The sequence below is a fragment of the Haliotis asinina genome, chromosome 9 (genome assembly GCF_037392515.1).
Source record: "Haliotis asinina isolate JCU_RB_2024 chromosome 9, JCU_Hal_asi_v2, whole genome shotgun sequence".
Lineage (NCBI taxonomy): Eukaryota > Metazoa > Mollusca > Gastropoda > Lepetellida > Haliotidae > Haliotis > Haliotis asinina.
Window position 1 is genome coordinate 48,464,297 of NC_090288.1, and position 72,089 is coordinate 48,536,385.

The 72,089-nt window shown below is 38.3% G+C and overlaps 1 protein-coding gene across 3 annotated transcripts; it reads right to left on the reverse strand.

Annotated features, from left to right (window-relative positions):
* Positions 1-14,130: 14,130 nt before the first annotated feature.
* LOC137296271 (uncharacterized) lies at positions 14,131-48,214 on the reverse strand. Of its 3 annotated transcripts, none has more exons than XM_067828023.1 (2): positions 48,122-48,214; positions 14,131-22,674 (listed from the first exon to the last, which is right to left on the reverse strand). In XM_067828023.1, exon 2 carries the CDS (start codon positions 22,487-22,489, stop codon positions 17,999-18,001), a length of 4,491 nt encoding a protein of 1,496 aa, XP_067684124.1. In that variant the 5' UTR covers positions 22,490-22,674; positions 48,122-48,214; the 3' UTR covers positions 14,131-17,998. The 3 variants fall into 3 exon arrangements, with proteins under 3 accessions (XP_067684124.1, XP_067684125.1, XP_067684123.1); XM_067828024.1 differs by lacking the exon at positions 48,122-48,214 and adding an exon at positions 33,417-33,505; XM_067828022.1 differs by lacking the exon at positions 48,122-48,214 and adding an exon at positions 33,247-33,505.
* Positions 48,215-72,089: the final 23,875 nt, after the last annotated feature.

A 72,089-nucleotide genomic window follows, 5' to 3' on the forward strand; every position in this document is an offset into this window, starting at 1 on the left:
AAAGCATTTACTGACCAACAAAACCCGAAGCATTAATCTCTGTGACAGTCATTTTCTGATGGAAATAGATTCCAGAGTCAGAACCTGCCCTTATGGGGACATTAAGTCTTGATAAAGTTGCGTCTCGTAAGGAGGACCTTGGCCTCAAAATTTCTCCAGAAGAAGTGTCAATAACACCGACTTATTGAAGTGTGCAATCACCAACATTCATCTTATGAAACACCAGACCAAAGTACGCCCAGGGGAAAACTAATTTGGGGCTGTGTTATCAATAATAGTCATCGCATCTTCCTGAGAAATAGTACCCGTGAGGATCCGGGTGTTCAGAAACCCATACTTGTCGTAGGAGGCGACTAAGGGGATCGGCTGGTCAGGCTCAGGCTCAGGCGGAGATTAGAAATACAGAGCTCTCATGTATCAACAAATTGAAATGCACAATAATCCCTGAAGTAAATATAACATATCTGTGTTTAGTTACATTTTGATTTCACAAATTCATAGAGGAGTATAGGTATTCTTCTTGAATGATCGGTTTTAGAACTAACCGGCATTGACAAATCTCTTGACTGACAAAAATGTACTTTCAGACTATCTGTTTCATCGTGTAATATAGTATAAAATGCAAAATCTAATAAGCTGTTGGTGTGATATTACCTTCCTTCTCATAACATCACGTTCCCAGGATGTAAATCATTGTTAGTTGTGAATATCTTAATACATTTACGAGTTCGAGAAACCATCGATGTTACACATAAGTAATTTATCAAATTTTATGTTGCCAGCATGTTCATGAAAGGTTTTCAAGCATAAATGAGAAAATCGTGCATGTATGGAGCTTGTATGAAAACAATTCCATCAATGAAGCATTTATCTTGTATGCTAAAGTCCCATTTTGATCCTAATTATAGCACTCAGCTCCTACATTCACACAGACCAAACTCTCCACCATCTTCAACTCCCTCCAGGACCAGGATCAAGCCACCTTGAGCTCTTTGACTCCGTTCTGGGAACACATGAGCTCACCCACTCGGCAGCTATTAACAAGTCACATGGCCAACTCCGACTGGTTACAGGATGTTGCATCTCTGTTACTGGCGTCGTTGGTGCTCTTATGTGACAGTGAGTATTTCGACGCTGGGATACAGACACAACCAGACCCTAATGATATTGCTTGAGCGCTGCTACAGACAAAACGACTTACAGCAGTTATTCATAGCCCAAAAAAAGTAATAATAAAAACCCCAAACAACATAAAAAACATATACAGAGTCGTGCAAAAAGTATTCGAAGACTTGACGTACTTCTCAGAGATTTACATGTTGATTTAGTGCAGGATAAATAATTTCCTTGAATTTTCAAGTCAAGTTTTGCACATTACAATCACATAATTTGTGTTTTATATTCAGGTGCTTATTTACCTAATGTCAACAATTTAATCAACTTCCTGTAATGTACAGTGCCTTGAACTCCTTCAACATGGCGGCTTATGGCATTGTACTTCGTGGAATCATACCTTACGCTGCAGGGGCGGATACAGCTTTTTGAGAAAGGGTTAGGGGTGGATGTAGGGAGTGGCAGGGTGGGGTGCACACTATTGGGAAGAAGGGAGAGGGGTGTAAACTTCATTTTCACCCGAGTTTCAATGGACATTTTACAAAATTTCTTTGTGAACTCCTGCTACCTCCTCACCCTCACCCTCACCTCCACCCCCAATAAATGCTCAAATGTGCTTTGTTTAAAAGACCCATGTTATGTTACTGAATGGCAAACAAAAACACAAACTGCAAAATGCAAACAGAACAATCGACTTGACATCAGATGTTTCGCTCTGAATCGATTTGTCTTGACTGGTCGAGTTATTCGCATGTGGCTCCATAGCAACGTCTTATGCATTCGCGAAAAAACCTGTCTCTGTCTCTGTCTCTTGGAACATTAAAGACCACACAAAGCAATATAAACCGTCGTCAGTTTATATAATAATACTCGCAATTACTGACGCATTCGTAAAAGAGACGTCTGTACTAGTTCTGGGACAGGTCCAAATTTTCTACCTGGGTTCACTGCCACCTGTTACACTACCCAACCCTGATGTTCTTTTTGTTGATGAGTTGTATTCAAATGAAGTGAATGTATGTATGTCATCATTTTTGTACACATGTTCTGGAGGGGGTTCAGTGACCGGAGGGAGTACATGACAAACGGGGTAGTATCACTTACTTTGTGCATTAAAACATCACGTAATCACTTCCATTTCTGAAACATGAAATGCTCATTCATTAAAAGGCAGTTGGTTAAGATGAAAGAGAGTTTGGTTGATTTGAATCACAGAACTAAATCTGTCTAAGCCATTTGAGAAACTGTCTTAGTCCAACCACATTTTCCTAAAAACTACCCAGTGCACGGACCCATACATGATACTGCAGCCCAAGACTGTTTACTTTGATGTTTACCGTTTGGAAATGTGGAGAGAAGGTTGGTTGATTGTTTAAAGCCGCACTCAGCAACATTCCAGTATGTTATATGGCAGCAGTCTGTAAATAATCAAGTCTGGACCATACAACCCAGTGATCAACACCATTAGCAGTAGTAGGATCGGGTGTTCAGGCTGGTTGACTTGGTTGTCACACGTCATCGTATCCCAGTGCGTAAATATTCTGTCATGTTGTTGATCACTGAATTATCTGGTCCAGATTCGATTATTGCAGAGTGCGGAATAAAAATAAGCTCACTCACTCACTCACTCACTCACTCACTCACTCAACGGTCTGGTCACAAAGCCGTCGCTGTGTGGCGGGACTAGTGCTTTGCGGCTGGATGCTACAACGAAATACCAGTTTATGCAAAATACAGCAGATGCTATCTTCATGACTGCCCATATGGTGAACGTCAGTAAGAGTTTTTGACTGATCCATCCATATAATCATCGCACCTTTGCAAGACAATGTGGCTGTTCTGTAGATAACGGAGACTTTTGGTTCTCTGGCGTCGAGGTTTTAACTCGAGGGGATCCGGGTTAGAATTGATCTTCAGTAACTCATGCTGGTCCTGCACAGCAACTAACGGGATTTGGTGGTCAGGCTTGCTCTCTAGTGCTGACAAACGTCATAGTAGCCCAGTTGCGTAGATCGATGTTCATGCTGTTGATCTATGGATTGTCTGGTCCCGGCTATTTACAGACCGCCGCCATATAGCTGAAATAAAACTAATCTCACCCACTTTCTCCCATAATAGTATTCCCTTAATGTACTTCCTTGCAAGGCCGTTGAATTAACCCGGTAGACAATTTCGGGCCTCCCTTCTCTAGTTGGCTGCTTAAGATCTATGAAGATTATGGACTTGTTAATAGCTGCCGAGTGGGTGAGCTCAAGTGTTCCCAGAACGGAATCAAAGAATTCAAGGTGGCTTGATCCTGGTCCTGAAGGGAGTTGAAGACGGTGGAGAGTTTGGCCTGTGTGAGTGTAGAAGCTGAGTGCTATATTTAGGATCCCTTCGTACAAAATCGAGCGTAAAAGGTTCGAAAGGAACGAAATGGATTTATAGAACATGAAATTTCATTGTTTATGTTTTTGTATGCTCGACCAGATATAAATGAAGTTAAGCTAATTCTGACAGAAGGGTATGACTATTGTAAGCTGTCTGGTAGATTGTTCGCGGCTGTTTCGAATAATCGGTTTCAAACATGACTGCATGACGTCAAACAGTTGAAATTTAACCCTGATATAGATAATTAATATTCATTTCGCTCTATTTGACTTTCGACAAGTGATTTCAGTTTGAGAGCTTGTGTAAATTTCTTGCCCTGCTAGATAAATATTAACTCTTACAAATCAATGGTTTCCTTAATGGGGTGATAAAGAAGAGGATGTTGTTCGTGTTTTCCTTGATCATTGCCAGTAACCTGATACCGGGAGGTCAACTGGTTGTAACTGTGAGTTCAAGTATGCATTACAAAAGTGCTGACACCGGAGTATTGTCCGTTATTCGACTAATCAAGACACAATATGAGCGAGTTGCATTTCAATGAACACAAATTGAGCGGTCATTAATTTAATAAAAAGATCTAATTATAAGTTGCATAACTGTAGCGTTTCTCAGTTGTACGGAAAATCTGATTTAACGGAAGTCTAATGGAGCCTAAATCTAATACCTTAAATCATAGCAAAAGTGGAATTGCGCCTTTTATGTAGCAGCTTCCGACGGATTTTCAGATGCTGTTTTGTGGCATTTTATTTTCAAGATGTAACCAGTGTATAAGATATTGTTTCTGACTGTGTTCACGAAGATCGCTAAGCTTCCACTGCGGTACCACATCGTAGGACGATATGACAAGTAGCCTTTGTGGAAAGAGAATGTCTCTCTTAACATTGCTCTACAGTGACACCGGTAAACGACGGACAAGGGGCTGATGATGTTCTGCGGCTTTGCTGTCGTTCTAAGACTTGTACCCACTGTAGCTAGGGTAACCTGAACTAACATGACCGTAGTGCAATGTTAAAGACTAGGAGTTAATGATGAAATGGGTAATAGGTAAGTCTTGACCTCTATATGAACTATATGCCTCTACAATTGAAAGTTTGTTCAAGTATATCCTATGAGTGTTGTCGTTGTTGGGTGTTTTGTCGTTCAACGCAATAGGCCAACTATTAGTTGGCGATCTGTAAGTAATCGAGTCACAAGAGACTCCAGTAAGGATCGATCTACGCAGTTGGGATACGATAACATGTGTCAACCAAGTCAGCGAGTCTGACCACCCCGTCCCATTAGTCAGCTCTTGCGAGTGTTGCTGAAGACAGTTCCAACCTGGCGACATGGAAGGGGATGAGGATGTTTATCTCGCGCATGCTTCTTCTAGACCGGATCTACCATCATCGTATTCCAGCTATCGATGCTCACGATTTTGGTCCCTGTATTGTCTGGTGCAGAGTCGATTTATTTCAGACCGCCACCATATTGCTAGAAAATTAATATGTGGCGTTAAACATGTTAAAGGGCAACAATCACACTTTACAGGGCTCTTATTATCGAAATGTACGTATTCTTAAATTTGATCGCAGCCAGTGTGTTAAGAATGGGCTTAAGAAGTTCGTAGGTCTACGAACGTTACGAAAAGAGCTAGCCAGGTACCTAAACTGTTTGTTATTGGGTTTTTTCCTAAGATGAAATATATCAAAATTCCTTATTCCTTGGTATGACAGTATGTATGTAACCTCAATAAATGGCGACGACAGTTGAATAGTATCTGAGATGCAGGCGTTACCACTTACCAGGCAACTGAAGTTCCAGTTTACTTGGCGGACATACAATATTTATCAAATTTAAAGTTTGAAATTAATCAAGTATAAAAAAGGCATGCATACAGGCCCTCACAAAAATCATTGTCAACTTATCGTAAGTACTTTTCGATAGACAATACGCTAAATTCTGGCAGCGCAACTGCAAGAAAGCTTCTCAAATGAGACAAGAACCTTCTCAAAGTAAACGCTTCCTTTATTGGAAAATAAATCATGTCTGATACCATGATAACATTATCGGGATGTATTCCCCGCATGTCCGCTAAGTTGACACTAGTAAATGAATGTCGGCACTGGATGGGAGATGTGGGCGGGTGACTCAATTGCGTCTTCAGTTATTGGTGATGTTGTCGTCGTCGGCAGCGTTGATCCGGCTCGATGCAGTGAGTCGGTTTTACGTTTATGTGTATGCAGTCTCTGTCCGCCAGTTAGGTTTCTTACGTAAGATATATCCCCTATATTATGCTCAAAATCTACTAACTAAATCTACTGAGTTGAGTTGAGTTTTATATCGCGTTCAGCCAAATCGTTATTTCAGCCAAGACGATCAAGGGATCAAGTCTGCATTTCTGCTCATTTAAGTACAATGTGTGTGTGTGTGTGTGTGTGTGTGTGTGTGTGTGTGTGTGAGAGAGAGAGAGTGATTGTGTGTGTGTGTGCCTGTGTGTGTCCACATGTGTGTGTCTGTGTGTAAGTGTCTGTGTCTGTGTGTAAACAAGCGATCCGTCATTAATATTACATAGTTGCAATTTATGACACAGATAAATACCTCGCAAACTGTTTACAATGAGATGCCTGTTGAGGCGGGTTATATTCTTTTTTGGCCCGGGTGGTTATTGCGTGGCACCGTTGCTCATGATAATAGTCATTGATTAAGTTTCCATGGTAATTGCTGACCACGGCCTTAAAACGAACAGCGTTCATACTTGAATTGTCCATTCTGTTATTCTTCCAGTTCACGATCTACTTGTTATAATTATACATTATTCTATTACAGCATTAGTCTTTGGTCTCTCGCCAAGTATCCATTTTTCGAAGGCGCAGCAAATCGCTGTGCAGAGTTGCGTCCCTTAAGCAAACTGTGAACGTGGGTTGAATTCTCAAGTTACATTGAAACTACCTAACCATGTTCTCTTCCCAAAGTGATGTAAGTCAAATACTTGAAACACATTATGTCATATCTCACACATCAGGCTGACACGCCGTGAAACAGTTATAACACGATTTAAAGAGGCGTTAACTACAGCTCACACACCCACTCACTTTCGAAGGGAATTGAAGTAATGTAAATTATTGTGATCCTGAGAGGTACACTAAACATTCACAGCAAATGTAAACTTACCACATGTTTTAATGGATGTATTTTTGTGAATTTTAAATTATGACAAAATTTGATCTACAATCGCCAGCGGCTAATGAATGATGTGAATCCAGTAAGAGTAAACGCAGGTAGTATAAGTACTGTAAGTCCCCATGGTCACTAGTATGGCGATGTTCCTTCAGTTTCCGGTGATCATTTGCACGTGTTTTATACTGTATTGTTTTTTTAGTGATAGTTTTCATGATCTCATTCTTGTTTTATCTTACTATCTTTGGTGCTCTTGTAGTTTTACTGTCCATCATCGACGGGTTTTAATCTTCAAAATATATTCATCTTTAATTTATGAATTGTTGTCACGATGTGGCTGAGATAATGCCGATGTGACGTAAATATTATCTCTCTCACTCACTGATCCGCTAATTCATTAACTCAGTATAGTGCAGATGCAGTATGTAGCAAATACGTTTGATTCACACTGTAAAAGCTGGACAGTACATGCACCATGCGTAAATCACCACTCGGTGGCATAGAATTTCAAGAGGAACAACTCCCTCCCGTGCAATTAGTTGTCTGTAATATAGCGGCATACATTGTACCTACTTACAGAGTGGATGGGAATTTGCTAGTAAGAGAAAGGAAAGGCCGTTATACGTCATACGTTGAAAGAGACTGCTATAGACCAAGGGAGATTACTCTCAAACACAAATCACGGGCAAAACTCCTATCAGCCTAGTTCCCATGTCGGTGTCGGAGCGTTTCAGGGGGGTACACAAAGTACATGAGCTAGGGTACCTGTTGTTGGACTTTCATTTTTGGGGAAGTCTTGGGGACTCATTCTGAATGTGTAAAATGTGACTCAGCCCTAAACTACTAAAATCTGTACATTCGTAAGAAAGTATTGTCCCAAGTAGCCTGTTTTCTTTCGCAGGTCAAGTCAGATTCCACAAGAAAGTATCTCCTGTGCGGACTGTCTCCACTGTCTCCACTACCTCCACTCCTGCCTCCACTCCTGCCACCGCACCCACCGCCACTCCTATCCCTCACCCAGTAGGTTGTGTGTAGGGACTACTTGAAGAGACCACAATGCTTCCTACGTTCGTGAACACCTTGAACTGTGACTTATTAAATAATTATATTCTGTAATTGTTTTACAAAACGATAATTGTCCCATAATTGTTTCATAAGAAAATGGTATTTACAAATGAATTTTATTTTTAAGGTTATAAAACCGCATTCTTAAATTTTATGTCGAGATTTGGGTAGACTAATAACCAACCTCTGAAATGAACATATTGTATTGAAAACGTTCATAGTGAAAGAGCCTATAATGAATGAAAAGGAGCCCTGAGACTTTCTTCATCCTGAAGCTGTGGAAATCTAGACTTGCCACATTTTCTACACTTGCGTGGGCTTTCTTAATTATATTTGCTTCAGTGTCTGTACGAGAGACTAAGATTTAGGCAGCATAAATTAACTAAGAATCACAGATTGTGCTGTTTGATGATGTCGTAAAATGATTCACAATGCACCTGGCTCAGTGGTTACAACTGGTATGTGTTTCTTGTGCTTATTTGATATGGTTCTATAACGCACACTGAGACTGATATAATATCAGTTCCGTACCAGGCGGTCAATCCTTTCTAGCGCAGAGCCTCGTTTCGTTTTCGTTTGTTAGAGCGCTGTACGACATGTTTGCAAGGATTAGAGGGAGTGTAGTGTTACTATTTACAAGTGCTTAGACATATCAGATCATACTGATAAATACTTACGAATCCATTTTAATGAAGTAGTCTGAAAATGCTGGACTGGTTATCGCACAAAGTTGTGCAATAGGACGAACCCAGTAAACATGGAACCAGACTGCTCTGTAATCAATGTTTTGACTTGATATCCAGTCCTATATAGCTTAGTAGTCTAACATGGCACATTCCACTACTTTTTCTACCTTTTCTTGGGCCGTTTTCAAGCAAGAGTGAAAACGGTATAAGAGCCTATGCCGAAACGTCGCATTATAGAAATAAAGAAGTTGTCATCCATAAAATATTATACCTTTATATCTTCATCTTTGGGCGCACTGTTAGCCAACAACGACAGAAATATAACTTGATCACAATTCCAAAGACAGCAAACAAAGACATCAAATGAAGACATGTTTAGATACACACTCGCCAAAGCCAACAGACATAACTGGGAAGCCTTTTCATGGAATACCAAAAGGACTCGCTTATATAAGCGCTTGAATAAGACGGCCAGTGTTACAAGGAAATCAATACGTTTCAATGCTGTATGTATAACATGTATAACAAGGAACACGAAGAATTCTCATGAATACATTCAGTCTGACCACTGTTCGGCTGGATGGTGGCATTAACTAGACTAGTGGTCACTGATTGTCCGAGCCAGCCCCGTGGCCACAGTCTATTAGGGTCTCGAATGTTCATTAAGTAGCGGACGAGTTCCAATGAGTTCCACGTCGCTTGTTAAATCAATCTAAATCAGCCTCTTGACACATGTGCTTTGGGTTAGTCAGTCACACCATAGTGTTAGCACCATTGATGTAACCGCAAATAGCACAGCCGCAGGGTCGACTTATAGAGTATATGAGGTCTCGTCGGTGACAGCATAAACACATATCTACGTCCTGAAAAAACAACAACATATATTACAGTGAGTGAGTGAGTGAGTGAATATGCTTTTACGCCGCTTGTAGAAATATTCCAGCAATATCACGGTTGGGGACACCAGAAATTGGCTTCACTCGTACGCATGTAGGGAAACGAATCCGGTTCTTAGAGTGAACGCTTTAACCCTACATGTTTCAGAAAATGAAACCGTAGTAATTTAGACCTGCTTCTTATTGTGACCTGGTTGCCTACTGGTTTCATTTTGTATCAGGGCCTGTATGCGTGGTTGGTTCCACTGTCTAATGTTGTGTTATATAAACATTTAAATATGCTAGAGTTTTGACATGTGTCCTGTGGGCTAGCCTCGTGGTTAAAGCGCCCATGCTTTAGGAGAGATTTCCCAGGCATCTGTCTGTTGTGGAACATGGGTACGGTGTAAGAGGTAATGATTCCTCTACATTTTACGTCCGCTTCTTTTTTTTCGTCACCGTAAATCCCCAGATCCTCTCTCTCCCCCTGCTGATCCCAACCCCCTCCCCCACCCCACACAACCAAACACACATACACCACACACTCAAACAGAATACAATTGTAGTGTTGAAAATACACTCTAAAACGCTTTCAATGCATCAAAATTGATGTTGATAGGCACACTTTTACATGGCATGTTAAATCCGAGTTGATTATGTCTTAGGAGTAGGAATGTTGTAATATTTTGTAATTTTCACTCCATATCATTTGTTTGTTTAGCTTGTATGTGTTGGCGTATATCTGTCTGTCTATTCTTACTCAAAGAGGAGCGATGGGGTAGTTTTGTGGTTAAGCGCTCGCTCGTCACGCGAAAACCCTGGTTCGATTCCCCACATGTGTACAGTTTGTTAAGTCCATTTCTGGTGAAGTCCATTTCTGCATTGTGTTCTCCCCACACCCGTAAAGGCGGCGTTAAACAAAACTCACTCATTCACTCGCTCACTTTTCTAACTCAACCAAACCGAAGCACAAAGCTGAGCGGCGATATACAATTATATTAGACTTTGCCATGATTTACTGTCGATGTTAATCAGATCAGTTTGATAGTATTAATGTAGATTTGTAAGAACGACCATGGGTGCTAAATGACTGTCAGCCACAGGCACCGAAGGAACGAGGCCACGCGAATTAATCGAAAATAACTCCAATATCAGATTTGAGACGTAACAAGTGACTATTTGGCTGACAGACATGGCTGATGTTTTCTCAGGTCTGTATACATCATTGCCCCGACCGTGAGTACATTTTGTGAGTTAGTGGCCACCAGAGGGCATGACGAGGTTGGGGTGCCAATCTTGCGACGTTATTGACGTCGCGGCATACACTGAATACCGCCATGCATAATTCATCGTATACGGCCATCGACATCAGCTTCGTGGAGATAAGTACATTGTACATGTCTCGTGGTAATGTCGTCAGTTAGACAGAAGACGCAGATTTGATGGAGCCTGTCTTTTGAGGTTGCTGATGTACCGTATTGTCTTCAATACAGTGTTCGAAATACACGCTTGCCCGTAGATCAATGTCCTGTATACAGTTTTAAATGCGCATGCGTCGTTATGTCCTTCAGTAAATTTTGTCAAACGTTACAGCTTCCATGTGTTATTTGGAGTGTTAAATAATAGCCTGAAGAGTGTATGACTTGGGTTTTACGACGTTTCTAGCAACATTCCAGCAATACCAGGGCAGGAGACACCAGAAATGAGATTCACTCTGTATAGCCATGTGGAGAATCGAACCCGGGTCTTCGGCGTGAAGAGTGAATGCTTTAACCATTGGGCTACCACCCCACCGTCCCGATGACCTGAAGAGTTTAGTGCACCTTCTCAAGTGAGTGGGTCCTGATGGTAGCCTGGCATTTTTATTTTTAATGTCAAACACTGCTTGAACAATTTGATTTAATGGATTGCCTTTGGGTGCATGAAAGAATCAAAATCATTTGAAATTTGAGAGTTGCATTGATTGTAATTCGTCCGCGAGTAATATTTGCGTTATATCGTAGTGGCATTTGTGTGATGAGTCTACATTGACTTGCAAACCAGTGGTTGATACGATAAGTAACGCTCTGCTCTTCCCGGGTAGTTGGGATAAGTCAGTTCCTGAGCAAGGCCGATAGATATATTTGAATCGCTTCTAAACTACAAGCGGGTTCAATCACTTTGAACCCCAGAGAGCAGAGTTGCTGTGCCTGCGAACTTAGAACCCGCGAACATTATGCTGCTGGCGGTTAGCTGTTGTAGCCTAGTGGTTAAAGCATTCTATCGTCATCCCGAAGACACGGACCACCTCCATCTGGAACGCCCAATGACGCAACTCCGCCCAGTGATTTGCAGTGCCAGACGACAGTGACATGTACCCCAAGAAGCAACAGCTAGATTGCTCGGGGCATATTCAAGCACGCGTCTTCACATGTCCCTGCAAGTTGAATTGCTGATTTGTGCAGTTTGTGTTTGTTTGGAAATACAAAAGTAATTTCACCAATTCAAGGTATGGAGTCCACGAACAAACACGACTGTAGTTAGTTTAATGAGGAATCTATGGTAAATGCAGGTTTGCGTGATCAGCATATATGTTGGTCTGAATATTTCGCCTGCAGCGAGACAACGAATCGGAATTTGTGTCCTCATGTGACCTTGTACAAATGCCATGTAATCAACAATCACTTCTGGGCTCCAGAATCGGGACAACGCCGGAGGTGGCCACCGGAATATGGATAGAAAGAAATGTCATCTGTACTTGGTCGCGTGGAGATTAGAGACAAAATAGAGGACATTTGACATTTCTTGTAAAATGGCAGGTATATGTTTTCAGGAAAGTGTAGTTTCGTCTCTAAATGCATGATCAATAAATACATCTTTTCTTTGGGCAGTGGGGTAGCCTATTAGTTAAAAACGTCTGCTTGTCACGCTAAAGACCCAGTTCAATTCCCTACAGCGGTACAATTTCTTGTGTCCTGCGCCATGACATTGCTGGAATATTGCGATAAGCTACGTAAAATCATATGTTCCCAAATGTGTGCATTTTTACCTAAAACGTGTTTTCTGTTTGTGCTGATGTTGTTTTTGCCTTTTGGTTTCCATAGAGTGAAAGATGTTGTTTCTTGGGGTGAGTTTTCAAGGACTCTCTTATGTTACCAATATTTATTTATTTATTTTTAAATGTCTTGCCAATGACTCATGTGGTTGTCTGATAAAGACCTTTGAGTCATTGAAAACATGACATATTGCACACCTGTCACCAGTCAGTACATGATATATACAACCAAGGAGAATGATGGACAGGTGCTATGTACATAGCAGGAAGTAATCACCTGTGGGCAGCAGTGAATGATCTCTCATTATTTCATTGGTCAAATGCTGGTCAATTAGTCTCCATCAGGAAGGTCAAATATTAATGGACATGAGTCAGTTCAACATTCTTAACATATTAATCCCTTATCAACATATTGCATATGAATTACTTTGTATCAGGAATGCTAACTGCCTTTAAGCAAATTAATGACTAGAGGAATTTAGAGAAAACCAACATTCTTCACAAATAGAATGTTGTTTGACATTCACATACCTCAATTTCTGGAGAAGTTATTTGGACAGTTTCACTTCCTTAAGTGAAATTACGCCAATTGTGAGTTTCCATTTCAAATGTTAAACTATACAACTACGCAGCATATTAGGTAATTAAGTTGAATAAATGAGGTAATTTATCTTTTAATTTTGATAATTTATCTGATTTTGATAATGTTAGGTTGAAATTTATAGGGGCAAGGGAGAGACAGAGAGAGAGAGAGAGAGAGAGGGAGAGAGAGGGTTTCACTGTGATTGAGTACAACAACGCTGATCAAACCTTTTTACTTCCCTTTGCTGCTGAGTTCTTGGGCAGGGTAACATCAAGTTCCATCATTCAACTTTTGGTATGATGCGATTAGGAAATAGTATCCATTTGGTCACTACACTGACAATATTTGGAAACTGCACATCAAAATACTTAAATACAGTAATAAAAATCCTAGGATTAATATACTGGTGCGAGGTATGATACTGTTTTTTCCAGTATTTAACTGTATGCCCTTTAAACCAGGCACAAAACTCAGGTATTGGGATCAGGTTGATGAGGGTGAGAAAGTGAATTTAGTTTTAATGCATTTTAACAATATTTCAGCAATTTCATGGCTGGGAACACCAGAAATGGGCTTCACACATTGTATCCATGTGGGGAATCAAACCCTGGTTTTTGGCATGATGAGTGCAAGATTTAACCACTCAGCTACCCCCATTGACCCTTAGTTTAAAGAGAAGTCAATGGGGGTAATGCAAGATGATCCCCAAATAGTTTGGGGGTGACGCTTCAAACCCCTGGTTTACATTACATCATCCAATGGCCACCCTGAGATGGGCTATTGTAACTTAGATGTTATTTCATTTGTCATGCCACTCAAGAAATAAGAAAATAGGGTGGCTTTAACATTTCCTTTTAGAATATTTACAAATAGAAGCCTATACTGGGACCCCAGCATTGTATCCTGGTCATAAGAGCATTGGAAGATCAGACTTACTGAGTTGCTTATGCCAAATTTTGTCATGATGGTGTGGATTGTTGCTGGTGTATCACTCACTGGATTGTCTGGTTCAGATTTGAATATATATGATACCATCATTGGTGTAAATGCAGCAAACGAAACTATAGAATCAGTATACATTTGATCGATAAGTAGACCAGTTTCAACAAAACCATTGTCGCCAGTCTGTGACAAGGGGACATAACTCTCACTTTGTCAGTTGTTCATTTATAAGCTATTTTCTTCATGAATTTATTCAGTAGTTTATCCCTGTCATAACAACTTCAAAATAAAGAATTCAAACCCATGTTAAATTTGAATTTTGATTTATTTGATGATTAAATGTCAGCACAGGTAGGTTTGTGATACTCAGGTAACAGGTGGCGAGCAACAAACACAGAAACATAACACTGTTAAAATGACAAGACAAGAAATGTACACATCCAGTGTCCTGTTAATAGCACAGGCCTTTCATAGCAAATAATGTTTGTATCCTGGCTAGGGTGAGTGAGTGAACTAAGATGCTATTGTTTTTAATCTTCTTCAAGGTATCCATGTTATCAACATACAATGTTATTCAATACATGGTTTAATTAATATTTTGAAAGTCCTGGTATTCTTTTGACAGACCTGATAATTCTGAAATTATAACATACTTTTGTCTTTTTATCATATCCATCCATATAAGAGCTTCTGATTTCATCTCTGTTGACTGGTGATGTTTTTGACAAGTATCTGATTTACTGTATTTGACATAACAACAGCACTGTACCATACAGAACCCAATCAATCTGATCTGATTAAGATAAATATTCGATCTGTCACAAAAATTGAAATAATCAGAACTGAATCCTCCAGTAAATAATGATTTAGCACAGTTACCAAAGTGAGGGCAGTCAATTAATTGACATGACAATCATCAAACTAATCTTATAATGTGATGAAACAAATCAACTGACTCAAACCACCAATACATATCTGAAAGTTGAGTTCAAACACAGCAAAGCACCTCATTTTGTTTTTGTTTTTTTGTTGGTGAGTAACACTGCACTCAGCATCATACCAACTAAATGATGGCATGCTGTAAGTAAGAGAGTCTGGAACAACCAATCCAGTGACTAACAGCATGAGCATCAATCTGTGCAATTGGGATGATGTGTCACTGACTTGGTTGAGATGCATTATCATATCCCACTTGTGTAAACCAATGTTTATGCTGTTGATCATAAGATTGTCTGGTCCAGACTTGATTATTTAGACTATGATTTAGATTATTTAAAGCTGTATGCTATTGTTCAGCTGCAATATTGCTGAATACAGCGTTAAACAACAAACCAACCAAGCACAATTTTGTCCAGTAAGTGTACAGCATGTCCAGTATGTCAAATACAGTATAATTGTTCTTAATCAATGTAAAAGCAAGTGACCGTTAAAAATAACACTCAAGGGAAATAACCTGTTTGACTTCGGAGTGATAACAGTTAAACCTCACAGGTCACTTATAATATTGTAAGAATTGTACAAAACATTGTCCAAACAACAAACAAACGTCATTTGACTTGACAGATAGCAATGTACAAGTTACGTACATAGCTTCGATAGAGTATTGTTCCCTGAATCAACTATATCTTTGACATTGTGACAAGGAATAACATCACTGTCAACTTGTCAATACAAAAATATACAGTATTTCACATGAACGGTATTTTCTGCAGCTCCTGGAAACAGTGGTAACTTTATGAAAATTGAAACATGAAACTGGCATGACATGTATCACGTGTCAATAACATTTTGACAAAGAAAGACTTGTGTGCATACAAGACATGGCAAAAAGAAGTAGGACCCTTGCACATAAGACCCATGTGCATAAGATCTTTGCACATAAGACCCTTATGCATAAGAAACTTACACTTACAACCCTTATACATACGACCCTTATGTTTTACATCATAACACATAAGACCATTTATGTATAAGATCCTTACTGACAAGAAGTTTATGCTTAAAACTCTTAAGCATAAGACCCTTGTGCATAGACCTTTACACATGAAACCCTTGCACAATAGACCTTTATGCATGAGACCCTAATGCATATGACTTTACCCTTAGCTCCTTACCCTTAAGGCTCTTATGCTTAAGATGTTACACATAAGCCCAGACCAGGAACATACTTAGTTCACTTGGAAACAGATCTTGTGAACCACATGATCAAGCCACATATGGAAAACAACAAAATTATACAAAACAAATCTTGCGAATGGAATTGCATATTTGGTAGACTTTACCCATTGTTCAAACAAATCATATTTTAGTCTTTAGTCCTCAGACCATTGGCTTTACTCATATCATATGAGAAACATTTAAAATCAAATCTTTTCCCTTTAAACAATATCATAAAGGAAAATGAAAAATGTCCCTATTTACTGAAACACTCTGAAAACTCATATTCATATTATTATAATATTTTGAAAATTAGCAAAAGTATCTTGTTCTATGTATTGGGCATGAGATTATCAAACACAAAATTTTGGTTGTTTTTGTTTCCAAATCAAACAATGCATGTTGAGATCAAACAAGAGCACAAAAATACAATATTCAATGCTTGCAAATATGATTATGCATTTTCAGTGTGCATCAGTGTATTCAGTTAGGACAGACCAGCTCAATTAACCTTTCAAACCAAAAATCAAGGGTCATATTTCCAGATCTGTCTAACAATCATCTTTGATTCAGGTTAAATTCCCCCTGTTTTAATGAATTCATTGCAAGACTGATTGGAAGATATAAAAACACCACTCACAATTTCCGATGAGGAATGGCTGAAAAATGATAGGAATATCTATAAATGTAGAAATTAAAGGAGTAATTAAATTTGTCTTTTAACTAAATTATAATTACATGACAGTCATGTCCTGGAAACTCTATTGTCAAAAGTGGTTTAATTAATGCAAAATTAATGATATGATCTGTCTAAATCCTGTTTTCTGTGAAGACTCGACTAAAACACATTCCATGGATAAATGTTACCAAAACTTATGAATTTGGATATATTTTATTTATCACTATGGCAAAATGTTTTTTGGGCATATGTGAGTTAATATTTTTCCACCCCTCCTGAGTATTGACAATACAGAAAACTGTAAAAAAGAATAAATAACTGCCGATTAGTAAAGAAACGCATGATATGAAGTTTATACAAAAAGTTGAAATAAAAGTAAATGATTGATTGCACTGAGATGGTGGGGAGTTCTGATATGACTAGTCGTGACTACTAGCTTGGTAACATACAAAATGATATTTACAAAATATACAATCTGTTCTTGCTTTAAGTGTAATCAAAATGTCACCAATGATTAATGAATGTCTCAATTCACAAGAATTTATTGTTAATTGTACTGAACCTCTGTCATTCCACATTGTTCATGCGGTTTATGTGATTTTTTTGTTTTTGAGACGATAAATAAATTTTCAGTTTATATTTGTAATGATATCATGGTTTGTATTGAATACCAATGCACAATGACAGATGATGTTAGTCCGAAAAGATGAATGATCGATTTTTTGTAATCTTGAAAAAGTCTTTTGTGTTTTTTCTGAAAACAAACATGGTGATCCTCAGACATATCAGCCACATGTTCAGATCACAGGATGAATATAGATACATGGGATTTCAAGGCAAAGTGATGGGTGAAAAGATATAAAAGTTATGGATGATATACAACATATGCAAGTTAATCGATGTAAATGTCAAAACTCCAGTACTCAATCAAAGGGCAGTAACTTTATCTCAAATCTGTCAATAAATCCCTGCCTTAATTGAGTAGTCCAAGCGATAATAAAGTATGAAGATATTGCTACACAAATTCATATTTTACACTGATGAGATATTTCTAAAACAAAGCCTGCATCGGCCACAATTCTTTCTCAATACAAGAACTGGCTATAGTTAAATCATAGCCTTAAGTTTTTAGCATTCTTTCAAACTTAACCATTGTCATAACTGAAAATATCTTGAAAACCAAATCAACTGATATTCTCCAAAACAATAATACCTTCAAATCAATATTAATCTTAGAGACATACATGTATACATGTTTTTTCAAAGAATGATATATGATTTTACAAAAATGTCACTTAAATCCTTTCCAGGTGAAAGAATTGACCCAAAGTTTGTACATCACACATCAATTTCTTCTGGATCTGAGTTTTCTTTTTGTAATAACCTTTTCACAACCTCACGGTTAGCTGTCAGGTTATCTGTCGATTGATGATGCTCAAGATAGCTATCATCAGAACTGTCAGCTGTTTTGGAACTTGAATCACCAGATGCACTGTCTGCAATTTTATCCTGCTGCTTTTCAAGGTCAAGCAAGGACAAATATCTCATACTGTCTAAATCTTTGGTTCGGATACATGCAGAGTTATCACTTCTGCTTCTGAACAGTTTGTGCCGCCAGGTTTCAGGCTTTTGAACATTCAAGTCTCCTAATGCTGACCTTGATCTTCGAAGACCAGCTTTAGGTTGACCTACTTGTTGTTCCAAGTAGGCATCAATGGCCGGTCCATGAAAGTTGTCGTCAACACTATACATGCTTTGTGAAGGTAAGCTACGTGTTGAAGCACATAATTTTGACAAACTGTCCTGTCGCATACTTCGAAAGGCTTTGTCGATTTCAGACTCCATGCTATCGGCAAGACTGAGAGATGAAGGTGGTCGGAAAAACCCACTGCTTGCCAAACTACTTTTGCGACTTTTTCTAATGTTGCCATCGGTTGATGCCAAGTCGCCCTGAAAGCGAACTGTATCCTCCATTGAGCGAATATATGCACCATTTACAATTCCATCAAAGTTTTTAAATGTTGACATCTCTGTTTCATGCGTCTTAGCGTAAGTATCTACAATTTTGTTGATGTCCGTCTCAGCCTGGAACCGAACATATCCATCCTCAATAATCAACATGGATGGAGGCCGAGACTCATCAGTCGTACTGGGCTGTATCACAATGGGAACAATGTCCGTGCCTTCATTCAAATATATTTTCTTCTTCTTCCCATTTGTATGTCCATTGCTTCTTTTGTTGGTTGTCATGTACAAGCGATCATACTCACTCCAACCCAGTTTATCACTCTCATCGCCTTTACCTCCACACTGACATATCTCCATACATGGACCGCACAAGAAACTGCAGGTCTTTTGTTCTGTATAGCGAAATGGCTGCGAGGCCACGTAGGCCATGATAATACACATTAAGCACTCAACAAGTCGTAAAGCAGTGTGGTACAACCACCAAGGCCAAGGTTCTGGCTTTTTATCCGAGAAAACACCATATACGCCTACTATGGCGTATATTTCCAGCCCGATGGTCACAAGACCTAATATGGACCCCATGAATGTCACCTTGACTGCTAAGCTCAAAGTGAACTTGTGTTTATAACTTTCAGATCCACTTGGGTAAGTCTTTCCAGTAAGCATGTACTGGTAGTTCTTTTGTCTTTTCACTGCCGATGAATACAGGTATCGGAATATGTAAGCATATCCAAAGAATAAGAACAACCCCCAGCAGATGTAAAACAGTTGGCACACAAATAGCATGATGCTCATTCCAGCATAGGTTCCTACAAGAACATCTGTTGTGATCTGGAGAACAAAATGGCATAAGATGATGGCGATTAGGATTTGGATCTTTTGAACTCTGGGTGGGACAAGTCTCATTTGTGTTGCTTGTAGGAGGGCATAAAGCAAGATGCTGAAGGCTGATGTCAGACAAGGGAAGGCCGAGCTGTAGAGGAGATAGTTGAGCACTGGATGAAACGTTTGATTGGAATTGTAGCCATCAACCAGAAGGAACACAGCTCGAACAGTACACAACATGAAGATGAGCAGGTTGAGGGTGATGAAGTATTTCTTGCTCAGAAGTCTGTTGATCTGATACAGTTTGATCACACTGGTGACGGTGTAAAAAGATATTGCTGCAAATATTCCCCCTAACATGTACAGATGGATCTCCCAAGCAATGTTCCATTTCTTTTTGGCATCTACCCAGTCAGGGCCTGGTTCAGCAATAGGGATAGCTGTGGAGGAATCGGAGTTAGAGCTGGGTGTGGCTTCACCCTCAGGCTCTACCTCACCTTCTCCTTCCTCAGGATTGATGTCATGACTTGCCTGGGTACTGGATGGTGAGTGTGCCTCAGGCACAGGTTCTGATGTTGTACTCGATGGTTCTGGGGTGGAAGTTACAGATACCTTAGAACTAGTTATCTTTGTGATTTCATCTGTTGCAGTTTCAGCAGCTTTGGGTACATATATCATTGGAAGACGAGTTACAGTGACATGTGGTTCTGTTTTTGCTGATGTTGGCTTTGGAGTCTTCTGTGGTGATCTTTCTGGGGATGTGTGTGGTGGTATTTCGGGTGATGACTCAGGGATGGTTTCTGGTGATGTTTGTGGTGATGTCTCAGGGATGGTTTCTGGTGATGTTTGTGGTGATGTCTCAGGTGTGGTTTCTGGTGATGTATGTGGTGATGTCTCAGGTGTGGTTTCTGGTGATGTTTGTGGTGATGTCTCTGGGGTGGTTTCTGGTGATGTTTGTGGTGATGCCTCAGGTGTGGTTTCTGGTGATGTTTGTGGTGATGTCTCAGGTGTGGTTTCTGGAGATGTTTGTGGTGATGTCTCTGGGGTGGTTTCTGGTGATGTTTGTGGTGATGTCTCTTGGGTGGTTTCTGGTGTTGTTTGTGGTGATGTCTCAGAGATGGTTTCTGGTGATATCTCTGGTGATGTCTCAGGTGATGTTTGTGGTGATGTCTCAGGGATGGTTTCTGGTGACATCTCAGGGATGGTTTCTGGTGATGTCTCAGGGATGGTTTCTGGTGACGTTTCAGGAATGGTTTCTGATGATGTCTCTGGTGCTGTTTCAGGTGATGTTTGTGGTGATGCCTCAGGTGATGTTTGTGGTGATGTCTCAGGGGAAGTTTCTGGTGATGTCTCTGGGATGGTTTTTGGTGATGTTTGTGGTGATGACTCAGGTGTTGTTTGAGGAATAGGTTTGACAGGTGTTTCAGCAATGGGTATAGCAGACGTCTCAGCAATGGGTACAACAGATGTCTCAGCAACAGGTTCAGGAGATGTCTCAGAAGTTGCCAGCAGAGTTTGAGCAGTTGTGGAAATTTGCGCTAGAGAAGTTTCACCCACAAACACATCCGTTGCATCTATATTTGAATAAGCTTCAGTGGAGGATCCATCCCTTGATTTACTGACTGTTGGGAGTGTGGACTCTGGACCACTTGAAGTGGAAGCACTAAGAGAAAACAACCCCAGTGTTGTAGAATATAATCCACTGACATCACTATTTGCAGCAATTTGAAATTCTGGTGAGGTCTCTTCTGGAGACATTTGGAGATCAAGGGGTGTAGCTGGGTCAGGCAGCTTAGTTGAAGATGGACTTCTTGTACTCAGAGATGAGGAGGACACTTCAGAGTGAGATTTTGTCAGGATTTCTGGAAAATCTGAATCCACACCATCAAACCGACTGATATGGCCAGCAGTAGTAGGAGCAGCAATGGGGTCAGTTATAGGAATGTTTGTCGTTGATGAAACTGGAATGTTACCTGTGCGATTTGTGGTCATATCCAAACTATAGCCCTGTGGTAATTCAGTGCTTTGTTTACTTGTGGTTTCAGACTCTGTTACACTACTATTGAGAAACGTATCTGTGTTGATCGATCCTTTTTCAAATGGGGGTGATGTGTACAGACTAGAGCTTCTGGTCTTGTCTGGCCATGAATTCTGATCAGAATGGCTAGTGCTAACGCCCAGTTTACCTACACTTGACTGACTCCCTGACACACTTGAAGAATCGAAGCCGCCATCCTGCACACTATCAATGCTACGCTTCTGTCGAGATAAGGAAATCAAATTTGTCCGTTTTGAAGCAGCAGAGTTGATGGAAATCTCATTGTGTCTCCTGGTGTTGCCATGGCTTATCCTCTCCTTTCCCCTGCCTCTGTAATGACCACTTAGGCCATTGAAGAATTTGCTCCTGGCTAAATAAGGAGAAACCCAGCCTTTGTTTGACTTGGTTTCATGATAACGGTTTCTATATGAGTCTCTCGCAGAATCCTTCACATACAGAAAACTTAAGTCTTTCTCACCACTTTTCCCTGAGGACCTGCTGAACTGCTGTGCTGATATTGATTTTCGCCTGGTTGTGGTAACTAAGTCTCTGTTGGTGAAAATAGATCCATCATACCACTTGTCATTCGACCTTGTTACCAAAACATTTTTTATATGTCCCCATGTGCTTTGTGGCCTAAACTTCAACACATATTCGCTGGCTCTAATAACTGGGACGTTCTGTTTCCCGTCTGCTGAAACACGGCCATCTTGAGTTGACCCTTCTCTAGGGTTCTGCCGAAACAGCGCGACACTCTTAAACTTCAATCCATCTTTGTTCAAGCCTTTAACGGTCTGGTATCCATTCTGCACATATGAGTGGAGAATATCCACAAAACTTCTCCCAGAATTAATCCATTTAGCCTGAGGATGACCATGTGGAGTTTTTCTCACGCCAACAAATTTCACGTCTCCATTCTTCAGCTCAAAAGCACCACTGTGATCACTCCAATAGGTCAACACACAGAAGAATAACACGACAGTTATGCTGGTCTTCATAACTGGCAACAGTAGGAGACATCACTTCAGTCACTTCATGGATTGGGTGCACAGTTAAGGGGGAATCCCACCAGACTTCGTCCTCATATTGACAACTTAACCATAGTCATCTGTCAGAGCTGTTCTACACTGGGCATGTATTTCCGTAGCGGCAGACACCAGCTTTCAACAGGCTCTTGTTTCACCTAAAAGAGACAAAACACATTTGTAAGAAATTGCACCTTAAAGGCTATTTAATAAGATACAATGCTGCCTGTCATTCTGTACCGAATTAAACTGTCAGAGTTCTGCAAACATCCCGAAAAGGGAAGGACTATTTCTAACTTCTCAATGCCATTTGTGCCACTCATTGAAGAATGATGGTTGTTTTTAAGAAAAAGACACAGCAAATGGTGAAAGTGTCTTATTAAGATGGATCACTTGTTCTCACCATTATGTTCGGGTATGACAAGTTCATTTTATGACAGACACGTGTTAATTTACTAACACATGCAAACAAACCATCTTCACACATTGAGTATGAAGGTCAATTATAGATATACTATAAATTGTAAATATTGGTGACACATGCCATTATATCCAAATTACAAAGATCGATGTTTATGGTGCTGATCACAGGATTGTCTAGTCCAGACTCGATTATTTATAGACCACCACCATACAGATGGAATATAGCTGAGTGTGACATTAAACAAACGAACAAAGTAAATGTTAACTAATCTGTGTAAAAAATGACCTTAAATCATTATCTAATGCATATTAAACAGTTTTTATCATCACAGTTTTGTTAAAAATGGAGAAAATACTCCAAGTTCAACACCAGAAACCTGTGTCAGTATGTACAACAAGATGAAAGCATTATAATCAAATAATGAAACTTACACCATTGATAAACTCATTTTATAATAATTTAATCAAATTACAATATCTGAAAAAAGAAAAATATCCTTTCTGGGAGACAAAACACAATACTCCTTAGAATATAAATGAACAATAAAACAGCAATTGAATACCAGTGACTGTCAGCACACTATAATCCCACCTTCCACTTCTCACCATCAAGAACTTCTTTCATGTACAATGAACGGCTTTATTCCCCATCATTTGCACGAGCACACAAATCCCCAGTGGCCAATAAGCTTTATGGTAATCCACAGAAAACACAACATTAAGCTCAAGTAAATCTCACTAAATCTGTATCGCCAATATCTGTCTGATGTTCATGGATATCACACCAACACTTGTCAGTATCATTCAGAATCTCGTCAATATCACCAATGTAATGGCCTGATTTTAACCACTTGATGAGCGTGGTGGTAGACAGTCCGTGATTCCACAGATACTGTGATTGTGGCAGTTTAGTGTGAGTATTCCTCTTGTAATGAGGAGCACGCTGGTTTATTCTCTGCCCTTCCCCAGCGCTGACTTTCAATAAATCAATGTATGTAGCACAACTAACATTTTTCGGTGTACATTGCACGGGCACATCGCTGACAAGCCAGGCGTGACTTCTGTTTCCCTCCAATAGACAGTTTACACTTATCACTGAGAACATCTACGTCATTCTATATAAAGGCTTGTCTCCTATTTCTGCTTCATTCGAATAAAATACATAAATGCCTCACCGAGAAATGGCATGACATCACAATGATTCAACTTTGTAACAAATCTCACCACAAAAAAATATCCAGGCCTCATTATAAAATGTCATGGCAGAGCAATGACTTCATTTTTTAACAAATCTCATCATGTATTTTGAATGTTTGTTTTGACATAAACAGGTCATAAGCAGTTTAAACATAATTCAGAGCCTCCAGGTTTGTTGGGTTTATTGTGAAAGGGAGTTGGGAAACAAATCAGTTAACGTAAATAATAAGCATTTCATATTCATCCTGTATTTCAGGATATAGTAGGCTTAGGCAGCAGCTGTCCTGGGGATTCAGGGTGTTAAGAGATGTTACTCAAGTGGGGATTCAGGGTGGTAAGAGATATTACTCAAGTGGGGATTCAGGGTGTTAAGGGATCTTACTCAAGTGGGGATTCAGGGTGTTAAGAGATGTTACTCAAGTGGGGATTCAGGGTTTAAGAGATGTTACTCAAGTGGGGATTCAGGGTTTTAAGAGATGTTACTCAAGTGGGGATTCAGGGTGTTAAGGGATGTTACTCAAGTGGGGATTCAGGGTGTAAAGGGATGTTACTCAAGTGGGGATTCAGGGTGTTAAGGGATCTTACTCAAGTGGGGATTCAGGGTGTTACGGGATCTTACTCAAGTGGGGATTCAGGATGTTAAGAGATGTTACTCAGGTGGGGATTCAGGGTTTTAAGAGATGTTACTCAAGTGGGGATTCAGGGTTTAAGAGATGTTACTCAAGTGGGGATTCAGGGTTTTAAGAGATGTTACTCAAGTGGGGATTCAGGGTGTTAAGGGATGTTACTCAAGTGGGGATTCAGGGTGTAAAGGGATGTTACTCAAGTGGGGATTCAGGGTGTTAAGGGATCTTACTCAAGTGGGGATTCAGGGTGTTACGGGATCTTACTCAAGTGGGGATTCAGGATGTTAAGAGATGTTACTCAGGTGGGGATTCAGGGTTTTAAGAGGTGTTTTCAAGTTGCGATTTGAGGTGTTAAAGGTTGTTGTCAAGTGGGGATTCAGGATGTTAATGGGTGTTCTTCAAATGAGATTTTGAGGTACAGTGTCAACAAGTGGGGATTCAGTATGTTATGGGTTTTATTCATGTCAGATTTCAAAGAGTTAAAATGGGTGTTATCAATTTGGTGGTCAGGATGTAAATGGGTGTTATTCAAGTGGGATTTCAAGGAGTTAATAGGTGTTTTCAAGTTGGGGATTAGGACATTAAAGGGTGCTATCAAGTGGGGATTCTCAATGTAATGAATGTTATTCAAGTGGAATTTAAAGTTGCTAATAGGTGTTTTCAAGCTGGTGTTCAGGGCATTAAAGGGTGTTATCAAGCAGTGTTTCAGGGTGTCAATGTGTGTTATCAAATGGGGATTTCAGTGTGACAATGTGTTTTTGAAAGTGGGGGTTTAGTATGTACCAGGAAGAAGCTTAGTATGATGTCCTTTGTCATCAAAGGGAGTGCTTCAACTTCATGACACAGCACATCAAAGCAGGCTTTACTGCTGGGTCATTTTCTAGGACACTGAATGTTGTCTACAGTATCTTTGAATATTTTTCAGTTTTAACAACAGTAGACAACAGCCTATCATAATTTACACACAACTTTTAAAATTGTCCTGATTGTCATAAGACATTTGTCTCTACAAAAATATCTGAAACGGCTGATTCAGAAAATATTTCTTTCATCAAAATATTCCCTGATTACAGTTATAATCAATTTGTGTTTAAGGTACGAAGTGTATCCTGAATAGTTGATTGAATAATGTCTACTTCATCAGCAATATCTCACCACCTCAAGGTTCGTTTTTATGCAGAAATGAAGTGTTAAATTTCATAGTTTTATCAATGTCAGTTTGAAAACAATATATTTTTTTCTGAAGAGTAAGTGAATGATTGAGAGAATGTAATGAACAGTTCCTTTGGACTCTAGTAAATTCTGGACAAGACAAACCAGCACATACATTTGTGCATTATCATCATTTTCTTTTGAACATGGACAAAAACATCCTATTAGAAACAGAACAAGTATGTATAAAGTATACATTGTGTAGATGTACAACCATCACAATACTACACTTTTAAAAATGATGTTATCATTATGTTTCTATATGGGGCCCTTTTGACAAGAGGTCTGAGGCCATTTTGACTTATTGATGCGGCCCTTGTGACTAGGTGATTTTTTGCCTTTTTGACATTCTTGCTGCCCTTTTGACTTACCTGTTTTGGGGACCTTTTGACTAAGACTCCTGGCCATCATATTCTAATAAATGGTCAAACGTGAATCAAAGAATCCATGACATAACATGAAACAGTTATGAAAACATGGCCTCAAAATTACTAAAAACCATTAAACTGAAAACTAAACTACACTTACACTTAAAATTAATCCCAAAATTTGTGTAGTGGAATATAAAAATGATCTTAATGTGAAGCTTCCTTAATGCATTAAGTGGGGAACTAAATATGAAACTCATAACAAAGTTCATAATTCAGGTAATAAATATGTGGATCTAAACATAAATCTCTTTCCCAATATGCAAATGTGACAAAAAATATATCATCCTTCAAGTCCAGTGGTACCTTATCTAACATATCAATATTTTAGCTCTAGAACTTAGCAGTCATGCATTATATTATGCTGAGCAAGCAATATTTGTTGAGCTAAAAATTACCAATGTCCTTCTTGGATGAGCTATCAAACAATCAAGGTCCACTGTATGTCCGTATCGTGACAAGTTGAGATTGACAGTGACTGAAATACATTCCATTACAGTCTTTGAATTAACAGTACTCCAGGTAGGTAAGGTTTGAAATTATTGCCGTGTGAGTTACCTGGCTTGCAAGCAAGACCCCACAAGCCCTCCATGACATCACATAAAGCAGTTGAATCCCTTTTTGACACCTCTGTTGCTAACTTTAATTCCCCAAGGGCCTGTCCACCAAGAATCGCCAAACCATGACCATCTTCCTCAACTTACTCTGACACTACACTAATAGAGTAATATGTCTTGTCCATCATTGAAATTGGCAATGAAATGATCACCATTCTTCCATCTGGACTCCAGCACATGGCCAGATGACATGTGGACAATGACACATCCTTGCTGTCAATCTCAGAGAGAAATTAATGTGACATACAATCTATATCCTTCCTTATGAAACTGTCAGTCTGAAATGAACAACAGTGTTTGGTACTTAGTGGTCATGTTGGTTTTAAATCTCAGGGCATGTGAAAGTGATTGACACATGAAATGGGCCTGATCCTTGGCTATTTCAACAAACATCCACTTGTCATTCTAAGACAAGCAGTCGGAGTTTCAAGTTTCTAAGATTACAGTTTGGAAAGCTTTGATAAATGAGGCAATCAATGATTTCTACATTTTCAAATATCACAGATCAACCTCAAGTAGTGCATAGAGATGAAATGCTCATTATTTTAAAATTGGAAATTGAAGCATTGCTATTTGCCTTGACCTCATGAATAAAATTCAACGGTAAATATTAATTCAAACTCATGATATATTGTTTCAAGTGTTATATTTCACATCAACACAGTGATTTAAATGCTGCAAACATTAACACGATCAATTCTACATGAACTTAGCAATAACTTGTTACTTGATGATTTCTGAAGAAAAATGCATTTCAACATATAACATTTTTAACCACGCCTTTTCAAAACAATAAGAAATTTCAGTTACTATGACAGTACTAATTAAAGTACTAATTATGAAAAGCATTCTTAATTATGGCAAAAGTGAATTGATAATTATATGTTTTTTTAAGATCACAAATTATCTTTCACTTTTATCTAATAATCTTGGACCTGAAACATCTGCAACACTGAATACAAAAGGTTTAACCCCTAAAATGCGTGAGTGAGGAATGGTTTTATGCAAATTTTTGCAATATTCCAGCAATTTCACATAGGGGTACAACGGGAATGGATTTTACACAACTTTATCCAGGTGGCAATCTGGGATTCAAACCCACTTGTCTAGTGTGAAAAGTCAAGGCTTTAACTTGTAGTCTACCCCTTCGTCCTTCCAGCTTGACAAGAGTGAGTGAGTTGACGTTTTTGCTGCTTTTGGCAATATTCCAGCAATATCATGGTGCGGGACACCAGAAATGGACCTAACACACAGTACCCACGTGGGGAATCAAACCCATGTTTCACTGTGACAAGCAAACGTTTCAACAACAAGGCTGCCTACCTTGTCACTAGGAAGACCATCAATACAGGATTATGTCACTCACTTAAAAATCAGCTACTGATTTGATTCCTCAACAAGCTGGTGTTTTAAGACTGACATTTAGTATTAAAGGCACTACATGGGTATTGTCATAAACCATTTGGTAAGGTAATGTCACAAGCCACAAAAACATGATCACACGCTCACATACTTATGAGTGATTCAGAGGTTGAAGTCATGACTCTGCTGTACGCCACTCTGAGTACATCTAACATTTAGCTGCAGTCATGTACACACATTCCTCCATGTGTGCAGCCATCAGAGCTGAAGTAAATGTTAGCAAGCTTATCATTGATAAACCCTTTCCAGTTGATGGTGCAGATGTGTTCTTGAGTAACATGTAGAGCTGTTTTATGGCACAGGCAACCTTATTACCAACACTTGTTAAAAACTTGAGCCATCTGATTGGCTAGTTGCCTACTTCTATAAACAAGCACGTCTGTTGACTAACCTTTGGTTTGTTGTATGTTAGGTAAAGCTGCTCAGTATTTCAGCTATGTGATACTAATACATGTTTCAGTCCTCATACTAATCATCATAATCCATCTTGCAGATCATTATCCACCATAATCAATAATCATCATAATCCATCTTGCAGATCATTATCCACCATAATCAATAATCATCATAATCCATCTTGCAGATCATTATCCACCATAATCAATAATCATCATAATCCATCTTGCAGATCATTATCCACCATAATCAATAATCATCATAATCCATCTTGCAGATCATTATCCACCATAATCAATAATCATCATAATCCATCTTGCAGATCATTATCCACCATAATCAATAATCATCATAATCCATCTTGCAGATCATTATCCACCATAATCAATAATCATCATAATCCATCTTGCAGATCATTATCCACCATAATCAATAATCATCATAATCCATCTTGCAGATCATTATCCACCATAATCAATAATCATCATAATCCATGTTGCTGACATCATAATGAGTAATCACAATCCATTTTGCTTATCACAGAGTATTCATAATCCATTTTGCTGATCAGTATCCATAATAATCCTCATAATTCATCTAGCTGATAATTATCCTTAATAATCAATGATCATTATAATCCATGCTGCTGATGATCTGATGATAAATCATCATGATCTGTGTTGATGCCCTTGATAAAAGCATCATTATCAATAAAGCCAATACTTACACAACACTCACCTCCTAGTCAACTAGAAACATGCTTCACCTTCTTCACAAATAGCTTAATCCCATCAATTACATACATATCACATATGCTACATTTAATGGTAGTAGATATCCTTGTGAAACACACACCACTTAATAACTCTGATATACAACCAACTAATGTGGCAATAAACTTAGAGACAAACATCAATCAGATGATACATCCACCAATGTATGAAGTCCTATCAGAACTGTGATTACCCTAAATCATTACCTGCTATATATAACAGAGCTGTAACTGATGTGCTGCATAGAGTGACAGGTGAGATTGCATTTGTGATCCTCCCAATCTGTCTGGCGTCATACTGAATCCAACACAGAGCCATTTCAAACCAGTTTTATTTCAAATAGAGATCTTCATTTCAAACCTTTTTTCAGCTTATTATTGTCATTTAACCGTCAAACACTTGAAGTACTTTGTCAATATTTGAAGACTGGAGATTCAGTTTCAAAAGCTGTAACAATGTGAAATAAACTGGAGAGTCCACAGAAATTTGACTAAACGTAAAAACTTCTCAGCTCAGAAATTATCTGGATTTTTTTTCTTGAGTATCACTTTTCTTCACATTAAAACTTTCAAGAAACCTCACTCTCAGCAATTACTGAATGTGGTCTATGTTATGGATAGCATGGAGTAATCAAAGGTAGGACATTTCAACAGCATCAGTTCCAAACAGAATTTCACAGAATGTCATTTTTATTGTTTAGGCATGAGAAAACAATTAAAACTCCAATCTAAAAATTAAAAAAACCCCCGAAATGTTCTTAAATCATTTCTAAGCCTTCTTTAAGTGGAATTTACAAGCTGGATCAATAAGGAGGGATCCTCCTTCAGTTTCTAAACCTAAAATATTCTCCTAATTACTAACATAAGCAGTACATAAGTAAAGCTGAAATGGCAAAACTCTCAACAAATTTTGTGTAAAATGTAAAACATCGTCTAATTATCAAGCAACAATAAAAACATTGCAGCAGGATTTTGTAATTAGGGGACTTAATTAAAGCAATGTGGTTCATTTGCCATCTGCGAGGAACATCCTGTCATCCTGCAGAGTGTGTAATAGCTAAAGGAGACATGGCTCATTCACAGCTTTGAAACATGGCTGCCCTAGTGCTTTGTTTAGCTGCTTCAAATACCATCCAGTCTGTAATCTCATCTTCATCAAAGGTGTCACATTTCACAAATTAACACCTGATTCATTCTTATCTCAGTCTTTTCTTCAGAGACAAATACCATACATACTGTCAAGGTGGATTGTTGCAATACTGTGTTTTCTTTAAAAAAAAAAATCTGGAATTTTCAACAAAGAGACCGACTTAAAGATATGCAGGATTTCTTCTTGTTGAAACAAACAAATACATGATATGTGAAATGTACATCAAAAATAAACATCTCGTCTGAAATCGACATTGCACCTGGTTGTCAATTTCAAAGGCATGTCCACCAAATATGCCCTGATCCCAGCAACCTGTGACAAACAGGGAGGCCATGTACATCAATGCTGCAGATCAACATGTAAATACACAAACATTGTCTCTATCATTGGTCAACAGTTGCACAGCGTTTACATGGCAAGTACTGAAATCATTACGGATTTCTACAAGGGAGAGAAAAATATTTAAGGTCACTTTTATCTGTCAGGTGTTAAAGATAAACATTATTTTAGGATTTTACCTTTCTTGTGCTAAATCGGAGATCAAATTTGAGGTCCCCCCCTTTATATATATTCATGTTCAGGGTCAAAATGTGATATTTGAGATTATTGCATCTACTGGGTAATAGGTATGTGTTCGTGAAAGAGTGAGTGATTGAGGCAAGTTAAGTTGAGTGGATTGAGATGAGACATAAGGGATATTGAAAGTGGATTGAGATGAGAAAGGGAAGTTGAAATGAGAAGTTTGTTGAGATAAGAAATAAGACAAACTGACCTGTGTGCACGTATGTGTGTGCACACACGTTTACTACTTTGGATTATGACAGTTTCACAGTGGTATCCCATTGACATACAATGCTGTAGGTTAAAATGCATGACCTACTATGACAGGATATTGACTCCCACCTGAGCAGCCCCTGTATTTCCCTAGGACAGCCTGACAGGGTAGTAGCAAGCCCTATCTCGCTAGTCTCACAGTCACTGAACCGCATAATTTTCTTCATCTGCAATGCTAAAGCCATAAATGAAACAAGTCTAGATTTTCTCATGTTCAGGATCTCCCATTGCAGAAGGCCATTTCCAAATTAAATGGAATAATTTTTCTTTGAAAATATTTTATATTCAGCAACTAAGCATTTGTCTGCCATTGGACCATTTTATTCACTCTCTTAATTAACGCCGTGACAAATGAAACAATGGAGTGTCATATACACGGGACAAAGCCCAACAGACAAACTCTGGTCCAGTCTTGATCCCCTCATGGCTCCTACCTAACCCCAGTGGATCGTAAAAATGCCAACAGTTGACCCCAATAAAACATAAGTCAGTGACAGACCGGGGACTTATGAGCTGTAGCTTTGTAAATGCACATGACAAAACGATTCGAACCCTCTTTATCTGAACTCCTCAAAACACAATGCATACATATTTTGTGACAAAGAGATACATTACATGGTTGACTAGTGATGGGTGGTGATGACCAGTGGACAAAGACTTCAATGGACACCAATGATCACAGCCAGTAATTATTTGTCTGACCTCAGGGCAGTCTTACATAATAAACTGCTCTTCATCCACCTCACATCCTTAACATACCATGAATATTCAATTATCCCATTTGCAAACTAATCTCCATTCAAGTAGAATAAACAAGTAAACACACATCTGGCCTCCAGGTGTTTATCATATGCAGAGATAGTAAACAAACAAATCCTGACCTGTCCTCATGGACAATATGCTGGAAAATGAATGCCGTGAACTTTGATGTGTAAGTTGACAGATGTACAGATAATATTTGACTTTTGTACCATTGATTACTTGCACAATCCTTTCCCTCGGCAATGACTCTACCAAGGACCTCAAACTGAAACTGACAATTCCACTTCAGCCCTTAAAACTCCAATCTTTCAAAATTTGTGTTTTTCTTCTGCTTCAGAAACAAATGTAGGTGACATATACATTGTTATGATGTTACTGAAGTTACATAAAAACTCTGTTTAGCATAAAACTCTGTATAGCAATCAATGAAGAAATAAAGAAATGTATTTTATTTTGACCAGCATGTGAAACAAACTAGCCGTAATGTAAAATATACAAGCATGTCAGCCATCACTATTATAAGCAAATCTTTCAGCCACAGTTATCTGTGAATCTTAAACAAGAAAGCCATTCATGTCTTGGATTAGTGTGGGAAATAAACTAACCAGAATATGAAACATACAAGCATGTCCAACATCACTACCACAATGAAACCTTAGCCACATTTATCTGTGAACAACAATTTTGGATCAGCATGTGAAATATACAAGCCAGAACGTGAAACAACAAGCATCTGTAACATCACTACCACAATCAAACCCTAGCCACAAGCAACAGTTGGCAAATGAAACCTATCTCAACATGATCCTGATTGAAATATACACTCTTACAACAAACAAGTGAAATGTACAACACAGCTCCACAGCCATGAAATATACATGTGTTACTTACGTCTCTCCCTCATCATCCTTGTGAATCACATACCACAGCAGTCAGTACTCCACACACAAAACTGATTCACAAATACTCCTAGAATGGGAGCCACAAATTCTCACAACAATCGTAAAATCCAAGTGACTGCAATGGAGAGACTACGCCAGGCTCACCACACAATTACTTACACATCGAGGGTGCAGAATCATGACTGATCACCCACTCACTGACATGAACGCTGATGTGTGTATGAAAGTATGAAAGTGACATAAGGCCTGCAGTACCAGGCTGCTGCGATGACTGGGATGGATGGATAGGCTAGTGGTGGTTGGTGTCAGTTGACTCACAGCCTCTCCTCATGGGGATTAAAGCCCTGTAACATTGTGTAACACTAGCTATCTACATGATGCAGGCTGCCCTAACTTGGGGATAATGGGGGATGCACAATGTCCAGGTCTGGCCACATGGCTACTTGATGGGCAGTCCTGATATTGACATGTGTTGTAACTTTCACATGGTTTAGTTTCAAGCAATTCCAATCAATATCATTCACAACTGGCTAAAATGCATCCTCCAAAATATTGTTTTTCTTTTGCAAAACTACAAAATTTAATGTTTTATAGAACATATATTGTTTATTCAATGCTACAATATAGTTAATGTAACTGCATAACTCTTATTAGCCATTGAATAATGTATAACTTTTGTTAGCCATTGAATAATGTATAACACTTGTTAGCCATTGTATAATGTTTAAATTTTGTTAGCCATTGTGTAATGTATAACTTTTGTTAGCCATTGTATAATGTATAACTTTTGTTAGCCATTGTGTAATGTATAACTTTTGTTTGCTATTGTGTAATGTATAACTTTTGTTTGCTATTGTATAATGTATAACACTTGTTAGCAATTGTATAATGTATAACTTTTGTCAGCAATTGTACAGAAGTTCAAAGCACCTAAAATAAGATGAAGATTGAATATATTATTAATATCATATATTAAAATTACATTGTTTCAGTAAAGTTGAAGCTGCAATTGCTGAGTGGGTTAGGAGGCTGACTTACTGTGTTGGCAATTAGGTGCCTGACTCTGAGGGTGTGGGTTCGGCTCCCGAATGGTACCCCAGTCCAAGGAAATTACTAGAATCTGTACTTTCCAGAGAAATTGTAATACGAAATATAGCATGTGTTACAAAATTAACATTCATCCCATCAACCCAAAATAATATGAAATAATTCCACACAGTAACCCATCTGAAACAAAAACTACTTTAAAACCACCTTTTTCTGGGTGTCAAAGAGGAAAAAGTCTTCAAATTCAAGTGTGAATAAGCTCCTGAATGGACCAGGACATACATGAGGGCAGAGTCTACCTATAACACCTTCAGCCTCACTGAAAGCACACACACAATTGTTTCTTCTCTCATTTTAGTGTCTATACAGACAAAAACTGGCATAATTACACTCAAAACCATCTAAGCATACCTTCACAATGTCCCAGTGGAATTGATTCCCTCATCATGAGTCCCTAGACTACTAACAACAGAGTTAGCCCATGGAAGCTGGGATCCAAAATGTAATAGACAAGACATGAGTGAAATCAACATGAAATATTTGCTGGAGCGTTTCACCATGTTTGACACCTAGCTGGGTGACTTGCCATTACTAATTACAGGTGAAGAGCTCAGGTGTTACCAGGTTAAACAAAATATCAACCAAGCTTAAAATTTCACAGTCATATGTTAATCAGTTGTAAGTATGCTTGAAATAAATGCAGTCGGAGCTCACAGAGGAACAATGTCCATTTCATCAGGTCGGTTGTCAGCTGACACCTAAATCTGGATAGATTCTTGGATGTAATGAGAGGGGGATTCCTCACAGCCAACTCACACAGACTGTGAACTAACACAGGCTTTCCATCTACAAAGAATTGGGGGTATTTAGAACCAAGTTAAGCGAGGAAAGTGCCTTGTTGATACAAGTAAAGAACAGCTTAGGAACGTTTGAAGAAACAAGAAAACATTCAGTTGGATTAACAAAGTCATGTTAACAATGGAACATATGGTCTAGCCTAATGTACAGTTTAGAATCTATTGCCAAATGGACCCTATTTATCAATAACTTTTGTGATATAAAATAAACTAATCTTGCAGTGCAATCCTATCCTATCGTACCTATCCAGATAGGTAAAATTCAAAACTGATGTTTAGATAACACTTTCAATTTTCAATGTGAAAACATTTTGCCTTATTGGATGCAGAGGCTCCTTCGGATATTAAGGACCCCTCACTCAACTGCCAGCACCAGTGATAACAAATTGATATGGTTTATGCCCCATAAAAATTTTTTTATCCCCTTTATTGGCCCCATCTGGAGAATATCGAAGTGGGCTATCAGTTGGCTGAAACATTACGATCTGGGCAAGATGGGCTGACTAATCTGATAGCCTTCAGATTCAGTTTGGGTCAGGTGGAAACTGCCAATAATCATGCTACCATTTTGGAGGCTATCATGTGAGTTTATAAGTGAGCTTGTTGCAGATACATTTGTAAACTGACACCATGTCTGTTCTAAGGTATCAACAGTGCTGTCTTAACATACTTCCAGTACTGTCTTAACATACTTCCAGTACTGTCTTAACATCCTTCCAGTACTGTCTTATCATTTTCATAGCACTCCCTTATATGACATACAGTACTGTCTAACAAACTAAAGCAGTGGGGTAGCCTAGAGCGTTCGCTTGTTACGTCGAAAACTTGGGTTCCATGCCCCAGAAGGGTACAGTTGAGTTGTGTTGAGTTGTGCTTTATGTCACATTGGCATTATTCCAGCCATATATAGACGAGATGAAGTTTGCACTTATTTCCATTCTAAGTCCAGTCAAGGTGTGAAGCCAATTTCTGGTGTCCCCCCCTTCATGATATTGCTGAAATATTGCTAAAAGCAGTGTAAAACCAAAACTCCCTCGCACACTCTTAACACATTTACAGTATTGTCTTAACTTACTCTGTACTCTGAAATACAGTTGTACTCTGGTTCAAATGGACTGTTGTAATATGATCACTGGTTTCAATCCTTGTAGAAGTGACGAGGAAGATGAATATCAAATGTTATGTATAGTCTTCAGTATGAATTAATATAAGAAGCTTGTTATCAACTTTCGCTACGTAAGTGTATATATGTTCCTGAATAAAACTTATGTGGACACATGCATATCTCCATGTTTTGTTTGAAATATAGAAGAATGTATATCATATTTAAAGAATAGAATAATTTGCAGTTTGCCAGTTTGAATGTAATATAACCAAAGTTTTATTATTCTGAGTCTACAGATGCTCCGTCTACACAAATTTGGGTATTATAATGGCTGGCTTGTGACCTTTTTAAATAAATAAATAAATAAATAAATACAATATGACCATGAACCTGCATAACAGAATATAATATTCATATTGAACACAGACATGATGTAAACATCAAATGGACGAACAAACCCGTGACATTTGACAGATTAAATAATCTGATGATAACCTTCAGAGGAACCATTGTGCCAGTGCCATATTACAGGCTGGTTCAGTACAGTGTGTGTCATTCTACCCCCGGGTTTACATCAGTTCCACCACTGTGTATACACCATCCTTCTAACTAAATGATATCACACGATAGATGGAGGACAGTGGATGAAATATGGTTTGGGCAAGTTCCAGTTTTCCTGATAAAGTAGTGTCCTCTATCATGTTCAGACCAAAGCCAAATACTGCAGTTCCATGAATAGCATATCTGTGTAGCTTGTGAGCAGTTTGCAGGAATGCAGCTTTTCACGTTCCACTCAAATCCATTAATCGGGCATCTGTGTAAACCTCGCACAGACATCTCTAGCAGAACTGCTGGACAAAGTGTATTTGTAGGAACACACTATCGGTAATAGTTGTACTTCACATGATCTAAATGACAACCATCTATTGGAGGATACCCATTGCTGTGTTCCAACTTTCCAGGAACTAACAAACTGAGAATGCTTAAAGTTGGATCAGCTAAACATTTGTCTCATATGAGATCCCATTTGGGCATTGATCTCAGATTAGCAAAATACTGCCACCAATGACATCTGTTTCTAAGATCAGCCAAACATATTTACCAAATAATTTCCTATAAGAAAAAATAAAATATATAGAGGATACTAAACGACCTTCCGTGTAATACAATTTTTATTAAACGAGTTAATGATTTGGTATCAAATGAGCGAAAGCGAGTTTGATACTAAATCTTTAACGAGTTTAATAAAAATGATATTTCATGGAAGCAAGTTTAGTATTCTGCTTATTACTCGCCAGCATAAATTGACAGGAACTGCCGCGAAATTCCCTACAGTGTGATCACTTGCAGGTTTCCACGAGTCAAGCAAGGGCTAGTACAATTGCGACACCGGCATTAGCATTGTGATGTCACAACTTTGAACCATTTTGACGTCATACGTCAAGAGGTATTACACTAGTGTAATATTGCCGTAAAAATATTACACTGCAGTATCTTCAATGGGCGAGTAATAATTGAAAATAATATGATCATAAAATAACTATAATAATTTTTGAAGTAAGATGCATATTTCCATCTCATTAACAATTCTATCTATGCCACTTCTCTCTTCAAACTATTATCTTCAAGTAGTCTGTCTCAAAGTCCATGAATCACAATATTTTCCCTACTGCCCAGCCTTTTTAGACTAACAACTAGTCTCTGAAATGAACATATTTTACCGGAAAAAATTCACAATAAAAAAAATAATATATTGAAATGGAGCCCTGAGACTTTCTTCATTATCAGAAGCTAGGAGACTCTAGATTTGGCATATTTTCTAGACTTGCATGGGCTTTCTTGGATAGATTTGATTCAGGGTCTGTATGACTTAGCATAGCCTGGCCTGCTATGCTAAAGCCTTAAATGAAGCAAGTCTAGATTTTCTCAGATTCAGGACTCTCAACTTAATTGGGTACCTTTTCAGTTTCAGTGGGCTTATATGTTACTATCAAAATTTTATATATTCAGGGACTAAGCCTTAGTCTAATCCACCAGGTGCTAAACAATGAGTAAGTTTAGTTTCAAGTCACTTTTAGCAACATTACTGCAATATCATGACTGAGGACACCAGAAACATTCTTGACGCATTGTACCCATGTACCGAAGTAAGGAATTGAACCCAGGTCTTCAGCATGATAAGAGAACACTTTAAGCATTACAGTATCCCACTACCCATGCTAAACAAAGAACAATAGAGCTGATTTCCAAAAAGGCAATCAAACTGTAAATAAAGAAAAAATGGAAAACAGAAGTTGAAACATTTAAACACATTACTGGAAAGAATATGGGATGAAACAGAAACAATGGAGTATTCTCACATCAACACCAAGGACCATTTTTTTCTCATCTGGCATCAAAGACTGTTTACATAAGCCACACACATACAAGTATCACAGACTGAAACACAATCATTACTGGTTCCCTCCAGGAACCAGATCATCTGACAGAAACAGGTCTCTTTCATGTCAAAGGAAACCAATGTATATTTCTGGTGTATCTCAAACTCGCTGATCACATCTTCGACAGTTGTAACACAGACTAACACGACTTTGTTCACTTTGTTCGATATCTCACCCAGCAGTTGTCCGAAATACAGGAAGTGGTTCATGCTATGGAGAACAACATTAGAAGTAAATGCAGCATGTTTCCCCCTCTTGATTGCAAGTGATATTGCCATTAATGTTATTGCTTGGGAATCGCTATGAGCGTACAAGACTAATCAATTGCATGTGCCTTGCCGTTTTGGGAAAGAAGCTGCTGTTAGATGGCCAGGCGATACAGCGTTTATAGCATGTCTATTATTGTAAGTGGCAGAGGGTGATTGGAGTGGTGTAAACAGATTAAGTCATGGGGAGACAATGGCGATGAAGTTAGATTTTTTTTCACTTTAGCGTTCCAAACTGACGATACTAATTAATTCTTTAATCAAGCTTTAACAATAAAATTATTATTGTTGTTAGCACCACATAACATCTTTGTGAAAATTGTAACTGAAGGCCTTGCATGGGAACCCATGAAGATCAGTTTTAGAATTTGTCTTCAGCAACACATGCTTGTTGAATAGGCCGCTAACAGGACTGGATTGTGAGACTCGCTGACAGGCCGACACGTCATCATATCCCAATTGCATAGATCGAAGCTCCTGATGTTGGTCACTGGATTGTCTAGTCCAAACTCGATTATTTACAGACCGCTGCCATGAAACTGGAATATTGTGGAGTGCAGAGTTAAACTACCAACCCCCATCCTGCTTAGTGGTGACTGAAAGTACATTTGTCCGACATAATATTGTTGGAAAGGGAGATAACTCTGAAGAAAGACCAGCCATGCCTAAACTATGGGGTGTGTGACCTCAAGATTGAAACAACAGCACTGTATATTAATTGAAAGAATGAAATTGGAAAATTTCATCACACCTGAATTAAAGTTGGCACAGACAAACCAACGTTGATCAGCACCAAACCAGTCCATGTGGGTATGATACTATACTAGGTCAGCCTTGACACACAAGTCTATACTGATACTGTACTAGAGGGGGATGCACTGGAGATTGTTCATGTAGGACTTCAAATGTAATGACCATGTCAGCTCAAGAAAAGGACTTTACATGTACCCATGTGGGGAACCACACTTTGCAGTGATCTGGTAAACCCTACAGATACTAAAAGGTTACCAGTACACTAGAAGATCAGACAACAGGGTACCAATAAGCTAGTAGATCACACAATAGATGGGTACCAGGAAGCTGGTAGATCAGACAAAAGATGGGTACCAGTAAGCCTGTAGATCACACATTAGATTGGTACCAATAAGCTAGTAGATCAGACAATAGATGGGTACCAGTAAGCAAGTAGATCAGACAAAAGATGGGTACCAGTAAGACTGTAGATCACACATTAGATTGGTACCAATAAGCTAGTAGATCAGACAATAGATGGGTACCAGTAAGCTAGTAGATCAGACAATAGATGGGTACCAGTAAGCTAGTAGATCAGACAACAGATGAATACCAATAAGCTGGTAGGTCACACAATAGATGGGTACCAGTAAGCAAGTAGGTCAGAAAAAGATGGGTACCACTAAGTCTGACAACAGATGCATATGAGTTAGCTAGGAGATCAGGCAAAAGATGGGTACCAGTAAGTTAGGAGATAAGACAGTAAATGCATACCGTAAGATATCAGGCGAGACTGTACTAGCTGAACTGCCATGATATCTGATCACGGAAAATATTACACCATTAACACTGGAATCTTACTTAAAGAAGGCTGAAATGTAGTTAATTCAAACTAATCTTACTTAAAGAAGGCTGAAATTTAGTTAATTCAAACTTACACTTAAACACATAAATTCCATCTGCAATCCTGGCTTTTCAAGCTTCATTCCACTCAAGTAAACACACTGTATATGCCCCAGATGTACATTTCACATGTGCTCGTCATACATGATGCCCATCCATCAAAGAGGGACCCCCCACCCCAGCTGACATGTGGGTCAATGGGCCCTGTGTCTACCCTGGGGCCTGTAGGTGACATCATGCAGGTACTTCCTCACCAGGTATCACTGCCTTGTACATTTCATACATAGCTGAAATTGACATGAAATTGACACGAAATTGACGACCCCTTTACCAGGTCACCTATTTGTCATACACAAGATATTTAAAAGTGCTTTGATTACACTGGCACAATACAGGTGTGGGTATTAATGACATCTACATCAGTAGATGGAGAGGAGACGTGGAGTGTGCTGTGATTGATGAGACACAATGGACAATACATTTACAACATTCATATCTGTCAAGCTCACAAAGAAGGGCTTCTATGTGGTATCATGGCTTGCTGGAAATAACAAAGACACAAAAAGGCACTCAGCGGTAGAAAACACACTGAGAGTTATTTCAAAATTATCTGACCTACATACTAAAGAATTTGTTGACAAAGAGGTATTTGCCAGTTACAAAAAGGTATTTTTCACAGCAATACTAATAAAATGAGGAAAAGAAAATATATAAAAACGCATCTGTGATGACTGACATATAAAAAAACGTGATAAGGAAATATTTATACTGCAGCTATGATTTTCTACACCTTCAACAGTTTGCGTCGCAGAGTGTTCAAAACAACACAATCGAAGCTGGTTTTCATATGCAGGACAAATTTTCAAAGATGCCCTACTGGGAAGCACCTTGAATTCCTAATGAAATCGGTCATTTAGGTGTTTTTGTGAATTGTGAATAAAAAGTAGGTCATCAAAAAGCAAGGAGTAATTGAAGTGTTCAACAAGTCAGATGTTTTATTACTGTGCAACATAAAATACACTACAGTTTTTGGGTAGGCATATATAATGCCAAGTGAATTTTATCTATGAGACACTTGACCTGTGAAGATCCATGTCTTCAGAAATCTATGGTTGTTATATAAAGTAAGTCAAGTCACCAGGTGGTCAGGCTCCTTGACTTGGTTAATGTACGCCTTATGACCATATATATCACACTTATGTAGTTAAATGTTCATGATATCAATCACAGGATTTTCTGGTCCAGACTCAATTTATCCAACAGAATGTTATGGCAACTTGCAACTGTGTATGCTCATCATCCTGGCCATCCTTCAGGACAAAGTTGGTATTTTGGACATTGTAAGCTTTCATTATTGTTCCATCAGTGCTCATACCTTTCCTTTTAATCCGTCTTACAGTCTCTGAACCACATTATTTTGTCTAATGCCAAGCCTTCTCTGCAGTATAAAGCCTTAAATGAAGCAAGTCTAGATTTCCTCAGGTTGGTAATGACCCCAGCCTGTGTAACCCCTAAGCAGATGTTCTTAGTCTCTGAATCTCTGGTCTCTCTGGGGCTCCTTTTGAATTAAAATGGGTATGTTTGCTACGATAAAAATTATATATGTTCAGAGACTAGGCCTTAGTTTACTTTCCTTTGGTCCTTGGTTGTTTAGGTAATGAATATGCATGAATATTCATACAAGGTCCTCTCAATTAAGTTGAAAAGTTGGAAATAATACCCACCAGTAAAAAATGTAGAAATGTTTAAGAGATGATTGATGATCAGTATCGGCTGAAGATGAGGACCAACCCTGGGTGATCCATATTTCGGTAGCGATAATGAAGATGACAGAATCGGAGGACAAGACACATACAGATTGTTGTAGGAGCATGAGCCTCATACTGATTTAAAATGAGTTGCCTTAAGTTGCATCTAGAATGTGTTTCATAATGTTCTAGAATCTGTAAATGTTGCAGTGAAAGAACAACAGAAGTTAAAATGAGTAAGTCAGCTCAGCTTCATCGAATGTTTTTCACTCTGAGGTTCAAATTTGCATGACATACATATCAACTACAGTTTATGATGACCTGATGAACGTAATTGGGTGGTCAGACTCGCTTGGTTGACATATGTCACTGATTCCCAAATGCACAGATCGATGCTCATGCCGTTGGTTGATCACTGGATTGTCTGGTCCGCTTCCTTCATTTAGGGCTTCAGCAATGCGGAAAGGGATGGTCAGACGGGAAATAATGCGGTTCAGGGACAGGGAGACAAATGAAGAGTTCTACTGTCAAGGAAATATACCACTTGGCAGTACATGGACATATGACGTAGGTCGCAAAACAAACCCTAATCGATATACAGGATATGACATCAGTGTACTATGTCCAGCTGATGTACATCCTGTGTACTGACTCCACACACATGTATACTGCCCAGGGGCTTGTACATTGCATATACATCACCGTGTGAGTGACAGATACTGACGAGGAAAGGCTAAAGCTATTGGGTGGCTTCTTTTTTAGCATTATGACATCAGCAGCCTGAGTGTTTCATATTTAGACGTTATGTCAGGAATGTAAAGAGCAAGGTAATTTAAAGATTGCTTTGTTGATTAAATGTTGGTTTAAATGCCAAATGTACACATTTATGGACAGACATCATTGTGGCAACTGGATTATGATCAACAAGACATCTAGTCCTCCTGTATGTTTATACAAGCTGTATGGCATTTAGAAATTAAAGAATTTAGATTCTGATTAAACCACCTGCAGCAACCTCGTTCTTTAACAGGTTCACTGCAACAAAAAGTGTACTTTCTTTTTGTGAATTACTGTGAGAAAGTCACTGACAAGAATCTCAGAATAAAGATGCACATCTAGATGTCTGCGTTGGGTGTTCACCATCAAACTCAGTGGATGCTGATCATGATCTTCATTTCTCTAGATTCATAAACAGTAGCAGAAAAGTCAGGAGAACCCTTGCTAATTTCTAACACTGTTGTCTGAGACTGTTCTGTTTTCATCCAGTTTGAGTACACTAAAAATGACGTGGTCACAATGGCTGCCAAGAGCTTCCACTCCCAGGTAATGATGATCAACATACAAATCAACCTCATCCACCAATAATCATGGAGGATGCAGAAGGGGTGTGGAGGGGGATGGGTGAGTGAGTTTAGTTTTATGCCGCTTTTAGCAATACTCCAGAAGTATCATGTCTGGGAACACCATCAATGGGCTTCACACATTGTACCCATGTGGGGAATTGAACTGGGTCTTAGCATGATGAGTGAACATTTTAATCACAAGGCTCTCCTACTTCCCAAAGAGGGGAATGAAAAGTGTTGGACCCTATTGAACACCTTGCATGTCATCAAACCAAAGGCTTTTCTCCATTTCTCGATGCATGTACAAAATCCTGAATTCACGTCTGCTGTTCATAGTAAGCTATTCCTTTAAGCAGTGGTAAATTGATATCTATTCTTGTTCAGGACCCTACAGGTTTGCTCACTCAAAGAATAAATTCTCTGTTTGCTCCACAACAGCTTAGATTAAACGGGACAATATTTCCGCTGACAGTTTTCAACTCACCTATTCCACATCCAGAATTCTTTCTCCATCGATGTATCCACAATCCATTTCCTGAGGCAACCATCGCATGACCATTAACATCAATCTCAGTGATAGCCATTTTTCACACACGTAGTATTATACAGCAGTGATTAAATTCATAACAAGTTTTCACACCAGCAGCATATCTGCAGTTGCTGGGTGTATCTGAGACGCCTTTGACAGCGATGTGCAACCGTGGGAGGTGGTTATGAAACCGGAGGAATCTATCAGTAGCTGAATCAGTTACACCAGTCTGTGTTTAGGTTGTTCATACCCCGGAGATGGCAGACACGTTTTATGTCTATTTGCAGAGACATTTCAGCCCTGTAGGCATGTTTTTACATCTTTTGGAATTGTAAAAATAAATGTTATTCATTTCTGTTTGTGTACTTATGGATTGAGCTTGAATTTAATAGTGATCATCATTAGATGCGTTTGTATATGTTTTGATATATTGATAACTGAAACCTTTTCATGTTGAAAGACATATCCTCTTCATAAAATAAGACAGTGGAAAAACTTTCACTGTGGCTTTAGGACTAGTCAATCATATTTTTGATATTGTTGATTTTATTGTGTAATTAGATTTGAGGGCCAGTGTTTGTTGATCTTTTCATTGTGTTTTACCTAGAAATTAAAATTTGGTTCGTTTGTTGTTTAAAGTCACACTCAGCAATATTCCAGCTATACATATCAGCAGTTTGTGAATTATGAAGTCTGGACCTGACAATCCAATGATCAAAAGCATGAGCATTGATCTAAGCAATTGGGATACTGGGAAACAAATCAGCAAGTCTGACTAATTAGTTGCGCCTTACAAGCATGGGTTGCTGAAGACCAATTCTAACCCAGATCTTCACAGGTCGAGAAATGTAAGAACGTTTTCTGTTGATCCAGACCAAACCAGTGGTCAAATCATGAGCCAACATCCATGCAGTTTACCAAGTCAAATTAAGATCTTAAAACGACAGCCTACTGATACAATATGTTCACAGTTACAACACAGGTTTTTTTTCAGTAAAACTGAGGGACATATATACAAGTATTAGATATGTATTAAGGACGTGTCTGTCTAGTTTTTATATAACGTACAGGTAGATTGGTGAAGGTACTTCACGGTTTACTTGGCATGACACCTTTGTTTCATCACCTTCACAATAAGCTGCCAAATGGGCATCCTACATAATACCCATGTGGGGAATCAAACCCAGGTCTTCAGCATGACGAGCGAACACTTTAACCACTAGGCTACCACACCGCCCCTAACATGAATGATGTTCAGCTTGTTCAAAATATGAAATATTTTTAGTTTAATAAATATTTATATTGTAAACCAAGCAAACATGAAAAGAATTCAAATTTGATTTCTTTGGCTATTTTATCTACACCCATAAATTATTGCAGTTTTTCTTCCAGTGAAATATAAAGACTACATTCATGAAAAGCCTGTGAAGTCGATAAGAGCCTGCATGAGGAATGACCTTGACCTGTAAATATCTCCATCTTAATGGACCCAATACTCCTAGTTCCACTACTGCATGTCTCTGCCAGGCCCTGAGAGTGTTTACACAGATTAATGGTTGCAGACTGATGTGATGCATATGGCCTATCTGAAAGCTAACACTTTTTCCATCAAGTCATTGCACACAAACTTTTTTGTTTTGTAAACAGTTTGACAAATTGATAAATAGATATTTCTCTTATTACCAAGAAATATCCTTAGGCCAATAAAAAGAGCAAGTAAGAGGACATGAATATGATATGACATTGACAAATTTTATTCCAAACAGTCCAATGAAGTGCTGACTGATTTACATGGGTTTTACTGTATGTTTAAAGCTGTGAGTTTAGTAATTTTGAAATTACCAATATTCTAGTTGCTAACCCAGTCAGTGAGGGAGTGAGTGTCAGGTGGTTGTGGATTGGAAAAGGAGAGGAGGAAAGAGGAATGGAGTAAAAAAAAAAAGAGGGCAGTAGAGAAGAGGAAAGGAGAGCTGAGTGGCGTGGGGTGGGGTGGAGGGGAGTGAGTGAGTCGGTGAGTGAGTGAGTGAGTGAGTGGGTGGGTGGGTAAGTGAGTGAGTGAGTGAGTCGGTGAGTGAGTGAATGGGTGGGTGGGTAAGTGAGTGAGTCGGTGAGTGAGTGGGTGGGTGGGTGGGTGAGTGTGTGAATGAGTGAGTGGGTGAGTCTAGAAGAAGGAACAGCTCATGCATGTAAGTAGTGACTATTTGTATCAGGTGGTCACTATTGCTGTCATGGTTAACACATGCCGTCATGTCTTACCTTTTTTGATCAATGCTCATGCTGTTGATCATCTACTCAGAACACGACGACAGTAACGTCATAACCATTGTCATATGGAGGCTGTAGTGATGCCGAAGTACATAATTCTACAATATCATACATTTCAATACATCTTAATGATCCAATCAACATGTATCAATGAGTACCTCGGTATAGTAATATTTTGCAACTTTATTATGAGTGAAGGTGTACTCCTGTCTTTGTTATTACCGCAGCTCTTAAATCCAACTTAACAGCAATAAAATACCAGCTACGTGTAAAAAAAAACAACAGCCTTTGCATCTTGATTTAATTGTATTTAGGACCAAAAACAATAGGGTAAAAAAAACACACACACAATGGGATATATTCTTTGCAAGTAACAAGCCTATCATTCACAAAGGGATCCATGTACATCTCTAATCTAAATTTCCTCCAGATAATTTCACATTCAAATGTCGAATGAAAAAGAAGCTTTAAGCAAAGTTATTTTTTACACTTTCCCTACTTTTGAAGCGGTGATAGATCGAAAGAGAGAAAACCATCATACCCCATGACCCCTCCGCATGTTACAGTCCGAAATAGATGAGATTTCTTAGAAGTTGACTTTTCCATGCTTTCTTAAGACGAGAGAACAATTACTATTGTTTGTCGTCATCCATGTGCCAACAACAGATGGAGGCTAAAACGCATTCCTGTGTGTGCTTAAAATCATTGGCAAACTGGCTTGTGGAATTGCTACCTTCTTAAAATGTAACAACGTTTCTGTATCAATAGAACCCTCCTGTCTCAAATGCTTCACAACAAATTGAGCGTCTAATTTAAACATCAATTCAATATTTTTGTACCTAAAATCAGACTGACATGGTTGTAATACTTTGAATGTAGACAAACAGTATGATTGTAATGTCACAAAACAGACTGCATATTAACGTCAGTGACCATAATAAATGTACAACAAACGAAACATTCTTTTGATCATACAAAACAAGCATCAATCTTCTCATGAGAGGTCACTCCAACATCATCATCATCATCATCATCATCATCATCATCATCATCATCATCATCATCATCACAATGTTTGCACTACTGTATCAGATTGATCACTCTTCATAAGGTTGAGCTGATCAGTGGATTGTCTGGTCCAGACTTGATTATTTATAGACCACCGCCATGTAGCAGAAATATTGCTCAGAGCGGCCATTAACAACAAACAAATCATACACTTGAATGATTATTCTCCAATATACACCCACATTTCTTCAAATGTGTTGGTGCTACAAAGGCGAAGTAGAAAACTTCACAGTCTGAGCACAGACAAGATTATTACAGTAAACCATACACCTATTGGTAAATACAATATACATCGTTTGATATATTACTTTATCGCTAGGAAATGCTTTCAAAGCAGGATCTTTCTGTTACCACTTGTATCATGTTAAAGGTCATCTTTGAAACTAATGACGAATCTTCAATTTCAAATGTTTGCATTTGGGGCCAAGCGAGACAGTGAACCTTCACTTAACTCCTCGCCAAAATCCAAACCAGTGATTGACAGTGTGAGCATCAATTAAAACAATCATGGACAAATCACACACAACCAGCCAGGTCATAGTCTACCATTCATTACTCACCATCACTTGAGATCCAGTGACATAATGACCTTGACCTCTTCTATAACAATGACCTTGACCTCTTCCACTGCTATGGTCTTGACCTCTACTGGACACTTGCTTTGACCTCTCCTATGACCTCTAAGCAGGAGACTGGTTGGAACTATCTGAAGCAGATAACATTCCTATGAAAATTGAAAATTTGAAGAAACCTACATAAATAATTCAAGTCAGGTTTGATACAAATGCAAAATGATTACTAAATATGGAATGTGTAGTGATCAAGCTATTACTTCAAGACATCTGAAGGTTCCAGACAAGTTCAGCAGCATAGTACTATTACAAACACTGCTGATTCTTACCCTGGGACTCATGTCCTAATAGCCATGTGTGTGCAAAAGTTTCCTGGCGACATATTTTCAACTGAGAAGTCAGGCATGCCAGATCAAACATGTCCCCCACTGCACATGTCAAGAATTGCCAGAGAAGCCAATGAAACCACTGCCTGTGGGTTTTAAAGCTCACAGATGTTTGCCAGTAAGTATCAAATCTGATTCGTAATAATATGTTGCCCTGCATTCATATCTTCAGATACAATCCATTTGAAGATCAATATCAGAAGCTTCAAAGGAAACATCTATGACTTTGAAATCTAATATGGCTGGAATTGCTACATCCTGGAGGTATAGACAGAGAGAACTTAAAGTCAGTATGTTCAGGTTTCGTCATACAGCTTTAAACAAGACGCAGTTGTATCACTTGTTTGACCACAAATAAAAAAAGTCATACAGAAAAACAAGAAAGGGTTGAATATGCCACACTGAATACAGATCAATATCCAATAAACAGTTGTCACATTAAGAGTGAGTGAGTGAGTGAGTGAGTGAGTGAGTGAGTGAAAGAGCTTACTTCAACCCTGCTTTTTAGTAACATTCCAGCAAAATCACGTGGGACTATGTGGCAATCGAACTCAGGCCTTGGGTGTGACAAGCGAACACTTTAACCACTAGGCTTTCTCTAGGCCATCACTAGTTGTAGAATGATAGCAATTTTTTAAAACAGAAAAAGAACACAACCAAATTATGAATACACAATGCCATTTAGAAAGTGGTAAAATGTAAGAAATGTTACATGTGGGATTACACTTTCTTGGTGAAGTACTTTTCTAACACTTTTGTTGAGTGAGTACCAACCTGGATTCAAACCCACACTCTAGGAGGTTTGAGCACCTAATTGCCAGCCCACTTAGTAAGCAACCTCTTCCACTGAGCCACCATAGCTTTAGAGAGTACTAGAAACTTTAGTTTACGTAATCCAAAGTATAACATTTGTTACACCATCAAATAAACTGTTTCAAAAGGTAAAGCATCAACTAAAATTAGCTAGTTTTCTACATTTCAGACAGGAACTCAATGACCAATTCAAAGATGGTTGATCTAGACAAGGCATTTATTTGTCCTCACTAGCAGATACCCTGCTTAAATCTGTGTACTGTTGCCAAGTATCTAAAGCTGAAAAAACAACATGGTGTGAGTTTGCTTCTTAACGCTAATGTTAAGTACAGTGAATAAAGCAACTATAATACTTCAGGGTAATCTACATCACAAAATACTTGACTGAAATCAAATTTGAAAAACAGAAATGCGGTAGATAAAAAGTGAAAAGCTAAAATCGTATGAAAGATATCTGCCACTGGGTTTAAAACTGGTTCTTGCTTTGTGGTATTCCGCAATTTCAATGATTGGGCAGGTGCCGAGTCTGCCCACTTTCACCTTGGGACTTTGTAATCATGTTACAAGAATCTTCTGTCTGCTCATCAGCGATGTTACCACATCCACAGCTTATGCCAAGATTTAGAAACAACACAGAAGATGGCTTCAATTTTCTTCTCAGGGGATTAATCCCTGACAGGTATTTATTTGTGTGGAACAAGACCAATAAATATTTGAGTGAGTGAGTGAGTGAGTGAGTGAGTGAGTGAGTGTTTGAGCTGTGTAGCGATGAGACCAAGTCAACACATGTACACATTATAAATTCTAGGTTTAAATGAGTTTCTTAAAATACATGCTTCGTCATTATATTTCTTTTCACTAATGTCTGAGCTGAACCCTTTCTGATTCTGGAGCGTCGTCAATCAGAGTGGCTGTTTGCCATGGGGTGGTGTCACTCTCCATTTCATGAACATATTCAATCCATAAATAAAATGGAGGCGACATTATAAGCATCACTAGATAAAATTAAAAGCAGCAAGACACTTCAAACTAGTCTCGATATCAGTCTATGATATATGTATGATTTGCCCACTAGCTTCAGGTTGAAAACTTTGAAAGGCATCTAGAAGTGGAATGCATAAGAAAAGCAATATTTATGGATGTCAGCTACTTTATGCACTTTCTATTTCTTTCTTGTGCACATCACAACATTTCGAAGCATACATGTTTACTCCTTCATCAGGTGAATTTTAGGGAGTATTAGGGGTTGGGTGGGGTGGGACATGTGTGAGCACACACACACACACATGGAGCACTACAATCACAATTTTTTTTCCCTGTAAATGCCAGTTTACAAACAAAAATGGCACAAGCGATTCCGATTAACATAAAATCAGTCTGTTGTGGCCTAACTGGTAATACATAGGACTGTGATGTTCTCGTTCATGAGATCACACAGCATGCTATTATGTCTGCAGCACTGGCTCGGAGCTCGCTGAGAATTCCCTGCAGGCAGAGAAAGTATGACCTATCTACAATATTCACTTCAAGCATGCAGCCTACTACTTCCAAGGTCAAGGCTGCATAGCTCTGCAGACATGGAAAGACAATCTCTACTATACAGGTGGTTAAAGTTTTTGCCATTCCATTTTCCACCCCCTGCACAATTCCTGTCACCTCCCCACAATGATCACCTTCAGGATGCTAATTTCCTGACTACAGATGATCTTTCTCACAATATCTTTGATTTCACCACAACATACATGATATTAATGGTTGACCTGTTCTTGAAATTGGATGTGGGGACTTTTTGTGTAGGTTACTGCAGCAGATTTATCAGACTTAAACCAGGGCTGTGGTATCTTGCGATGTGTGGTATTTTCGGAATAATAGACATTTGTCTTTTGCCAGGTAATCTCTAATATTTCCAGTATAAAAAAGTGTTTTTAACAACAAATTCTTTTTATCGTGGATTGAAGTTTTTTTAAAGATAATTACACAATTACCATTCTGTGTTGTTTTTTGATGAGTTAACATATTATCTCAACTATATTTCACCAAAGTTAGACCCTGTGATGACATTTCTTAAAGATCTTAAATTTTGTTTTTTATACAGATGGAGAGGAGCTCAAAAAATCTTCTTTTCTGATATCTGAAACCAAGTAAGTTGATGTGGTTTTACACTGCTTTTAGCATTAGTCCAGCGATATCACATCAGGGAACACTAGCAACGGGCTTCACACACTGTACCCATGTGGGGAATCAAACCTGGGACTTCAGTGTGTCAAGCGGATGCTTTAACCACTGGACTACCCTACTGCCTGAAACCAAGACCTGCCTGGTAGTTCCACATATTGTGAGTCAGGATCTCTATTAGAAATGACAACACTGGTAGTCCATTATTAAATTATCCGAACATGGTGAATTTGAACATTTGTTTTGTGTCAATCTCTTAGATTTAAGAAAAATCAGTTTTATCTGAATTGCGATTAGTTGCGAAACAATGTATGAACATGTTTCTTGCCAAATTATCAAATTATTAACCCTTACATAATTAGAATTTTTGCTAACAACAATTGTATGTTGCATTTGGTCTTCACAAAAAACACTGACGAGGACAAAGTGGAATATTCCATACCAGTGAGTGACAATGGTTTAATGCCATTTTTAGGCAACATTCCATCAATATCATGGCGAGGAACACCAGAATATTCAGGACCAAGACTGTAAAAAATATTTACATGAGAAATTACAGATTTGTGGTGCTGAGTTCATTAGACTGTGGTTGAAAAACATCCAAGAAGGAAAAAACTTTTTTCAAATTATTTTACTTCATAATCTTGGACAACAATCTTCTCATACATCATTTCAAGTAAGTCTACAAGTTGCGGGGTGCAACATGTGAAGTAGAACACCCTAACTTTAGTGTTGGGCTGAAGGGGTAATCATCAGTTACACTCCATTACAAACACTACACTTCCAGTCTGGAGAAGCAAAACACTCTGTGAGGGGCTTGTCTGTAGAACAATACACTGTACATTATCAGAGGAGCGTTCAATGAGTAAGTTAGGAGTTGTAGTCGTCCTGGCAGTATTTCAGCCATATAGAGACCAAAACAAGCTTTACACTGATAATAAACTTTCAATACTAATTCTGTTGACAATGGATAGTAAAACTAGATACAGATGCAGTTAAAAGTGGCATGTAACCTTTGAATGATATCCCTGTTTAGAAGAGTAGAATATTGTGTATGACAATGAACTGTAGATTGCCTGCTATTGCAACTAAGACAGATTATCCTACTAGCGGACTTAAAGTACTCCTACTACCCATGTATTGGGCCCCGTTGCATTAACAACATTGATCACCTATAGAAGGAGTAAGCATTAACTCTGAAACGTTGTGTTCTCACATAAAGAAGTTGATATCCATAAAAAAAATCTTCATTCTTATGTATTTCACTTCTAAATGCCCTTCAAAGACAACCTTTGATTACCGGTACCATCTCAATACATTGTCAATGCTTAACCCCCTTTGGGGATACAGGAACTAACAGTCTGTTGCATCTGAATGAGTGAGCCAGACTTCATGTTCACTATGCAAGCAACAGTTTCCATTATGATAACGACCAATGATTATCAGCATACCCAAATTGTGAGGACCGATGCTCATGATGTCAATCACTGGATTAATTGTCTTGCCCAGAACTGATTACTTACATTACAGCACATGGCTGCATTGGAGCACAGACATTCTTGCTGTAAGCCTGGTAATACCGGTGAACCACTGACCGGTACAAGCTGTAAATAATCTATCAAACATACTGTCAGTACAGGAAACAAATACCTACCAGCTACAAAAACATCACCATTAAACTTCCTGTTTCAACATCAAAGCCTAGCACTAATACCGATATTGTCCTCTGATTAGACGATACTTTCCACCTATAAAGTCACATGATACCGTTGACAGTTTACTTCTTCCATACGACCATTTAAAAATACACATTGCCATATAAGGTAATACTTTGGAGTTGTCACAAAGAACACAAACAGCGTTGGTTAAGTAATCCAGTGCTAAAATAATAAAAATAACAGTAAAAGAGGCTGATCTGAGCTGATCTACCATGAAAAATCGGTTATCAGTAAATTATTGGACATACTGCTGAACCTTGTTCATGCTTCACTCTTCGTGTACACAGAGCTCAGAAGAAATGTAGTGAATAGAGAACCACGTCTCAGACGATAAGGGGTACAAGTCACAACAAACTGTATGCTTAACAACCAATGAGTTTAGTTTTAAGCCCCTTTTAGCAACATTCCAGCAATGGCACACAGTGGACCAGAAGTGAGCTTCCCACATTGCACCTATTTGGGGAATTGAGCCGGGGTCTTCAGCCTGACCTGAGAAAATCTTTAACCACTAAGACTGGGCTTTAGTGACCCCACTGCATCCAGAACTTACTGAATTAATACAAATTTTAAGAGGCTTAACAGACTCAAATATCGATACAGTTTGGTCCATTCTATGAAGATCTATACGTTAACAACACAAAGTGAGAGTTAATGGCATGATTTTACATATTGCTATTTTATATCTCAGAAGATGCATCACCTAATACTTGTGACTTCCATTTACACAAGCTGACACACATACAACCACCATTTTCTATCAGAAAAAAATAGTTCTCCTCAAAGGGAGATGACGTGGGCATACAAGTATTGTAATTTGTTCACAACACATAGATGCACATATCAACATGAGATTAAATATGTCTGACAAAACCTACATCAGTCACAATTATGGTGAGCAATAATACCTTCTTCAAGCGCTGAAAGTCAAAATGGCTGAAATGAAGAGTGAATGCTGAAGTTGCTGATAAACCTTTTATAATAAGGTGTTCCTGGGCATTGGTCGATAGCAGATCACTGAAATCTGATTACAAAGATGCGTCCTACAGACACCGGTGTTGAGGCACATATTATGGTAGAATGTGCCTTTCTGTCTTGGTATTGATTGTCAATAGTTGTCCATCTATTATTAGTTTTGTCCACAAAGAATTGTGAGGATATTATTGCAGGCAAATACTGTGATAATAGAACACAGAAAAAAAGTGACCCACAGTGTGATGAGTGAGTGTGAACAGGCGGGTGGCCGTGGGCACGTGAATGAGTCAGGTGGGAGTTTAGCTTTACACTGCAGTCGGGATGAAGCAAGCACAAGCATCTCCATATAAAAACACACAAATATCATGAACATGATATATTGCAACCAGTTGACTTTAAAACCCAGCTTAATTGTTCTCTCATATTCCCATTCAGCTGGCAAACTCAGGTTTCACTGTCCCTACTAGAACACATTGTTTACAACTATTCTCACCATCAGTGGTACCATTGAAGTAGGATGCCTCAGAACTGCTTCAGATATAGAAGAGGAGACAGATTCTGGTCAAATGAAGAATCAACAGGTCCATGAGAACAAGCTGATCAATTCCTCTGGAAGCTTTGAAACACAAACATCTCAGAAATAGAAACATCTCAGAAACTGAACATCTGAGAAACAGAAACAACTTGTAAACAGAAACATCTCAGAAAGATCTTGTAACCAGAATCATTGTGCCAACAGAATCATCTTGGAAAAAGGGACATGTCACTACAAAAAACATCTCAGACACGGAATCATCTCAGAAACAGACACATACTGGTAACTGAAACATCTTGGAAACTGAATCATCTTGGAAACAGAAGCATCTTGTAAACAGAAACATCTCAAAAACATCTTGTAAACAGAAACATCTCAGAAACATCTACCAAACAGAATCATCTTGTAAACAGAAACATTTCATAAACATTGATATCTCACTACAGAAACATCTTGTAAACACAAATATCTCTCAACAGAAACATCTTGCGGAAACAGTGACATATCAGGACTGGAAGTATCTCAGAACCCCTGCATCAGAGCATATTGTCATCAAACACACACACTGCACTGATCCACAATAGGTGTATCTCATACTCACATTACCAACAAGTGACACTTGCTCAGAACGGAAACATCTAAAGGAAAAGCCACTCCATGAAGGAAATATCGGTCATACTTGTCCGTACAGGCACGTTATGTGGTTTTATACAGAATGCTGGCCAGTACAAGGATTCCTTGAACTGATAAACTGATAAACAAGCTGAATATAAGCATGGTATAATACTTGTTATACATATCTGTCAATAGATCAGACTGTTTCTTCCTCCTTCCACTAGAGGCTGTTTTGTATTACTTTTGATAGTAAAATTCATATGAGGAAATGTGTGCACGTTGGAATAAGCAACACAGAATCATACAACTCTAATGTGTTGAATAACGTTTCAAACATTTTGCACTTTGGGCCACTGAGGTTTATATATGTTATCTGCCCAGAAAGTGATACTGAGTATAACACTTAATAATTTAACCTGAGTATATTTGTTTTGCTAAATATTGCAAATGCATTGTTTCATGATGATGATACTTACAGTGGATGAAACATGTTTCAGACGGATTTTTTTTTATTGTGATTGAAAATATTGATAATCATATTAAATCTGAAAGTTTGATCAATAACGATTATGAATTTCCACTCTTAGATAAACAGTGATCAAAGCAGCTAGTCAGTTCACATCAGTCAGTTAAATATGTTACTTGCAGGAAATTGCAATCCATTACTGAAATACCTCCTATGATGTTTACAGACATGAAGAATTCAATGAGTGAAATATACATCTTGTCGTCGCTGTCATCAATCACATTGATTACAAATTTGATGAATTGATATCAACAACTAAGTGGCTATCAACAAGAAACAGCTGATCAGCTGTCTTAAAAGGCTACAAAATGATTCTTGTATGAAGTAATGAGTTTATCTTCTACAGATCTGACAAGAGAGGCTTCTGAGATAAGATAAAGGGGATTAAATTTACAATCATGAAAAAGCTTTTCAGATTCCACTAACGGCAAGTACCACATGTTGAGCTTTGCAACACTTAAAATATAGACCTTTATATGATGGAGTCTAGCTGATAACACCCTTTGAAATTTATCGCAAAGGTTTCTATGTTACTTATAGAATCCCAAAATAAACATGAAATAGAATATGATGGATTGAACAACAACACGAGCACAGTTTCATTGCAGAGACCAAGGTCAAGAGCAGTTGAAGGGTTGAAAATGAATACTGGTATTTCCTCGGATTAACTGTATAAATCGGATTACATTTCACTACATTCCTGCAGATACAATATCTCAGTACTCTTAAAGATAAACTCTGATATAGCAATACATATACTTTTTCATGTGCATAAGTATGTGACATGAAATTCTGGCTTAATCCGTCAAAATGTCACCATGGAAACAGAATCTTTTTTTTCATGGTTCAAAATTTGACAATTTTGTAGGATAATGAAAATATCAGCCAGGCACTGAAGAAGACTGAAACTGGAAGCCTGTCTTCCTTGACTGTCCCAAGTCCATTTATTGCAAAAATACTTCAACACTTTCTCACAGTTAGAAAATGGGTTCAGGCCAATGCCATGCATGTCACATGATTAACTGATTATCAGAGGTTATTATGAAGGTCAGTTCTATCGATGCCTAATTATGCCTTCCAAACTACTGATTTTAAGAAGGAAGTAATATACTTATAGTTACTGGAGATCTCAGTGAATTACCAATTAAAAGTAATAAACATCAAAGGTGGGAATTTATGGTTGTCAGTTTCTATATTATAGGGAGGATAATATTTGCCTTAGAAATGAGTGAGAATGTATGTTTCAGAGTATATTCTTACACCTACATTGCATGAGTGAGTTGAGTTTAATGCTGCTTGGGTGTCATAACTATCAACAGTATCAGTTAACTAGTGATTATAATGTTCTCACACTGTAAGTTATTTCAGGGTATCCCCTACTTTTCTAATGAGTATATATATTATTATATACCATTAATTCATATAGGTTTCAGTGTAAGTGTTCTTTCATTAATGATTAAACCATCTTTGGAGTAAGTTAACATTGCACATCAATTCATCATGAAATTGATGTGAGTAAGTTTGGTTTTACACTGTTTTTATCAATATTCCAGCAATATCATGGTGGGGAACAGCAGGAATGCACATCACACATTGTACCATTGTTGGGAATCAAACCCTGTTTTTTGGCGAGATGAATGAATGCTTTAATTACTGGGCTACCCCATCAACTCCATCAGATTGCTTCCCATGGTGTAGTGGTTAGAGTGCTCGCCTAGAGAGCGGCAGGTTGCAGCTTTGATCCCCGACCTGGCATTAATTAGAACATGGACTGGTCGGCTTTGAGTCTGTATATAATGAATTTGAGTAGGGCATTCATACTTACCTGCATCCTAGTAGTCTCAGTGAGTCAGCACATTGTCATATGAGCAAAATAATCTCAAGTATGACGTTAAAAGCCATTTTATCTCATGTCAACGACTTCATCAGACGAACATCATGTTCTTTCATAAAGAAGTGCACATCCATAAATTCTCACCTTTGAACTAATATATAATTCAATCTACACAGATGATACAGGAAGGCTATAAATTTATCACTGCAAGTGATCCTAGTTAATTAACAGAAAATCCATTTTAAAGAGATTTGCACAAGGCAACACATCCCCAAAAGACCATTTCAAATGTTTTTACAATGTACAATCCTCATGGGTTGACTTCATCTGATTACGTCGATATCCAGGTTAACTCACGTTTTCATTCATACAATTCATTTCAATTCTGGCGTAGAGTTGTGCCTGACACTGTACTATTGACGTACACTGAAATCAACGACTGTACATCTCATTATGCAATCTAACAAAAACAGTAATCCTGACATTAACATCGTTCCCAAATAGCTTCTTCAAATTATCTCAGGATAAATGTAAATTTGAAATGGACTTTCATGTTGATGTGAGCTGAAATGTGCGTGAGATGTACATTGACGACGACAAGTAGACATCAATTGCATAACAGGAAGGCTGGTCGGTAACACTGTCTGAGAATCTGAAATCTGTAATTAAAAGTATTGATTTCCTCATGACAGAAAGGAAAGCTTCTCAAATCCTCTCATTTCCTTGTCTTGTCCAAACATTGAACAATTCCCTAAGTATACAAAAGTTTGACCTGCAGATCAAGCCCAAATGATGGCAAGTGTCCATATTGTCAGACACTGGCACCTCAGAAGGTCTTTTCCAGTGGTTAGTTCATGAGGCAGTGACCACTGCCATACCATGCTTTGGGAGTGTTCATGTGTGACTCAACAAAACACTGTATCAAACTTTTCATTAAATGAACACAAATGAACACAAAGTCTTGTGAATTGTATGTCATATCTTATTGGAAGAAAGAAACTCACAATTGGACTGATTGCAGGTCAGAGATGGGACAGGGACCCATTTCATCATAAACACAGACTCATTGGCTGGTTTATCATAAAAAAGGTCTAATGACCCTAATTCTATGAACCTGGTCCTATGAGAAAAAGTACTCCAAACAGAGTCAGGGAAAGAAACCTTTCATTTCATCATTTCCATCTAGACCACAGGACCAATGAGTGGACAATAATTAGTGGTCATGCCTGTACTTCAATGGTCAAGAAATAACATTTGCAGATTTACTTAACTATCAATACAAAATTCATTGACCACCAGGACCACTGCAAACATACCAATTGGTGGTCCAAATGAATTTGTAATAGCCAGGAACCACGGTACCAGAGTAAACGTCTCACATGTTAGTGTCTGGTTATGTAACAAAATGGCCTTCAAATAGGTTATGGCTCCTTGACAAAAGGAGCTCCAAACAGAATCTGGTTCCATGACAAAAAGGGCTCAAAACAGGGTCTGGTTCTATGACAAAAGGGGATCCAAACAGGATCTGGTTCTATGACAAAAGGGCTCAAAACAGGATCTGGTTCTTTGACAAAAAGGGATCCAAACAGGATCTGATTCTATGACTAAAGGGCTCAAAACAGGATCTGGTTCTTTGACAAAAAGGGCTCAAAACAGGATCTGGTTCTATGAGAAAAGGGCTCAAACCAGGATCTGGTTCTTTGACAAAAGGGGATCCAAACAGGATCTGATTCTATGACAAAAGGGCTCAAAACAGGGTCTCGTTCTTTGACAAAAGGGGATCCAAACAGGATCTGGTTCTATGACAAAAGGGCTCAAAACAGGGTCTGGTTCTTTGACAAAAGGGGATCCAAACAGGATCTGATTTTATGACACAAGGGCTCAAAACAGGATCTGGTTCTATGACAAAAGGGCTCAAAACAGGATCTGGTTCCATGACAAAGGGGATTCAAACAGGATCTGGTTCTATGACAAAAGGGCTCAAAACAGGATCTGATTCTATGACAAAAGGGGATCCAAACAGGATTTGATTCTATGACAAAAGGGGATCCAAACAGGGTCTGATTCTATGACAAAAGGGGATCCAAACAGGATCTGATTCTATGACAAAAGGGCTCAAAACAGGTTCTGATTCTATGACAAAAGGGCTCAAAACAGGATCTGGTTCTATGACAAAAGGGCTCAAAACAGGTTCTGATTCTATGACAAAAGGGCTCAAAACAGGGTCTGGTTCTATGACAAAAGGGGCTCAAAACAGGATCTGATTCTATGACAAAAGGGGCTCAAAACAGGATCTGGTTCTATGAGAAAAGGGCTCAAACCAGGATCTGGTTCTTTGACAAAAGGGGATCCAAACAGGATCTGATTCTATGACAAAAGGGCTCAAAACAGGGTCTCGTTCTTTGACAAAAGGGGATCCAAACAGGATCTGGTTCTATGACAAAAGGGCTCAAAACAGGGTCTGGTTCTTTGACAAAAGGGGATCCAAACAGGATCTGATTTTATGACAAAAGGGCTCAAAACAGGATCTGGTTCTATGACAAAAGGGCTCAAAACAGGATCTGGTTCCATGACAAAGGGGATTCAAACAGGATCTGGTTCTATGACAAAAGGGCTCAAAACAGGATCTGATTCTATGACAAAAGGGGATCCAAACAGGATTTGATTCTATGACAAAAGGGGATCCAAACAGGGTCTGATTCTATGACAAAAGGGGATCCAAACAGGATCTGATTCTATGACAAAAGGGCTCAAAACAGGTTCTGATTCTATGACAAAAGGGCTCAAAACAGGATCTGGTTCTATGACAAAAGGGCTCAAAACAGGTTCTGATTCTATGACAAAAGGGCTCAAAACAGGGTCTGGTTCTATGACAAAAGGGGCTCAAAACAGGATCTGATTCTATGACAAAAGGGGCTCAAAACAGGATCTGATTCTATGACAAAAGGGATCCAAAAAGGATCTGGTTCTATGACAAAAGGGCTCAAAACAGGATCTGGTTCTTTGACAAAAGGGGATCCAAACAGGATCTGGTTCTATGACAAAAGGGGATCCAAAAAGGATCTGGTTCCATGACAAAAAGGGCTCAAAACAGGGTCTGGTTCTATGACAAGGGGGATCCAAACAGGATCTGGTTCTATGACAAAAGGGGATCCAAAAAGGATCTGGTTCCATGACAAAAAGGGCTCAAAACAGGGTCTGGTTCTTTGACAAAGGGGATCCAAACAGGATCTGGTTCTATGACAAAAGGGCTCAAAACAGGATCTGGTTCTTTGACAAAAAGGGCTCAAAACAGGTTCTGGTTCTTTGACAAAAAGGGCTCAAAACAGGATCTGATTCTATGACAAAAAGGGCTCAAAACAGGATCTGGTTCTTTGACAAAAAGGGCTCAAAAAAGGATCTGATTCTATGACAAAAAGGGCGCAAATCAGGATCTAGTTCCATGACAAAAAGGGCTCAAAACAGGGTCTGGTTTTATGACAAAAGGGGATCCAAACAGGATCTGGTTCTATGACAAAAGGGCTCAAAACAGGATCTGGTTCTTTGACAAAAAGGGCTCAAAACAGGATCTGGTTCTTTGACAAAAGGGGCTCAAAACAGGATCTGGTTCTTTGACAAAAAAGGCTCAAAACAGGATCTGGTTCTTTGACAAAAGGGGCTCAAAACAGGATCTGGTTCTTTGACAAAAAGGGCTCAAAACAGGATCTGATTCTATGACAAAAAGGGCTCAAAACAGGATCTGGTTCTATGACAAAAAGGGCTCAAAACAGGTTCTGGTTCTATGACAAAAGGGGATACAAACAGGATCTGGTTCTATGACAAAAGGGCTCAAAACAGGATCTGGTTCTTTGACAAAAAGGGCTCAAAACAGGATTTGATTCTATGACAAAAAGGGCTCAAAACAGGATCTGGTTCCATGACAAAAAGGGCTCAAAACAGGGTCTGGTTCTATGACAAAAGGGGATCCAAACAGGATCTGGTTCTTTGACAAAAAGGGCTCAAAACAGGATCTGATTCTATGACAAAAAGGGCTCAAAACAGGATCTGATTCTATGACAAAAAGGGCTCAAAACAGGATCTGGTTCTATGACAAAAAGGAATTCAAACAGGATCTGGTCCTATGACAAAAGGGGCTCCAAACAGGATCTGGTTCTATGACAAAAGGGGCTCAAAATATGGTCTCTTGCTATGACAAACAGAAGTCAAAATAGGGCATGATTCTATGACAAGCCGGGCTTGAAATAGCGGTTTGTTCTATAACAAAAAAAACCTCCAAGTATGGGGTGTTTTTTTGATAAAAATGGTTGTAAAATTGGGGTTGACAGAAAGGGCTTGAATAAGGAGTGGTTCTGAGGAAAAATGGGTTCTGAAGAATGACTGGTTCTGAGACAAAAAGGGCTCTGGAAGACAGGTTATGAGACCAAAAGGGCTCTGAAAAATGACTAGTTCTCACAGGGACAAAACACGCCCTGAAGAAGGACTGATTCTACAAAATACAGAGCCTTCTCAATTCCTGTGTTCATAATTTCAAATCAAAGTATACATGACAAAGATGAACATAAAGCCATTCTTCATCCTGTTTCTGTGTTCCTCTTCCAATTATTCAAGTCCATGTTTTCAGGAATTTCTTTTTATTGTCTTTTTCTACACCATCAATCAACCTTATAGACTGATACTGACTGTCAATATTCTTCTCTTGGATAAAAATCTGACTAGATCATTGATTTAATACTGCTCCTGTTTCAATCTGAGGTATTTGCATGGTGTCATGAAATCTGATATCAAGACAGGTCGGTGACCCACAATTCAACATGACCATGAGAACATGTAATCTCAATGTTGACTTTTTCGTGTGGGAATTGAACTATTTTGACGGAAGAAAGTTACTCACAACCTTCCATCCTGCGTCTGTCACTCATCTTCTGCAAAGACCGACATCAACGCCTCTCTGAATGTGTCCTACATAATGTGTGCTGGCCTGTGGCACTCAAGGTGCAGCTGACAACAGGTGCTTGGTAACTGACATCTTCACTGTGTGTTTTCATAAGCCCTGTGCTGATCTACAGTATACATTCTTGAAAGGTTTAAGAAGTCAAAATCGTTACTTGCAAATCTGTTTGACCAAATGGAAACATATGAGCGAACTGACAGGAAAACTTTGTTATACTGCATAACATGAATGAGAATTGAAATGATAAATGTGATTCCCTGGTGAGGCTACAATTCTGAATGATTACTTCAAGTCATCTGTGTCCCAAATGGTTCAGTCTTTCATGTGTTAAAGAAACAACATTACTACAACAGGCATTACAAATACTTTCGACAAGTTAAGTGGATTCACTCAAGCATGCAACTGCCTAAAAATGCATGTTCATAATTTCAAAATCCCATGCATACCAGCATAAATTAGGAAATTAGGAAATGAAAATAATTATCACTTCTGGGTATCATTGCTCTGACTGAAACACTTTCTTTCCTTGACTTGTGAAAATCAAAATGGTTGAAAAGAATCAAGTAAAAAGTGTCAGTCATAGGCACTGTAAAACAAATGGGTTTTAACTTTTGACTTGAAAGTAGAGAAAGATTCAGACTTTGATTTCTAGAGGTAAGAGTTCATGTATATGAAACTAGGTGGAATTTTTGGTAGGTGCTGATTCTGGGACCAGAGTGATCTTGTTGAAATATATGTACATATGAGTAAAGGATTAATTTGCCCAGCTGAGATTAAAACTCAAGATATCAAACACCTGACAAAGGGGTAGAGTCAAAGATTTCAAACAAAACTAATGCACATATTCTATGGGTTAATTGTTAATAAATTAGCGTGTTTGTTGTTTAGTACCACACATTATTCACGCAATATGAGGGCCTGAGAAACTAGTGATTGACATCATGAGCATCTGTCTACGCATTTCAGATAAAAACTAAATAAGCTTCAATGATTGTTGTTTAACACTACCACATCGGTATATGACAACAATCTGAAAACAATTAAGTGAGAACCAGACAATCCAGTGAATTACCATCATGAGCATCAATCTACATAACTGGGATATGATGACAATTTCAAGCAAGTCAGTCGGCTTGACCACCTGATCCTGTTAACTACTTCTTACAACAAGCATGGGTTGCTGAAGACCAATTCTAAATGGGTCTTTACAGGTCAAACACACCCATAAAGTACCATTTAAGCTTTAGTGACATAGGTGTGAGGCCCATTTTCTGGTGTCCCCTGAGGTGATATCGCTGGAATATTGCTAAAAGCGGCGTAAAACCAAACTCACTCACTCACTCCGTTAGTGACATAGAATTTTCACGAACTAGTTTCATAAGCCTTGTGAAGCTACAAATACACTTTATTCTTTGAGAAATAGTTCAACATATATATATATATATATATATATATCTATAGATTTACACACACAAATACAGCAGGATACAGACACAAATATAGCTCACAAATTGCTACTACATTCTGCTATGTTCAACTCCACCAGTGATATGAACCTGCACGGCATGGCTGGTCAGTCTCAAGTGGCCATTGGTGTATATATATCCTAGTTATCAGGTAACCTAGCTGATATCAACCACAATATTGGTACTGGCAGGGCACACAGCTGTGTTGTCTGCACCAGGCACTGAATCCCAGTCAAAGAGCATTCCAGAGTTTCAACTTTCAAAGACTAACAAACATTGACTGAATGTACACCATTCTTAGCTACATGATCAGCTGACGCTTCGCCTTGTCCAACACAGGGTAAAATTTGGTGAATCAGTACCAGTAATAAGCTAGATTTGAAACCCATGCTATCAGCATTTGAGTATGTGTATGACATCATGATTGTGTGCTTACACATGAAACATTTCTCCTTTGTCCATTTGTGTGTGTTAGTGTGTGTTTTAAGTCTGTCCGTCAGTGTGTATATTACACTAATGCTTAGTGTCTCAATACATGTAAATTACTTGATAGCGAAATACAAACTTAAATAAGTTGAGACCATGGGTGACATGAGATTCACAACCTAAGGAAATCTAGACTTGCTTCATTTTGGGGCTTCAGCATTGGAAAGAGGGCTAGGCAGTAGGGGAAATAATGTGGTTTATGCACAGTGAGACAGACACCGTGTATGTATGTGTGTACCTGTGTGTATAGTCAGATATACCCTGTGTGGTATTGTGTCTGTCCATCTCATATCATCTTTGTGTATGTGTGATTACAGTGAGATACCCTTGTACCATTACTTAATATGGATTCCCATCTCATACATTTTACTGACTAAGAGGCAATGTAGGTCCTTCCTCTCCATGACATCATCACAAGGCAGGGTAAAAACAAGTACTATCCTTTTCTAAATATGACAAGAGACCAAACCACAGATGGTCCACCTAAGGCAACCACTCTATCCACTGGCCCACAGTGGTGGCCCTATTGTACAATCACTAACCAAGGATCTAATTATCATTTGATCCTTAAGAATGGACCTACATTAGAAATCAATAACCTACACAATATTTCAATGGATGCAGCTCCTAGCCACATGGCGCTGACAGGCTGCGGATGTCGATGTCAATATCACGACCAGACATCATATACAGGATTAAGACGTGCTCAATTTCAGCAGCCTGGTGCCAGCAACATTAAGACTGACAGTGACTGTAATAGACACAAGCAATCACAACACAATTGGGATCTCATTACCTGGCTTCTGAACATCGCGAAAGGGTGATCATGTTATGAGTGGTTGCAGTAATGCGAAATCAACATCAATCTCAGGTCTGTCAGCTGATCTCACGATGGATATCTTAATGCCCACAAAACATGATAGAGTGTATTAATTACTAGTATCCTCACACTGGCGCTAAACTTTTCACTTGACAAGATACAGTTTCAGAAACCACTACATACTAACTAACGTCACAGCCATCTTGTCTCCAATATCAGAAAGCTGGTTGAATAGATGCATCTCAGTTTACGCTATTCACAGTTCACAAGAAAGGGCTAGGCGTTTCCACATATATCATGTGACTGAGAATGACAACTGTCAATTAGGCTGGAAATGTACACCATAGTCTGAATACTTTCTTCATGCTGCTGAACTTCTTGCTATAATTAGTCAATTAGTTAATTGGTCAGAATATGTTTTATATTTACACTACAAATCCAAGTAAACTTTAGTCCAGTCTGGAAGCAAAAGAGCAAAAGGTCCATTTCAAGATACTTTCTTAGGCTATAATAAATTAGTTATAGGGTTTTAGTTTAAAGTAAAATATTGCAACAATGTAACAGCAAGAGCAACATTTTTCCAGGTTTGGGAATTGAACCCGTGTCTTCGGCGTAATGAGCCAACACTTTAACCACCAGTCTAGCCCACTAACCTCATAAAAATGATGACTGGTCATTAAGTGACGAATCATCCACATCAATGTTCTTTGTAATATAATTATAATAATCATGCAAACATAAGTAAATTTTGGTGGTCTACAGGGTTACAAATTCAACAAGAGTCGTCAGAAGATGACATATCCCCCCGGTACCCACATATCTGAAAGGACAAATCATCTGACAGTTACTTATTGTGTTTTTAGACCAAGTCTGAATTGTTTCCATGGAATTTATGAAAAATATAAATGCCATATATCTGTAATAAAAAAAAGTCACTATTTCAAGATCTGTCTCATATATCTGCCAAAATCTTTTGAAAGATATGAAATTGTTTTCGAGTTGTGCTCCGGAAACGAAGTCAGCAATGTGTTCATGGAACTGAGAAAATAATACATTATAAAAACCTGTAAATAGCAAAAGGCACCACTTTTGCGTCTGCCACACATATCTACCAAGTAACCCTGACAGATATTAAGAAGTTTTTGAGTTCTGCTCCGGAAACAGAACACACCTCTCACTTTTAAGAGTAAGTCCAAAACATTTCCATGGAAACCGAGAAAATAATAAACCACAAAAACCTGTAAGCAGCAAAAGGCACCACTTTAGGTTCCGATTGATATATCTACCAATTTTTCCAGAAAAATATTGAACGGTTTTTGAGTTCTACTCTGGAAACGAAGCCCATCCCTCCATTTTGAGACTAAGTCCGAAACGTTTCCATAGAAATGGAGAAAAAAAATAAATCAGAAAAACATGTAAATAGCAAAAGGCACCACTTTGGGGTCTGCCACACATATCTATCAAGTAACACTGACAGATATTAAGAAGATTTTGAGTTCTAGTCCGGAAACGAAACACACATCTCACATCAGAAATGTTTCCATAGAAACAGAGAAAATAATAAATCAGAAAAACAAGTAAAAACATGTACAATGCCACCACTTTCTGCTATGTACAACGCCATCACTTTTTGCTATGTACAATGCCACCACTTTCTGCTATGTACAACGCCATCACTTTTTGCTATGTACAATGCCATCACTTTTTGCTATGTACAACACCACCACATTTTGCTACGTACAACACACTTTTTGCTATGTACAACGCCATCACTTTTTGCTATGTACAACACCACCACTTTTTGCTATGTACAACACCATCACTTTTTGCTATGTACAACACCACCACTTTTTGCTATGTACAACACCACCACTTTTTGCTATGTACAACACCACCACTTTCTACTATGTCACAGCATTAAACCAACCAACCAATGATACTCATATCTATAAATCCCCTAGCAAAGGACTTGAATGCTTAGTGACATATTCATTGATATTATATTAATAAATTGTATTCAACACTGAAATAGAGAAATACACTGCATAGCTGATGACCAATGCATATGCCAAGATTCTTTAAAACAACACTGAACAGTGTTTGACAGGAAGGGAAACTTGCCGAAAACAGTATGTCTCCCTACCTTTCGGTGGAAGACATAAATCCTACAACGTACAGCAGATAATGGTAAGTAAAAATACACATTTGTCAGCCTAAGTCACTTCCTGTTGTGCTGCGACAAAACATCAACGTGATTTATTTGTATCTGGCAACCACCCAACTATATCTATATTCTTCCTCAACCTATCTAGGGTGTTGGGAAAGAATAAATATCACGTTGCCTTACCTACTGTCATAAATACACTTCGAGAGATAGTCTAACTACTTCATCAAACTGGGAACAGAGCAAAAGCTCCAGGAGCTTGTGTAAGATGAGATAAAAGGACAGATAATGTTCAGTTCTCAAAAAATGTTACTTCCTGCAGTCTTTCCAAACTTCAATAGCAGGAGAGCAAGGTTTTAAAAATTCGTCGATAAAATTTGTTTCGCTTTTTGGAAAAATTGTGATCAAGCTTTATGGTCAAAGTTGTGAAGGTTGGTCACAGCTGCCTGCTGTGTTCAAGTATGATGGAGAGCCTCCATGTTTTATCATTGAAATCTGAGTACATATGCACTGCCTGTGTCAATAATGACATGAAAACATTAACCTGGGTCTATTGCTGGTCTTGGTTGTATGAGGAAACAGACAACATTTGGATGAAACAGACATTTGGATGAAACAGACATTTGGATGAAGCAGACATTTGGACGAAACAGACACATTTGGAGGAAACAGACATCTGGAGGAAACAGACAACATTTGGAGGAAAAGTAATTGCTATCACTTGCAGATGAAGAGAAGTCTACTGATTGGTCTTGGCAGTTGCCATGTCAATTACTACTCGTAACAATGTTAAAAAATGAAATAATTACCAACATCAATGAATTTTAACTCATCCTCAAAATACAGTCAAGTCCCATTAATCCTATCATCAGTTGCACAGCAAATTGTTGGATTAATGAGGATGTCAGACTAAACAATTGAGATTTAGTTATGTTTATTCAATTTGTTTCCAACAAAAGTGTCATTTGAAGCTGATTGTCTGATAAACAGAGGTCTGATTAACGAGACTTGACTCTATTTAGTACTTTTTGTACTTTTGCTTACTTGTACTTTTCTGTACTTATATATAACCTAAACCACAAACTAAACCACAGCCTTTACAGCAAGGCTTTACTTTCATCCTTGACTAACCAAAATATGAAGAAGATTCTTCATATTGATGCAAATATTTTAAGCAAACCACCAGACCAATTATTACATTTCAAGCACAGCTGATATACTACAAAGATAAATGTAAGAAAATTGATTAAAAAACTCAACATACACTTAAATTAAAAAAACCTCCTTGCTTAATAATTAAATTCCAAGCATAAACATACTGTTACAGAACTAAATACTGATTCTGTTTTAAAGAAAGCCATGAAATTATTTTTCAGATATAGGAAACATTGACATTATGAAATGAAAATCAATTACTCTGTTAAACCCAATTAAGTCTGGTAGCCAGCACACAGGTGGAACTCAGACTGGAGAGCAATCATTAGGGCTGGGAGGAACATGTCTCTAGTGTAATCCCTTGACATTTACATGAAGACTTACCAGAGTTGCCCTAGGGCTAGTGTTATTCTGGTGGGCTGGAAATCTTGGCATGCATACACAGCGAAATGGACATCTAATCTAGTGAAATGCACATCACATGTGACGTGTAGGATGGGGTAAATACCATGTGATACTCATCAATGATGATGCCATTCTGAATATGTTATGACAACTGAGTATTGAATTAATTAATTTACTCTTGTTAAGACCATTTTCACAGAATATGATTAATTTCAGCTTAACAGCTCGACGTAGTGTCTACTGACAGTATAATACATTCTGATGTTATACTATATATACTTTTCTATGATTAATATCAAATAACACAGAAATCATTATTTTATATTTCCTATATTTACAAAAGTTTTATGAAATATAATGCTGCTGAAGTCATAAATGAAATTAAAGAAAAATCAAATTCTAATGCATTTATGTTTATCACATAATCTGAATATTATTGCAAGGAGAGCAGTGTCACCAGTTACACTTGTCCAGTCAGTAAATAATTTATTTGCACATTCTTGTAGGGTGTGGAAGGTTAGTAGTTAACGTGTTTGTTTGTAATGCTGAAGTCTCGGGTTCGTTTCCCAATGTGTACAATGTGTGAAATCCATTTCTGGTGTCTCCTACTGGCCCCGATTTCTCGAAACAAACTTAAGTCTGAGTTTTGACTTAAGTTCAAGTTTTTGCTCAAATCTGAGAAAATGCAAGAACACCCATTTTCCAGAATGAAAGGAAATTGGTATCCAGCTCAAACATAGTAGACAATCTGAATTTGGGGGACAGATTTCTTTAGTTGTTTGAACTTTTTTAGTCTAAAAAATGCAATTGAGTTAAAATTTCAGCTGTTTCATATTGTCAAACTCAGTTTGAGATTTGAGTTAAAACTTAAGTTTGTTTTGAGAAATTGGGCCCTGGACTATCGCTAAAAAGAATAATAAAACTAAACACGCACTCACATTCCTGAGTTGAACATTACAATTTGCACTTAGTTGAAAAATAATAAATACTGCTTTTCTCAGGTTTTACCATTTTTCCCTAAGCCTGCATTGGTGGTATAGTAACACACACATACACTATGAAAAGATTTTTTTTTTCTTTTCAAAAGAGCCCTTCCTCTATTCTGTCGTAGAGACTCTGAAGTACATAGATCCAAGAAAGCCAACGCAAGTCTAGAAAATGTGGCAAGTCCAGATTTCCTTAGCTGAAAATGGAGAAAGTCTCAGGGCTCCATTTCATTATATTATTTTTTTTCACTATGAACATTTTTTTTCAGTAAAATATGTTCATTTCAGACACTAGCTGTTAGTCTACCCTTCCTCCTATGGTTTTTGTTTCAGAAAAATCTTGAAATATTCCTGATTAATTATCATTATTTGTCTCTCCTTTTAGTAAAAGATTAAGGTGGTGGTGAGCCTTGTCATTTAAGCGTTCAATGGCCATGTCCGAGACCCAGGTTTGATTCCCACGTTTATACAATGTGTGAAGCCCGTTTCTGGTGTTTCAAGCTTTGATATTGCTAGGATATTGCTACAAGCAGTGTAGAACAAAAGACACTCACTAATAAAACATTATTTAAAACATTCAATATAAGGTCATGGTGCAAGACCTCTTCAAATAGTGTTGGACCTACTGCAGCTAAACTTTCATATGTCAGAAGATTTGCATTTTTACCACACAACATTTTTTCAAACATGGATTTCAACCTCTTCATTTCCTGTCACATTCATTTCAAGTATAGACAGCTGACAACCACTTTTTGCTTTCTTCTCTTAACACTTCTGTGCAGTGTCAAGACACCGGCATAGCAGTGAAATCCCTGCATCTGGTAACAGAGAGGGGCAGATACAGATAGTTCATCCTGTCACAGATGCTCAACAAACACGGCAACACACAAAACAACAAACGTCAAGTTTTCCACTGATTTAACTTGTAAGCTGAGTCAATGAAAACCTGGGAGATTACAACATCGACCATTAAACACCAGCTATTTGTGAAGTGTTCGTCACAGCAGGGCGATACACATTAAACAAAGGCTCGGAGACAAGCACAGGGAAAAAGACAGCGTTATTTCAAGATGTTGAGACCAAACATGTTGATTTTTGGGGGGTCCTAGCGGAGATATCGCAAGTACACTGCTATAATGAAACTGTTGCTATTTACAAACTGTGTTTTTTTCTTCTGTTCTGAATCTGATTTAAACTGAATCATGATAGTTTAATGGAACGGGTAAACAATAACGATTTCACAGCTTTTCAAATCTGCCTCAGATTCCACGGAAGTTGTATGATTAAGTAATCAAGAGATTGAGGTTAAGGAAATAAAACAGACGGCAGTATTCCACCAACAAACAGGATAAGGAAATGTTTTCTTTATTTAATAAATGATTTAAATCTCATATTAGCTTCAATTGATTCAGTATGAATTAATCCAATTGTTTCTAGTCACCAATAGAAATAAAAAACAAACAAAAAAGGTACTGCATTTGAGACTAAAGTGTGACTATTTTTATGGATAAGAATATATACGCAACTTTTTTGTTGTTTAACACCACACTCAGCAGTACTGATATATAGCAGCTGTCCATGAATATTTGAGTCTGGACCAGAAAATCCAGTGAGCTTCGATCTACATAACTGGAATGTGATAACATGTATAAACAAGCCAGACCACCCAATCCTGTTAGTCGCCTCTTATGACACGCATGGATTACTGAAGAACTATTCTAACCTGGGTCATGTACATATGTTAATGTTCTCTTTTTTAATGAAACAGTATTTGAAACTGGTTTGTCAATAATCATTGTGACGACCTACTGGTAACACAAATATAACTTTTGGGGGGTAAAACAATCCTAAAAACCACACTAAAAATACAATTTTCCAACATGAAAGCAAAGAATTAGGACTGCAGCCAACAAGAAAAGATGAAAAGATGCAGGTTAACTTGAAAAAAC

Excerpts from the sequence above, each read along its gene's own strand:
- LOC137296271 (XM_067828023.1), bottom strand. The coding sequence starts at position 22,489 with ATGAAGACCAGCATAACTGTCGTGTTATTCTTCTGTGTGTTGACCTAT.